This window comes from Impatiens glandulifera, chromosome 3 (assembly GCF_907164915.1).
Source record: "Impatiens glandulifera chromosome 3, dImpGla2.1, whole genome shotgun sequence".
NCBI classification, from domain to species: Eukaryota; Viridiplantae; Streptophyta; class Magnoliopsida; order Ericales; family Balsaminaceae; genus Impatiens; species Impatiens glandulifera.
Genome location: NC_061864.1, coordinates 35,885,829 through 35,957,917, shown reverse-complemented (window position 1 = coordinate 35,957,917; position 72,089 = coordinate 35,885,829). Strand labels below are relative to the sequence as shown.

The window sequence follows — 72,089 nt, the reverse complement described above, 5'->3', positions numbered from 1 at the left end:
GTTTATCTTAAACTCATAGGCCTTTAGATCGGCTATCAAGTCAAAAAGCTCCATCTTGTTGAGATCTTTAGACTCCCTCATTGCCATAGTCTTGATATCTCACTCCCTGGATAGAGCACGCAACCTCTCTATAGTTGTATGTATTACCCAAAATAGAGAGAGTGGTGATAATCTTGTTGAATCTTCCATCAAATTCATACAATGTCTTTCCAGGACGCATCTTAAAATTGTCAAACTATTGTGTGGCAATCATAAGCTTGTTCTCTTTGGTCTACTTGTTGCCTTCACAGAGCTTAGTCAGCCTCTCCCAGATTTCTCTAGAAGTATCGCAGGATATGATGTCGTTTTCCAAGTTGTCGAGGTTGTTCTTCCTCTTATCTTTACTGGTCCACTCAGATCAATCTTTCTCAATCTTAATAAGACTATCAATGATGACTCTCTACATGTCATCATCTGAGGCAGCAAGATGAGCATGAACCCTCTTCTTCCACATCACATAGTTTTCTTTTGAGAACATGGGAACCTTGGTGCTGGAAGTCTTAGACATGATTCAAATTCTTTTGGTGCTTGAGAATAGAAAACAAGGCTCTGATACCACTTGTTGGGATTGATATTACCAATAGAGATTAGGGTCTTACTATTGTTAAAAGCTTACGATAAACTCTTCGATAATATTCTTCTAAGGGATTAATATCTGTATCTATTCTTCACAAATCCTCCAAAATTTTGAAACAGATTAAAGTGCGAATGTATTTGTCGGATTTGAAGCTTTAGAAAACTAAATGCAAATGGCATAAAGTAAAAAACACGAGGAGTTTTTTGGATGTTTAGAGATAAAACTCCTACGTCACCCCTTCTTCCACAACCGGAAGGATATCCACTGAATACTTTGAGACAAATACAGCTCACTAATCTAGCTAACTCTCCGTTGAACAAAACAACCTTTGTTCAACTTACATTACTAAAGTTTCTCACAGAAAAGACAGTATGTAATTATAATGTATTCACAGCTAAACAGTAAGTGATTTTTCGTGTGCGTTAAGTAGAGTGTGTTTCAGACTTGTGTGTAAAACTGGTCATTCAACTGTTGTCCTTTGACTTCCATATATAGTTGAAATACGTCAATGGTCGAATATTCTTTGAGGACACGTGGCATGTGTCTGTTGGAAGGCCGTCTATAGTACGAGAGTACAACAGGCTCTGAATGTTTGGATCGTGGCCGTACTAAACGGGTAGTGCACCGAATATCCTCTGATCTTGTCTTGTACTAGAAATACAGTTGATGAATATTCGCGTACATGGCGTTCATTCATTGATGGAATTAACTGGTTTATCAGACTTCTGAAAGAAGTGGATTAGAAGGAAGCGGAGCAGGCAACTAATTAATCGTGGGTAGACAGATGCTTCCTTTAGACAGCTATTAAAGTAAGGCATTAGACGCTTTTCTTCACACTGCGTCTGAAGGAGTTAGACCTTGTCTAACTATGTATCCCTTCAGACCGTGTCTGAAGGAGTTTGACCTCGTGTAACTATATATCCCTTCAGTCTCCGTCTGAAGGAGTTAGACCTCGTCTAACTACATTTCCCTTCATACTACGTCTGAAGGAGTTAGACATCATCTAACTACGCATAACTTCAGACCACGTCTGAAGGAGTAAGACCTCGTCTAACTTCGTTTCCCTCCAGACTTCGTCTGAAGGAGTTAGACCTTGTTTGAAGGAGTTAGACCTCGTCTGAAGAAGTTAGACCTCGTCTAACTACATTTCCCTTCAGACCGCGTCTGAAGGAGTTAGACCTCGTCTAACTACGTTTCCCTTCAGACTCTTTCTGAAGAAGTTAGACCTCGTCTAACTACGTATACCTTCAGACCGCGTTTGAAGGAGTTAGACATCATCTAACTATCTATCCCTTCAGACTCCGTCTGAAGGAGTTAGGCCTCGTCTAACTACGTATCCCTTCAGACTCCGTCTGAAGGAGCTATGCCTCATCTAACTACGTTTCCCTTCAGACTCCGTCTGAAGGAGTTAGACCTCGTCTAACTATGTTTTCCTTTAGACGTCGTTTGAAGGAATTAGACCTCGTCTAACTACGTTTCCCTTCAGACTCCGTCTGAAGGAGTCAAACCTCATCTAACTATACTTCCCTTCAGGCCTTGTCTAACTACGTTTCCCTTCAGACTCCGTCTGAAGGAGTTAAACCTCGTCTAACTATGTTTCCCTTCAGACTCCATCTGAAGGAAATAGACCTTGTCTAACTACGTTTCCCTTCAGACTTCGTCTGAAGGAGTTAAACTTCGTCTAACTACGCTTCCTTTCAGACTTCGTCTGAAGGAGTTAGACCTCGTCTAACTATGCTTCCCTTCAAACTTTTTCTGAAGGAGTTAGACCTCGTCTAACTACGTTTCCTTCAGTATCCGTCTGAAGGAGTTAGACCTCATCTAAGTATGTTTCCCTTCAGACTCCGTTTGAAGGAGTTAGACCTCGTCTAACTACGTAAGAAGTCTAAGACAGTTTTCTTTAGAACGCGTCTAAGATAGCGATGTCTTATATTTGTTCTTGCACAAATCAAATAGACTAGTCAACTTTATTCACAACTAAGTTTAACATAGATCATTAAAATAAACTTATTCCTTAGTTTATTTTTGTCAAAATACTTTGACCCAACAAAAATCATTTGCCCTAATTGAACATGAGGTAGAATGAATAACGAAAGTGTGATTGAGATATAAATCAATAAAAATATGACATATTGGGTTAGGTCTTGGCGAGAGAGAAAACGATTATCGCTTAAATTCGAACCACCATTTCCTCAAATCCGTGTCCACATGCACATATAATTATTTTGTCTCAAATTTACAACCACATATATGATCACATGTTGTGTTAGTATTCGACACTTACATGCACATATAACTCATTCATCTTTCAAAATCACAACTACATATATCACATATTGAGTTAGGTATGAACAAGAACAAAGATGATTGACACTTTAATTTGAACCATTATTCTCTCAAATTCGTACATGCATATATCATTGTACCTTTTTCTTTAATGATACATTATTAACATTCACTCTCTATTCAATTCACCATTTCTTTGTCCCACAAATTCGCATCCTTTGAGATGCTCAGTCAAAACTCGACTTGGGCTTGATTTTGATAGAATTTAAGTCAATATCGAGTCAACTCATTTAATATTCTAGTTGAGTTCGAGTTTGAGTTTATATAATACTATCTCGATTGCTTGTCGAGCTTTTTCAAGCAGGCAATATATAATATATTATTTTAAATAATTTTAATGTCAATTTTAGAAACCTAAACTTAAAAAAAAGTATGTCGTAGTCATGTAGTCATACCGCCATAGTAATAATGATATCACAAGAAAAAACAATCACATTAAGTCTAGACATAATCACACGCATATGTTGGCTATCGTCAAAGTTAATTTCAAAACCCTAATTCCCTTCGTAGTCATCTTTGTATATAACCATTTTTTAAATCATTCTCCATTGGTCTATCTCTTTCGATCATCACACTTACCCTTCTCTCATCACCAATTTTTTTCTTTTTTATCAACCGAAAAAGAGCTCCACATTCGCTCTTGATTTTTTCTTGAGTTCGAGCTCGAACTTGATCTTTTTAGTAAATTGTGAGTCGAGTTTTAGCTCAAATTAACAAACTCGTTCAATCTGAGTCAATAGGAATTGAATCGAGTCGAGCTTGAGGTTAGACTGGCTTGAGCTCGACTTAGCTCATTTGTAGCCCTATTTATAATACACACTTTTAAATTCAAATTAGTTGGGATTTAAACATTTGTCTCACGTATAAAATATATGAACACTTTAACCGATAGAACATTTGTAATTGTTAATTTTAATATATAATTTTATGTATTTATATATTTCTGTGTGAAAACTTTTGTCAAATGAATTAATTAGTATATTTATCTATATTCTTTTTCACTCTCATTAAGATTTAAAATAAAAATAAATATTTAACCTTTATTAATAAAAACAAAATTAAAAACTTATATATATCATTTTTAATTTTATTTTTAATTTAACCGCATTTGAAGTTAAACATTATTATGTATATGTATATAGAGTAACACGGTAATTAATATATGGACAAACATGTTTCATATTTATTTACCTTCACATGAAAATTCATAATAAATGTGAATTGTAGCATTTATTACTAAAAATACATTAACTAAAGTATAATATTATGAATATAAAATAATGTGTTATTTAATTCATAAAACATTGTTTACATTCACATAAAGATTCAAAATAAAAATGAATATTTAACATTTATTACTAAAAACACATGAACTAAAGTATATATATTATGTATGTAAAATAAAGTATTATCTAATTCATAAAACACAATTTATGTCTATATTTTTTTATAAGAAATTAATAAAAAAAATCTAAAATTATAAAAATAAAATATTATGTTGATTTTAAAATATAAAACCTTATTCACTTCAAAATGTAAAAATAATAATAATAATAATAGTGAGATATATTAAAGTTATATTGTTTTGTTGGACAAATTAATTAAAAATGTTAAAGTTTAAAATATGTAAATAAGTATTTTATCTCGTTTTGAATATGTTCTTCTCTAATATTTTAATTAACAGTTTTCAAGTTATCCTCTATATTTGTAAAAAAAAAAAAATAGTAGTGAAACAAAGAGAAAATGACATATTGAAAGATATAATGTACTGATTAGAAGAATCGGGCTCATGAAAAACTTTATGCCTTCATTTTCTAACTCAAAACAAGGAAAATAAACTCTAAATTTGAGAAGGAATACAATACATGAGTTCTTTAATCTTACATATACGTGCATCTTATTTAAAGATGACATTACTAATACATACTCTCGCAATTCAAACCAAGGTTCCCTCCTACCTCAAATTTGCACCCACATGAACATATAACGATCTCAATAATAAAATTTGGACTCACGTATACCATCATATATCTTATCTTTTAAATATTCATTATTAACATTACTCTTAATTCAAGTCATTATTCCATCAATTTTTCAAATTCGCGAACTCACATATATTATCCTATCTTCTTTTTAAATGATGCATTATTAATATCCCTCACATATATTAATATTATTATTATTTTAATTTTTATAGTACACTCTCTAATTTGCACAAAACTCAAACAATTTCAGAGAAATTTTAATTATTAGATTATTTGGGATTGATAAATTTAATTTATAATAATATTATATATATAGTATGGAAGTTTTGACTAATCATGTACCAACATTTGAATATTTAATCTATATCACTAAAAACAAATTAATTAATGTAGAAGGTTATGAATGTAAAATGATATATTATTATTGTAATCAAACACATAATTTAGATCTTAAAAAAACTACATCCTCTAAAAGTTAAAAAAAAAAAAACTATATTCAAGTTATATTTAACAAATAAATTTTTAACTGAGTTAGTTTGAGCATTATATTAATAATCAATAAATCATTCCGTAGTGATATATTTAGGATTTGTTTAACAACTAAGGATCCACATTGTATGAATAATCTTATACTCATTGATCAAAAATCTTCATAATAACTGATAAGATCGGTTTATCAATAGAGACAGGGTCTGGCTATTAATGAAGGCTTATGAAAAACAGTTTGAAAGAAATCTTGTTAGGGATTTAATTCGTTTTCTATTCTACGCAAACCTTTGTAAACACTTAAAGCAAAATCAAGGCGGAATTGTTAACTTAGGTTTGAAGCTCAAGATGAAGAATGTGAAGATGACAGAAATGAAAAGACACAACAGTTTGTTTATGGATGTTCGGAGCAAACTCTTCTACGTCACCCCTTCTTCCAACCACCAAAAGGATTCACTATAATATGATTCGAATCAAATATATTTTGCACACACTTAGCTCACTATTGAACAGAACACGCTCTGTTCAATTTACAAGATGAAAAATATCACTCAGCTAAAAGTGTTTTTGATTCTAGCTCTCTCTTGATTCACACACAGTACAATCAGGAAAGCAGCTCACAGCTTGAATATTCAAAGAGTAGATTTCTTAGTAATTCCAGTAAACAAGATGATCGAGAGATTTTCCAACCAGCAGTTTGTCCGTTGTCCTTGAGATATGATAAATATTGGGCAGAGACTAACGGTCGAATCTTTAAAATGATACGTGGCACTCTTTCATTGGAAAGCCTCCATAGTACACAACAGGTTCTGAGCACAAGGATCGTGGTCGTACACAAACTGGTAGTGCGCCGAATATTCCATCAGAAAATGTACCTGCAAAACAAGTAATATGAGAGAAATTCTCTTACGTGGCATTCGTTGGTTGTTTGCGTATAGCTATCGTACTGATCTTCACTAGAAAGTGAAGCAGGAGTAGAGTACAGCTATAGCACGTGGGTAGGCGGGTGCTAGCTTCAAGCATACTACTTAAGCATAACATTAGACGTATTTCAGTTAGACGACCTCGTCTAATGAAATCAAGCGTCTCCGTCTAATAACAGAGTCCATTAGACCACCTGGTCTAATGAGATTAGACTTACGTCTAATTACAATCACTTCAAACTAATCTGAAGGAGTTAGACTACACGTCTAACTTTCACCAATTAGACTTCACGTCTAATCTTTCACAAACCATTAGACTGCACGTCTTATTCCGGTTCTACTTCAGACTTGTCTGAAGGAGTTAGACTACACGTCTAACTTTCACAATATATTAGACTACACGTCTAATTACGAGATCCATTAGACTGAATGTCTAACTCCACGAGTTAGACTGCACGTCTAATTACGGTTCTATTAGACCGCACGTCTAACTCCACGAGTTAGACTACACGTCTAATTACAGTTCTACTTCAGACTTGTTTGAAGGAGTTAGACTACACGTCTAACTTTCTCTTTCCATTAGACTGCACGTCTAACTCCGCTTAGTTAGATTGCACGTCTAATTCCAAATAAATTAAACTACACGTCTAACTCCACGAGTTAGACTACACATCTAATTTCGAATTCATTAGATTGCACGTCTAACTCCACGAGTTAGACTGCACGTCTAATTCCGAATTCATTAGACTGCACGTCTAACTCCACGAGTTACACTGCACGTCTAATTCCGAATTTATTAGACTGCACGTCTAACTCCACGAGTTACACTGCACGTCTAATTCTAAATTCATTAGACTGCACGTCTAACTCCACGAGTTAGACTGCACGTCTAATTCCGAATTCATTAGACTGTACGTCTAACTCCACGAGTTAGACTACACGTCTAATTACAGAGTCTATTAGACTGCACGTCTAACTCCGCTGAGTTAGACTGCACGTCTAATTCCTTTAGTTAGACTACACATCTAACTTCGCTAGTTAGATTGTACGTCTAACTCTGTGCATCTAATTCCAAATCGGTCTAATGAGCCTCACTAAAACCAAGTCTAATCAAATTGTTCTTTAATACACATGCATCAAAAACAATTAGACGCATAAATTATTTCATCATCAAAATCCCAATAGTCAAACTATTTCAACACTAAGTCAAAATAATTTGACCCAACAATTTCCCCCTTTTTGATGGTGAAATTGAAAGCTTGCATAGATATAATAAAATACGCATTCATCATTTAAATAAACTTTTGTTCACTTACAGCAAACTTCATAGAATTTCAAAACCAATATTCAGAACATAATCAAAGAAACATAATTTGAAAAACTTAATAGAGTAGGAGAAAAGAAATTATTGTTCTTTCCTTTTTACTCGAGGATCGGTTGGGCTCATGTCTTGACCGCTTAACAGATTTTGAAAAGGAGGAAGAATGCGACCACCACGACCGCTTCCACTTGATCTCCCACCACGATCACCGCCACTGGCACAACCTCTTTGATCAATACCAGATTGCCTATCACGACCACCACCACTGCTTCGGCCTCCACGATCACCACCGCTTCGACCTCCGACTCTTTTAGTTGGCCTTGGATTTTCATCGTTGCTCGGCGTTCGTCTAGATCTAGTGCCGGTTGACACACCGTCACTTCTTCTACTTGACTTACCTTGGGTGATACGAGGTTGATCTTTTTCAGCATCAGCTTTCGCATTCTCTTTCGCTTGAAATTTTCTTGCAATAGAGTCAGCATACTCCAGTCGTTCACCATTTGTTCTTCTTAAGAAACCTTGAATTTCGACCATCTGGTTTTCATCAAGCTGAATTCCTCCATAACTTCTCGATGGCAATCATCATTGATGTGCCTTTTAAGGTCCATCATTTCAGATTGGCGACTGTAGAGCTTCTTTTCAAATTTGGAGAAGTTTGAATTTGAGATGTGAGTCTCATACGTATTCTTCTTTAGAGTATTGTCCAATTCATTAAGAACTTTGACAAAATCAGCAAATTCCTTTCTCTCTTCTTTCTGGGTATTCAAAGCCTTTATCATATTTGATCCTATAAAAACCACGTTCTTCTGAAGAGAAGAGAGCACAGAAGTCATAAACTTTAAAAACTTGATACCGTTAGCAGAGGATTCTTCATTAGATGAATTCTCTTGAGATTCTGTTGCCATACTCTGAATAGATTCAAAATGGGTATGAATCTGCATGGATTGCTCCGGTTGATCATTCTCAGATATATTACCAGATTTATTCCGCTCTTCTTCTACCAATTCCCTTTCAGCTCTCTGAAATCTTTCATACAGATCTCCCTTGTAGTGAAGAGGATTGTTGACATTTTCATGAACACTTCCCGCAATGATCTTAGGGAATGGAAGAGGCCTAACATAACTAGCATTTTGATTTTGTTCCTCCTCAGATGAGGAACTCTCTTCTTCAGCATCTTTGTCTTTGGACGGTTCCCCTCAGATATAATAATTTCTGGTTGAGTTACTTCAGCCTCCTTCTCTTGGGCTTCTTCTGTTCTTACAACAGGGGATATCACAACTTCTTCATCACTAGGAGCTTGAGCAAAATCCACAATAACATCTTCTTCAACAACTTCTTCTTCATGAGTTGGAAGAGCTTGTTCAGGCTCTTAAACAATCAATTCTTCTTCTAAGAAAGGAATATCTTGAATGGGTTGATCCAAAAGACGTCTTTCTTCAGCAGAAAGATTCCCAAATTCAATCAGGAGAGCATCATCTAGCTCATCTGTATCATCATTATCATCATGGATATCCATTGGTTCATCATCAACAAAAAGATTTGCTACAGAGCAGTTAGTGCCATGAACGTATCGGGTAACAACCGAGACGTAATCAGCCATGATGTCGTCTAATCTCTTCAAGACTTTCGCTTCCACTTCAGATCCTTTATCAATGGGATTAAAATTTTCCTTTCTGGCTTCAAGAATGGGGAATAACGCTCTTCCTCTTAAACACGCTTTAACAAGATCCTTTCTCCTCCGAGCTTCAGGAACATCTGAAGTTTTGGCCCACTTGAGAACCTTTTTTTCATTGGCTACACGCTTCTTCCATTCACAAATTATTTCAGAATTTTTAAGACTTCATCATACTTGACAGACAATCTTTCCAGGATTCATAAATTTCCATTTTTTCAGCCGCAATGGCTTTAACTTGATCCAACACGAGGTCAACAATGCATGTTGCCTCCGAAACATCTTCATTAACAGCAGTTTCAATATTCTTACCTTTTCCAGCAACCTCGACAGGTTTTGGAGCAGGTCTAGGTTCACTAAATACAATTCCACACGACAACCTTGTGGAATGCATCAACTCATACGCAGATTGGGGTTTCTTGCACAATTTAGCAGGGAGCTCTACACGAGTGACCTTCCCGGTTACTAAGTAATCTTAGAAATGGGATTTAACGAGGGAGACTCTTTGATAGACACAGGGGACTCCTTTTCAACAGAATTACCAGCAACAAGGGTAAGGACAACACCTTGTTCTGGTTGAGCAATCTTTGTAGCACCTGTGGCTACTTGATCAAGTTGATTAACAGGAGACTCAGTCATGTTAACATTTTTAATATTCAGACCAGCTGACTCAATAGCGGGCCTTTAAGCATATTCCTTTTCAGGAGTAAAAACAGATTCAACTTGTTCCATCACAGGAATATCAAACTTAGGCACATCGGCCAATGGTCTAGAAGAAGTTACCTTCATTGATTTACACGCGCGGGGCGCCTTAGATTTCTTTTCTTTCGAGACATAGGATCTTGAGGGCTTTCTCAGGATGGTCGCCGGAGAAGACAGAGAGGACATGGGAGTAAAAGCAAGTATACCTGGACCTTGCCTGATTCTTGAATCGACTAATTCAGAATCCTTCTTTGTAGAGCTTTTCAGACTGGAGGAACTAACCTCTGATTCATTGATGGTCTTTGATCACTTCGCCCCCATTGACATAATAGAATGATGGGATCAGCTTTATCAATAGAGACGGGGGTCTAGCTATTGATAAAGGCTTATGAAAAACGGTTTGAAAGAAAACCTGTTAGAGATTTAATTCACTTTCTATTCTACGCAAACACTTGTAAACACTTGAAACAGATTCAAGGCGTAATTGTTTACTTGGGTTTGAAGCTCAAGATGAAAGATGAAAAGATGATAGAAATTAAAGAACACCGCAGTTTGTTTATGGATGTTCGGAGAAACTCTCCTACGTCACCCCTTCTTCCAACCACTAGAAGGATTCACTATAATATGATTCGAATCAAATACAGTTTACACACACTTAGCTCACTATTGAACAGAACACACTCTGTTCAATATACAATATGAAAAATATCACTCAGCTAAAGGTGTTTTTGATTCTAACTCTCTCTTGATTCACACACAATACAATCAGAAAGCAGCTTCACAGTAAAAGGCTTGATTTCTCTCTCTGGAATAGCAAGCAGAATTGTAGATTAACTCTTTATAAAATCTGGCAGTTCGTGAGACTCCTTGTCCGTTATCCTTGAGATATGATAAATACTAGGCAAAGACTAACGTTCGAATCTTTTAGAATGATACGTGGAACTCTTCCATTGGAAAGCCTCCATTGTACACAACAGATTCTGAGCACAAGGATCGTGGCCGTACACCACTGGTAGTGCGCCGAATATTCCATCAGAGATGTACCTGCAAAACAAGTAATATGAGGAAAATTCTCTTACGTGGAATTCGTTGGTTGGTTGCATATAGCTGTTGTACTGATCTTCACTAGAAAGTGGAGTAGGAGTAGGGTACAGCTATAGCACGTGGGTAGGCGGGTGCTAGCTTCAAGCATACTGCTTAAGATGAGCATTAGACGTATTTCAGTTAGACGGATTGTAAAAATCAGTCTAATGAAATTAACATCTCCGTCTAATAACAGAGTCCATTAGATCGCCTGGTTTAATAGAATTAGACTTACGTCTAATTACCATCACTTCTGACTAATCTGAAGGAGTTAGACTCACGTCTAACTTTCATCAATTAGACTACATGTCTAATTGTTACAAACCATTAGACTGCACGTCTAACTCCACTAAGTTAGACTGCACGTCTAATTCCGGTTCTACCTCATACTTGTTTGAAGGAGTTAGACTTACGTCTAACTTTCACTTAATTAGACTACACGTCTAATTATCCAATAACCATTAGATTGCACGTCTAACTCCACTGAGTTAGACTGCACGTCTAATTCCGATTCTACCTCAGACTTGTCTGAAGGAGTTAGACTTGCGCCTAACTTTCACTAATTAGACTACACGTCTAAATGTTCAATAACCATTAGACTACACGTCTAACTCCACTGAGTTAGACTGCACGTCTAATTCCGGTTCTATCTTAGACTTGTCTGAAGGAGTTAGACTTGCGTCTAACTTTCACAATCCATTAGACTGCACGTCTAACTCCACTGAGTTAGATTGCACGTCTAATTCGGCATATATTAGATTGCACGTCTAACTTCATTTAGTTAGACTGCATGTCTAATTCCGTATACATTAGACTACACGTCTAATTTTCTCATTCCAATATACTGCACGTCTAGCTTCGTTTAGTTAGATTGCACGTCTAATTCTAAATATATTAGACTGCACGTCTAACTCCGCTGAGTTAGACTGCACGTCTAATTCCGAGATCTATTAGATTGCACGTCTAACTCCGCTGAGTTAGACTACACGTTTAATTCTGTGCATTTATTAGACTGCACGTCTAACTCCGCTGAGTTAGACTGCACGTCTAATTCTTTGCATCTGATGCCAAAATCGGTCTAGTGACCCTCATTAGAGCCAAGTCTTATGAAATATGATTTCGATACACCTGCATAAAAACTCATAAGTCATTTCTTCATCAAAATCTCAATGGTTAAATTATTTCAACACTTAGTCAAAATAATTTTACCCAACAATTTCCCCCTTTTTGATGAAGAAATTGAAAACCTGCATATATATACCAAAATATGCATTCATCATATAAATAAAACAAACCCTTGTTCACTTACATTAAACTTCCAAAAACCAATATTCAGAAAATCATCAAAGAAACATTGTTTGAAGGACTTAAACAGAGTAGAAGAAAAGAAATTATTGTTCTTCCCTTTTAACTCGAGGATCGGTTGGGCTCATGTCTTGGTCGGTTAACATGTTGAGAAAAGGAGGAAAGCTGCGACCACCACGACCACTTCAACTTGATCTACCACCACGATCACCACCACTGGCACGACCTCCTTGATCAACACCAGATTGCCTACTACGGCCACCACCACTAATTCTGCCTCCACAATCACCACCGCTTCGACCTCTACCTCTCTTGGTTGGCCTAGGATTATCATCGTTGTTTGGAGCTCGTTTAGATCTAGTGCCGGTTGACACACCGTCACTTCTTCTACTTGACTCGCCTTGGGTGATTCGAGGTTGATCTCTTTCAACATTAGCTTTTGCGTTCTCCTTTGCTTGAAACTTCATTGCAATGGAGTCAGCAAATTCATGTCGTTCACTATCATTTCTTCTTAAACAACCCTGAATTTCCATCATCTAATTCTTCACCAGACTGAATTCATCCAAAGTCTCCCTATGACGGTCATCATTTATGTGCCTTTCAAGGTCTATCATTTCAGATTGACGGCTGAAGAGGTTCTTCTCAAACTTGGAGAAGTTTAAATTTGAGACATGAGTCTCATATGTGTTCTTCTTCAGGGTGTTATCTAATTCAGTAAGGACTTTGATAACCTCGGCAAAATCTTTTCATTCTTCTTCCTGGGTGTTCAAGGCCTTTATCATGCTCTTTTGAAGAGATGAGAGCACAAACTTTATAGACTTTAACAGCTTGTTACCTTCAGCAGAGGATTCTTCATTTGATGAATTCTCTTGATACTTTGCTGCCATACTCTGAATCGGCTCAAAGTTTGTATGAATCTGCATAGATTGCTCCGGTTGATCCTTCTCATCTACCTTAGCAGCTTCATTCTGCTCCTCTTCTAACAGTTCATCTTCAGCTCCCTGAAATCTCTCAAACAGATTTCTAGAGTAGTGAAGAGGAATGTTGATATTTTCATGAACATTTCCCACAATGGTGTTGGGAAATAAACGGGGCTTTACATAACTTGTGTATTGATCCTGTTCCTCCTCAGATGAGGAACTCTCTTCTTCAACATCTTTTTCTTTGGAGGGTTCCCCCTCAGATCTGATAATCTCTGGCTGAGTTACCTCAACCACTTTCTTTTGGGCTTCCTATATTCTTACAATAAAGGATATCACAACATTTTCTTCAATAGGAGCTTGAGCAGCCTCCTCAACATCTTCTTCATTTGTTTCAAGGGCTGCTTGTTCAGGCTCTTGAACAATTACTTCTTCTTCTTCATGAGGATTCTCTTGAATGGGTTTTGATCTAGAATACGTCTCTCTTCAGCAGAAAGATTCCCGAATTCGATCAAAAGAGCAGCATCTAGCTCATCGGCATCATCATCAGCATCAAGAATATTCATCGGCTCATCATCATCAAAAGGTTTTGCGCTAGAGCAATTAGCACCATGAACGTATCGGGTAGCCACCGAGACGTAGCTATCCATGATGTCAATCAACCTCTTCAACACTTTCACTTCCACCTCAGAGCCTTTCTCAACCGGATTAAAATTAGCCTTTCTGGCCACAAGAATTGGTAAAAGGGCTCTTCCATATAGGCATGCTTCAACGAGATCCTTTCTCTTCAGAGTCTCAGCAACCTTTGAAGTTTTAGCCCACTTGAGAAATATCTTCTCATTGGCTACACGCTTCTTCCACTCTCGGGTTATCGCAGAATTTGATAGGGTTTCATTGTATTTGGAGGACAATCTTTCCAGGGACCATGATTCAAAGATTTCCAACTTTTCAGTCGCAATGGCCTTAACTTGATCCAACACGAGGTCAACAATGCTTGTTTCCTCCGATACTACTTTAGGAACTGGAGTTGCAATATCTTTACCTTTTCCAACAACCTCTATGGGTTTTGGAACATGTCTGGGTTCACTGAAAACGATTCCACCTGTCTGCCTTGCGGAACGCTTCAGTTTGTACGCCGTTTGGGGTTTCTTACACAGCTCGGCAGGGAGCTCTACACGAGTAATCTTTCCGGATACTAAAGAGTCATTTACAATAGATTCACTAGCAACAAGGGTGAGAACAACACCTTGTTCTGGTTGAGCACTTCCTGTAGCACCAACGGCTACTTGATCAGGTTGAATAACAGGAGACACAGTCCTGTTAACATTTTCATCATTTGGACCAGCTGACTCAACAGCGGGCCCTTCAGCAGATTCTCTTAAGGGAGAAAAAATAGATTAATCTTGTTCCACTACAGGAACATCAAACTTAGGCACAGCGGCCAAAGATTTAGAAGAGGTTATCTTCAATGATTTAGACGCGCGGGGCGCCTTCGTCTTCTTTTCCTTTGAGACACCGGATCTCGAAGGCTTTCTTAAAATAGTTGATGTAGTAGATAGAGAGGACATAGGAGTTGCAACAAGTACGCCTGGACATTTCCTTAACCTTGAATCGACTGATTCAGATTCCTTCTTGGTTGAACTTTTCAGACTAGAGGAACTGGCCTCCGATTCATTCACTATTTTCGATTTTTTTGCCCCTATTGACATAACAGAAGTAGAAGGTTGTTTGGATTGGGTAGAGGGCTTACCACATGTTTGATAACTAGATGCACCAGAGGCACATTCTATGTTGTTCTTCATCCTTATCAGGGTACTAGCGACTGTAAGGGCAGAGAATACCCTCGGAGAATTGATCTGCTCTAGTTCACCCATGGGAACTCCCAAATGCTCCATCAATCGACTTAGTTGAGCCGCATACGTTATGCTTTCCTTGTTTGATTGACAAATCGAAAAGCAGAGGTTTTGGAAAAGGGTAGATGCCTAGTTTACCTGGATTCCCTTTGAAATAACGCACATATAGTCAAAATGGTCTTGAATATAGAGATGGAAGGAGCCAGATTTCCCTTGTAGCGCTTTTGCTACCACGTCGTTCAGCAAGATGAAGTGGAGTTTGAGTACCTTCTTATTTCCATTAACATGGATCATCGAACCATCAACAGAAAAGGTCTTCTTCATTTCTTGCATGACTTCTGATGAAAGAATCAAGTCGAAAGTGTATCCCTCCATCGGAAGTTCAAAGAACTCCGCATATACGGTTTCATCGAAAGAAAACTCCACACCGTTGACGGTTGCTACGATTGATTCACCCACCATAGTTGCAGATTTGAAGAACTCGCGAACTTCTTTCTCATAGAATATGAACGGACCACCGAGATACTTCCTCAACCCAGAATACTCTAGGGTTCTGAACATATCCACCACTTCCGGTTGATCGAAAGAGTACACCGATGGAAAATCCACCTGCAAAGTACTAAGAACCGACACAAGATTTCAGAGAGATTTAGAGAGAGAAATGCAAAGAGAACTGGGGTTCTTAAGGATTTCAAGAGATGAAACACTTTCAAACTCATGCACTAATGTCCTTATATAGACAGAGAAGAGATACACAGAATAACTGTCACTTTTCTTAAGGGTATGGCCCATCAATAAATGTTAGACGTCCTTTTTCAAGGAGTCATCATTAAAAATGAGGGTATATCAGTCATTTTTTCTAAACTTGAAAGACACGTGTCTTCATGATGATAAGAGATGATTGTTTAATGTTTTGAGCGGGAAAACGGATATATCCTCACGTGGAACAACTGTCCTTGATCAGTCTAATCGGCACGAAGTTAGACGTTTTTCTTACAGCAAAAATCCATATAACTAAATGTCTATTAGACGGATGGGTCTATTAGACGCATACGTCTAATTCCGTGTTTTATAACAATACTTCTAATGTCTATTAGACGTGTACGTCTAATTCCGCATAAACACCACGTGTTAGACGTGCGTTTGATTAGACGTGAGCATCCTCTTGTTCATGACGTAAAAACGTCTAACATCTATTAGACGTGTCCGTCTAATCGCGTAGGTTTAACACCTCAACATATAGACTTAGATGTATAGATTTTGAGCAAAATACGTCTAAGTACAAACCGTTTCTTTTAGACACTCTTGTCTAATAGACCGATTAAGAATATTCGTCTAGAGAGTATCTTTACTTCCAAAGTAATTTTCCCTCTCTCTTTGTATATGAACAGAAAAGCATAAGAGACAGTTTTTGTGGTCCAAAGACCAAAAACAATTTTAACAAATAAAAACATTTATCTACTAGAATGGCAAAGGCCATTGTTGATCTTCCAGGTTGTGTACTCAAAAGAGTATTCTTCTTGTTTCCTTCCTACAATCCTCCTGCATCACTTTGGATTGGTCATCTGCCATCAGACATGTGACAGCTTCATTCTCTTTTTCAGCAGGAGACTCCTTTGAATCACTGTTGTCCCATCTGGATTTGTTTTCACTGCACATGAACTCTTTCTGGTTCTTCTTTGCTTGAGTGCTTCTACCGTAGATCTGATTAAGCTTATCCCATATCTCTTTAGCAGAGGAACAGGACTTGATTTCATAGAACACGTTCATGTTGATCGACTAGTACAGAATATTCATAGTAACTTTATCTAGGTTGTTGGTCATCTTATCTTTAGTAGTCCACTCACTTCTTGGCATCTAAATCTTTATGGAGACATCAGTAATGACGCTCCACATATCACAATCAAGAGCAGCCAGGTGAGCTTGCATTCTCATCATCCAATATTCGCAGTTGTCCATTGACAGAATATGAATTTCATTGATGATAGACATGCTTCAGGTTCTTGATGCTTGAGAATAGAAACAAGGCTCTGATACCAATTGATAGGATCGACTTTATCGATAAAGACGGAGGTCTGGCTATTGATGAAGGCTTATGAAAAACAGTTTGAAAGAAATCTGGTTAGGGATTTAATTCGCTTTCTATTCTACGCAAACCCTTGTAAACACTTGAAACAGAATCAAGGCGGAATTGTTTACATAGGTTTGAAGCTCAAGATGAAGAATGTGAAGATGACAGAAACGAAAAGACACAGTAGTTTGTTTATGGATGTTCGGAGCAAACTCTCCTACGTCACTCTTTCTTCCAACCACCAGAAGGATTCACTATAATATGATTCGAATCAAATGCAGTTTGTACACACTTATCTCACTATTGAAAAGAACACACTCTGTTCAATTAGAGAGATTTAGAGAGATTTAGAGAGAAATTCAAAGAGAACTGGGGTTCTTAAGGATTTCAAGAGATGAAACACTTTCAAACTCATGCACTAATGTCCTTATATAGACAGAGAAGAGATACACAAAATAACTGTCACTTTTCTTAAGGGTATGGCCCATCAATAAATGTTAGACGTCCTTTTTCAAGGAGTCATCATTAAAAATGAGGGTATATCAGTCATTTTCTCTAAACTTGAAAGACACGTGTCTTCATGATGATAAGAGATGACTGTTTAATGTTTTGAGCGGGAAAAACGGATATATCCTCACGTGGAACAGCTGTCCTTGATCAGTCTAATCGGCACGAAGTTAGACGTTTTTTTTATAGCAAAAATCCATATAACTAAACGTCTATTAGACGGATGGGTCTATTAGACGCATACGTCTAATTCCGTGTTGTATAACAATACGTCTAATGTCTATTAGACGTGTACGTCTAATTCCGCATAAACACCACGTGTTAGACGTGCGTTTGATTAGACGTGAGCATCCTCTTGTTCATGACGTAAAAACGTCTAACATCTATTAGACGTGTCCGTCTAATCGCGTAGGTTTAACACCTCAACATATAGACTTAGATGTATAGATTTTGAGCAAAATACGTCTAAGTACAAACCGTTTCTTTTAGACACTCTTGTCTAATAGACCGATTAAGAATATTCGTCTAGAGAGTATCTTTACTTCCAAAGTAATTTTCCCTCTCTCTTTGTATATGAACAGAAAAGTATAAGAGACAGTTTTTGTGGTCCAAAGACCAAAAACAATTTTAACAAACAAAAACATTTATCTACTAGAATGGCAAAGGCCATTGTTGATCTTCCAGGTTGTGTACTCAAAAGAGTATTCTTCTTGTTTCCTTCCTGCAATCCTCCTGCATCACTTTGGATTGGTCATCTACCATCAGACATGTGACAGCTTCATTCTCTTTTTCAGCAGGAGACTCCTTTGAATCACTGTTGTCCCATTTGGATTTGTTTTCACTGCACATGAACTCTTTCTGGTTCTTCTTTGCTTGAGTGCTTCTACCGTAGATCTGATTAAGCTTATCCCATATCTCTTTAGCAGAGGAACAGGACTTGATTTCATAGAACACGTTCATGTTGATCGACTGGTACAGAATATTCATAGTAACATTATCTAGGTTGTTGGTCATCTTATCTTCAGTAGTCCACTCACTTCTTGGCTTCTAAATCTTTATGGAGACATCAGTAATGACGCTCCACATATCACAATCAAGAGCAGCCAGGTGAGCTTGCATTCTCATCATCCAATATTCGCAGTTGTCCATTGACAGAATATGAATTTCATTTATGATAGACATGCTTCAGGTTCTTGATTCTTGAGAATAGAAACAAGGCTCTGATACCAATTGATAGGATCGACTTTATCGATAAAGACGGAGGTCTGAATATTGATGAAGGCTTATGAAAAACGGTTTGAAAGAAATCTGGTTAGGGATTTAATTCGCTTTCTATTCTACGCAAACCCTTGTACACACTTGAAATAGAATCAAGGCGGAATTGTTTACATAGGTTTGAAGCTCAAGATGAAGAATGTGAAGATGACAGAAACGAAAAGACACAACAGTTTGTTTATGGATGTTCGGAACAAACTCTCCTACGTCACCCTTTCTTCCAACCACCAGAAGGATTCACTATAATATGATTCGAATCAAATACAGTTTGTACACACTTATCTCACTATTGAAAAGAACACACTCTGTTCAATTACAAGATGAAGAATATCACTCAGCTAAAGGTGTTTTTAATTCTAGCTCTCTCTTGATTCACACACAGTACAATCAAGAAAGCAGCTCACAGCTTGAATATTCAAAGAGTAGATTTCTCAGTAATTCCAGTAAGCAAGATGATCGAGAGATTTTCCAACCAGTAGCTTGTCCGTTGTCCTTGAGATATGATAAATATTAGGCAGAAACTAACGGTCGAATCTTCAGAATGATACGTGGCACTCTTCCATTGGAAAGCCTCCATAGTACACAACAGGTTCTATACACAAGGATTGTGGCCGTACACCAACTAGTAGTGCGCCAAATATTCCATCAGAGATGTACCTGCAAAACAAGTAATATGAGGGAAATTGTCTTACGTGGCATTCGTTGGTTGGTTGCGTATAGATATCGTACTAATCTTCACCAAAAAGTGGAGCATAAGTAGAGTACAGTTATAGCACGTGGGTAGGCGGGTAATAGCTTCAAGCATACTACTTAAGCATAGCATTAGACGTATTTCAGTTAGACGACTTCGTCTAATGAAATCAAGCGTCTCTGTTTAATAACAGAGTCCATTAGACCACCTAGTCTAATGGGATTAGACTTACGTTTAATTACAATCACTTCAGACTAATCTGAAAGAGTTAGACTACACGTCTAACTTTCACCAATTAGACTTCAAGTCTAATCTTTCACAAACCATTAGACTGCACGTCTAACTCCATGAGTTAGACTGCACGTCTAATTCCGGTTCTACTTCAGACTTGTCTGAAGGAGTTAGACTACACGTCTAACTTTCACAATATATTAGACTACACATCTAATTACGAGATCCATTAAACTACACGTCTAACTCCACGAGTTAGACTACACGTCTAATTACGGTTCTATTAGATTGCACGTCTAACTCCACGAGTTAGACTACACGTCTAATTACGGTTCTACTTCAGACTTGTCTGAAGGCGTTAGACTACACATCGAACCTTCTCTTTCCATTAGACTGCACGTCTAACTCCGCTGAGTTAGACTGCACGTCTAATTCCAAATATATTAGACTGCACGTCTAACTCCACGAGTTAGACTACACGTCTAATTCCAAATTCATTAGACTGCACGTGTAACTCTACGAGTTAGACTATACGTCTAATTCCAAATTCATTAGACTGCACGTCTAACTCCACGAGTTACACTGCACGTCTAATTCCGAATTTATTAGACTGCATGTCTAACTCCACGAGTTACACTGCACGTCTAATTCTGAATTCATTAGACTGCACGTCTAATTCTGAATTCATTAGACTGCACGTCTAACTCCACGAGTTAAACTGCACGTCTAATTACAGAGTCTATTAGACTGCGCGTCTAACTCCGCTGAGTTAGACTGCACGTCTAATTCCTTTAGTTAGACTACACGTCTAACTTCGCTAGTTAGACTGCATGTCTAACTCTGTGCATCTAATGCCAAATCGGTCTAATGAGCCTCATTAGAACCTAGTCTAATCAAATTGTTCTTTAATATACCTGCATAAAAAATAATTAGACGTATAAATTATTTCATCATCAAAATCTCAATAGTCAAACTATTTCAACACTAAGTCAAAATAATTTGACCCAACAATGACATATTTATATTTTGTTTAACAAATAAATCTTAAAATCTTAGTAGTTAGTAGTTAGTACTTAGAGCATTGTATTAATCATATATTTAAAAGAAATTGGTTCAAGAATTTTATAATCATTTTTTATATTTTATTTTTAATTTAAGTGAACTACGAATTAACGAATTGCTTACCTTCACACAACAAGTTTTGTGAAGTTAGAATTCAGTGATATATAGTTGAACGTTATATATATATATATATATATATATATATATATATATATTAATTTAAATTATAATCTTTTTAAAAATAATATTTTTTCTAATGAATACTTTTGATATACATAATATTTTTATTTCTATTAAATATTTTATAGTATATTAAATATATATGTAACAACTTATTTAAAATTATAATTTAATTTTACTCTAACTTATAAATTTAAGTAATTTATTAAAAAAACATTTTTTTATAACTTAGGTCTTCATATTTATTATTCATATATTAATTAATGTTTTATATTAATTATTCAATCTATTATCTCCTATTTATTAATAATTATTAAATATTTAATACGTATATATATTATATTTTCTCTATATTTTTTAATTTTATAGTTAATATGTTAATATTTTTTTATTAATTATTTTATATATAATATATGAGAAATATATAAATGTTTGAATAATATTTGAATAACCATTTTTAATATAAAAAAAAATTTGTGAAAAAAGGCCCAAAAGTGGGAGGGGTCAATAATCAAAACTAGACAAACCCTAGTTTTGATTGTAAGATGACAAACAAAAGACCCAAAAGTTTCTGAATGGTGGCAGTCAAACCACATTATAAAACACAGATTATAATGAACAAAGACTACAATCTAGATATCTCAACATATGTTGTCTCCATATCCACCTTTTGACCATATTGTCTTCTTCCACGTCCCAATCTTCTTGCGTTCTTCATGAAGGGGGATTGAATTGAAGCTGGTGATAATGTTTGTCTACTCTTATTATTTAATCTTCCTCTATATGAACTCGTACTAACATAATAAAATGTATTCTTCTTTAGGATTTCAGGGCTTTTGTCACTACTTTTCTCAATTTCAGTTTTACGTGTTTGAGGATCAACAACCTTAGTTTCCTCTGTGTTTTTCTTCTCTGTTGTATCTTTGATTTCATCTTCTGCCTCTTCATCTTCATTGTCTTTAGGTTTATCTTCTTCAGTATCCCCTATTTCATCAGTTTCATTGATTTCTTCATTATTTGATTCTACCTTGTTTTCTTCCTCCACATCATTACTTTCTTCCTTCTCTGATTCTTCCTTGATTTCTTCCTCTATATTTTTTCCTTGCTGATTTTCTTTAACTTCCCAATATATTCTTTGATTCTTGATTCTTCCGTTTCATTTTTCTGTTTTTCTTCTTTTTGGGCTTTTAGGATTTTATGCTCTTCCTCAACTGTTATTTTCACATTTAATGCTAGCATGCTGAAAAGTATCACAGAAAACACACATGTTTAGCCTCCATTCATATGAGATTTCCATAATTGTAGACTTTCCTTTCCTGTCAACTATTGTCATGTTCTTTGGCAGTGTACTTCGAGGATGCACTTTAATTCTTATTCTAGCAATGGTAAGTTGTTCTCCTCCTTCTGTAATTGGGTCCATGTATAATGGTTTTTCCAATAAACTTGCAAAGTGACTTAAAGCTTCTGCATTGTACATGTGTGTTGGGATGTTCCAAAGCTTAAACCATATCTGGGCTGTTTCTTTTGGTTTGCTTAGCAGATTTAATTTTCCAGACCATCTCTCCAGCTTCATACAATTTGATCCAATATAAGTATGTCCATATTTCATAATATCATCCAAGTTTGATTCCTTCTTGAACTGTAGAAAATAGAGATCATGTATATTTGCAGAAATCTTAACTAGTCCCTTCTGCTCCCATTGTTTCATTAAGGCTTCCTTGGTGACTGAGAATGATACTCTATTCTTTCCTATTTAGTTTCCAACCACTACATTTTTCCATTCTTTAACACATTTTTATTCTAATTCAGTTGGCAGTTTAAATTCAAAAGGAGAATTGAGTACTCCAATTTTGTTTTAACATTGTCCAACTAGATTTTTCCTTTAAAAGCATGATCCTCTGTTTTCTTTTTGTGTTATTTTTCCAGACCTCGTTTACTCTTCAGTTGGAATTGTCCTGATAGTATAGGTTTTAGATTTAGGGGACTTCATCAGCTCCCTCATTATTTCAACTAACCAGTTTACTATCTTTTCATACTCTTCCTTCTGTAATAAATTTCAGTTCTTAAGATAATGTACACTCAATTGGACGGTTATTTGCTACATTTTTTCTTTGTTGAGCACAATCTCTCCTTTCTTTGCGTGCATCTGGAGGTTTGTGATTTGATTTTTCAGTCCAAAGAGATTTGCTCTTTCATTGTAACCAACCTTCCAAATTACTTCTTTCTTCCCCTAATTTCTTGCTACATTTTTTTCAGAATTTTTATCAGTAATTGGTTCCCGATCTTTGTTGCATTCCTATTTTTCCTGGATAATTTCTTCAAGAATCCTATCAATTTCAATTTCAGTCGCCTCCATTAAACCTTCCATAAAAAAATATTTAACTTCCTTATCATTATTGTTTTTCTTTATTCCCATTTTAATGAAGAATAATAAACAACAACGAAACAGAGCAATTATAGAACATGTTACACCAGAAACCCTAGCAATTGAATAATAGGGTAAAACAGAAACCCTAACTTTTCAATCAAGTTCTTCAACTGAATGAACGACCAAGTTATTAGAGTTACCGTGTCGTTTGTGTCATTCGTGCCGATTGTGCTGTTCGTAACGATCATGCCGAAAGCGACCCAAAGCGACTAGCAACCGCAAACACCACAAGTGAACTGCGACCTTTATATCTTGCCGATCGTGCCGATCATTCCGTTTGTGCCAATTGTGTCGTTCGTGTCGATCATGTTGATTGTGTCATTCGTGCCGATCGTGCCGTTCGTGATGAGAGAATTGGCTGAAATCTCCAGAGCATTTCTGTTTTGTAAGAGTTTGGTCGATTTTTTTTTAATAAATATTATGTATATATACATGATACTATTTTTTTTATTTAAATTAATATATGAAGAGTAACCGGAAGAGAAATTAAGGGAGGGATGAGAAAAAAAATGAGAGAAATGAATAGATGAGAGAAATATATGGCGGAGAGAAGAGAGAATTTTATTTATTTATTTTCTAAAACTTCCTTTCCCTATCATTTTCCGCCTAGATATGTTTGCAAATGAGAATGAAAGTATTATATGAACTTATGAAATCTTGTTTATGTTGTGTATACTTAGTTAAATTATTCAATCTTTACATTTTATATATAATTAAATACAAAGGTACATTTTATAATAATTTTCAAAAAAAAAAATTTAGTCTAACACTTAACTACAAATCATCAGATTTTCGCATCATAACGCGTTATGTGAGTGTAATCATATTGTGTTATTGGTTTGTGAGTTGACCTGTCTTCGAAACTTGGAGAGGGTTAATTAAAATTAATATATATAAGTCTTAAATTTACCCATAATATATATTAGGTGTGTAACATTTTAACCAGATACGATACTTAAATTTTTAAATTTAAATAATTTGTCCACATATTTTAAATTTTTACTAATTTTATAAGTTTTTTTTTTTATAAGGTTAGACAAATTAAGTTTTTTTTGTAAGTTGATTTATTTTAAAATATTAGTCATATAAGTTATATATTCATACATAAAATTATAAATATAAATAAACAATCTTAACTGATTTAGTGATTAAAGTGTATAAAATATAAAATAAAGATAACATAAATTTAACTCTATTTGGAAATCCAGCTCAAGAGTTATAGTTGAAGTTGGATTTGAATAAATTGTATTGTTTAATTTACAATATTTTATTGAGTATTAATTTAAATGAAATAATGTTTTAGAATTTTTTTGTTAGGTATATATTAACAAATTTAATAATATTTATTCGTTCAACACCAGATTCATTCCAGCTTCAGGTGTTTCAAATATGGTCAATTATAAAAATTATATTAAATATAATTGTGACCTAAGTGAGAGGGAGAGGGAGAGTGAGAGTGAGAGTGAGAGTGAGAGTGAGAGTGAGAGTGAGAGTGAGAGTGAGAGTGAGAGTGAGAGTGAGAGTGAGAGTGAGAGTGAGAGTGAGAGTGAGAGTGAGAGTGAGAGTGAGAGTGAGAGTGAGAGTGAGAGTGAGAGTGAGAGTGAGAGTGAGAGTGAGAGTGAGAGTGAGAGTGAGAGTGAGAGTGAGAGTGAGAGTGAGAGTGAGAGTGAGAGTGAGAGTGAGAGTGAGAGTGAGAGTGAGAGTGAGAGTGAGAGTGAGAGTGAGAGTGAGAGTGAGAGTGAGAGTGAGAGTGAGAGTGAGAGTGAGAGTGAGAGTGAGAGTGAGAGTGAGAGTGAGAGTGAGAGTGAGAGTAAGAGTAAGAGTAAGAGTAAGAGTAAGAGTAAGAGTAAGAGTAAGAGTAAGAGTAAGAGTAAGAGTAAGAGTAAGAGTAAGAGTAAGAGTAAGAGACGGTAGCAGATTCCTCAACAAGAATAAAAACAAACTTGTCTTGTTCCAACACAAGAACATTAAATTTAGGCACTTTGGCCTGAGATTAGGGAGGGGTTACCTTCGATGATGCTTTCACAGATTTAGAGGCCCTGTGCGCCTTTGATTTATCTCCTCTTGAGACAGAGGACCTGGAGGGCTTTCATAATTGACTCACAACTGGAGACAGGGGAGACATGGGAATAGAAGCAAGTTCGACTGGACCTTGCCTAACTCTAGAATCAACTATTCCAGAGTCCTTCTTCGAAGAACTCTTAAGACTAGTAGAACTAGCTTCTGATTCGTTGATGGTTTTTGATCTTTTGGCTCATTTGGACAAGATAGAAGCCGCTGGATATTTGGAATGAGTAACAAACCTTCCTCCGGTCTGTTGGCTTGATGCTCCCGAGAGCGATTCTTTGTTATTCTTCATTCGGACGAGGGTGTTGGATATGGTAAAGACAGTGAACACCCGGGTCGAGTTGATCGGCTCTGAATCCCCCATGGGAACCCCTAAATGTTCCAACAAACGACTCAGTTGAACAGCAAAGTTCACACTTTCCTTGTTCTCCTGATTGATCGTAGAGCATAGATTCTAGTACAAGGTTGAGGCCCAGTTGACCTGAATCCCTTTGGAAATAGCCAACATATAGTCAAAACGATCTTGACTATATAGATGAAAAGAATCTTCCTTCCCTTGAGGCGCTTTAGCCACCACATCATTTAGCAAATAAACTGGGGTTTGAGAGCCTTCTTACTCCCGTTAAGTCGAATCTCCGAGCCATTGGCGGAGAAAAGCGTCTTCATCTCTATCGTGACTTCCGATGGAAGATGCAAGTTGAATGTGTGCCCTTCTGATGGAAGATCGAAGATCTCTGCATAGAATGCTTCATTGAAGGAGACTTCAGTATCATTCACTGTTGCAACAATGGAGTCGCCGACCATCGTCGCCGATTTGAAGAACTCCCTGACTTCTTTTTCGTGGAATATGAATGGCCCACCAAGGTACTTCCCGAGACCGGAATATTCAAGGGTTCTGAACATCTCGACGACATCTTGCTGATCGAATGTGTAGACGGAGGGAAAATCGACCTGCAGAGTACAATGACCAAGAGTGATTCTCTTTTTCCCATCTTTGAAAGAATACGAACAGACACAAGATAAAAAAGGTTTCTTAGAGAGAAAATCGAAGAAATCTAGGGTTTTTGAGAGATTTGAGAGAGAAAAAGCTTTTTCAATCTCATGTAGAGTGTCCTTATATAGACTCCCAAGAGTCGCATAGTATAAACGTCATATTTCCTAGGGGTATGACCCATCAATTAATATTAGACATCCTTTCCAAGCAGTCATCGTTATTTTGAGGGTATATTAGTCTTTTTCTCTTAACTTGAAAGACACGTGTCTTCGGGTTATTCGGAGATGACTATGTTTTTTGTTTGAGCGGGAAAATTAGATATCACATCAAGTGGGACAGCTATCCTTGATCATTCTAATATACACATAGTTAGACGTTTTTCTTACTTACACCAACCTATGAAATCTAAACGTCTATTAGATGCATGAGTCTATTAGACGCAAGCGGCTAATCACGTGTCTTATAAATGTCTAACGTTTATTACACGTCGACGACTAATTACGCATGAACAACACGATTAGACGTGTGTTTGGTTAGACGTGAGCATTTACTTTCTCTTGTCGCAAAAACGTCTAACGTCTATTACACGTATACGTCTAACCGCGTAGGTTATTAACCAAGACACATAGACTTGGATGTATATAGTGTGAGCAAAAATACGTCTAAGTATATGCTTTTTCTCTTAGACAACCTCGTTTAATAGACCGATTAAGGCCTTTTGTTTGAGTGTATCTTTATTTCAAAATAGATTTTCTCTCTCATTTTGTGCATGTACAAAATGAATAAACAAATGTTTTGAGGTCCTTAGGACCAAAAATATTTTTAAGACATAAAAACACTTAGTCCTCTGGAATGGCAAAGGTCATTGATGATCTCCTCAAATGTATACTCAGAAGAGTATGCTCCATACTTCCTTCCTGCAGCTCTCCTGCATCACCTACACAAGAAACTATTTATAAACTTTGGTACCCACATTCAATTGGGTCCTCGATCAATTAGTCCCTTAGGAATCCATATTTGAGATATTCTGATGGATATCCCATTTTGTGTTGTGATTAATGCGTATGATTTTAACTTAGCAGACGCCTTCCTGCTAGCCACTGATCCCTTAGTCTTTTAAGATGATTTTTTTTTATAAATTCTTGACTTCTTGCCAAGTTTTAGATTGCCAAACTTGCTAGCTGCTTCTAACTTATTTTTCAGCAAGCTAACAGTCGGCGGAACATAAGTTATTTCATTCTTCAAAGCTAATTAATCATGAACTGGATCAGATTCACTGTTAGTTAAACTTACTTTGACAAAGTTTATAGACTTAAACTTGTCAGTTACTGAGTTTGACTTTTTACAGGACTAGTTTGGGTCATTGTCATCAAATCCTAAACCGGATCTAGATTCTGCAGGTTTCAATAGACTAATTTGATATTTGACAGTTTCTCCAGACCTTGTCCAAGCACTAACAACATAGTTTAATCTTTTGTTTTCAGAAGCGAGTGTTTGTATCTGTTCCTTGAGCATCTCATTCTCGGATGAGATCTCTACTACTTTCTTTTCAAAAACATTTGATTTTTGAGTTTGAGATAAAACCGGTTGAGACTGTTTGGGTAAAGATTTTGTTTCATTTAGGAATTCTGCTAGCTTTCTATACTCTATGACCATGTCATCTAGTGCAACTACCAATTGTTCCCTTGAAAACTTTTTAGAAGAGAAATCAAATACCTCAGTTTCTTGAGTTTCTTCTTCTTCTCTTACCATGAAGCAAGCCGCCTCGTCTTCATTACTGTCGCTGGATGAGAATTAAGAATCACAATGGTTTCGTCTGTTCTTCCCATCCCCTGCCATAAGAGCCTTCAACTCCTTTTCATTGTCATTTTTCTTCTCTTCTCTTCACGCTTCGTCTTCCGACATTCCGATTGGTAATGACCTAAAATTCCACAGTTATAACACTTAACATTAGCTTTGGATTTCTTATTATCATTAGAATTTGAAGAGCTTGAGTTAGAGTTGCTCTTCTTTATGAAGTCGCCAAACTTCTTCACGGAGAGAGACATAACATCGCTGCTAAGCTGCTGAGCTACTATCTGCACGTCAGGAGCGGCAAGAGGCTCTTCAGAAGTCATCAAAGCTTTGGCAATGATAATGGATGTGGATTGATCTTCTTCAATCTTAGAGTTCAACTCGAACTCGTAGGCCTTGAGATCAGTGAACAAATCGAAGAGCGAGATCTTGTTGAGGACTTTGGATTCCCTCATAGCCATCGTCTTTATATCCCATTCCTTTGGAAGAGCACGCATGACCTTGATAGCAAGCTCTCTATTGCTATAGGTCTTGCCAAGAATAGATAGAGTGGAGACGATTTGGCTGAACCTTGTGTCGAACTCGTTCATCGTTTCTCCGGGACACATTTTGAAACTGTCAAACTGTTGAGTGGAAACCATAATCTTATTCTCATTGGTTTGCTCATTACCCTCACACAGTTGAGTGAGTCTGTCCCAGATCTCCTTAGCAGTATCACGCTCGATGATGTAGTTGAACATGTTGTCATAAAGAGATTTGTACAAAACGTCTAATTCCATATTATTGAGATTGTTCATCTTCTTGTCTTCACTGGTCCATTCAGATTTATCCTTATTGATCTTGATAGGAGAATCTGTGATAACACTCCTCATGTCGTCATGAAGAGATGAGAGATGAGCACGAATTCTCTTCTTCCACACGATATAATTTTCTCTAGAGAATGTGGGGATTGCGGTAGCACTAGCATCTTTGGTTATGGTCGACATTCTTAGTTAAAGCTTGAGAATAAAAATAGAGCTCTGATACCAATTGATAGGATCAGTGTAATCGATAGAGACGGGGGTTTAGGTTGATAGAAATTCTGTTAAGAATTTTAATCACTTTCTATTCTTCACAGACCCTTGCAAACTCTTGAACGATTTAAGTGCGGAAACGTTTACTCAGGTTTGAAGCTAAGAACCAAAGAATGAATGAAAATGACACAACAATTTGTTTATGGATGTTCAGAGCAAAACTCTCCTACGTCACCCCTTCTTCCAACCACCGGAAGGATTCACTATATGTTTCTTAGAATCAAATACAGTTGCACGACTAACTCACTGTTGAACAAAACAGACTCAGTTCAACTTACAATATATTAAAAAATATCACTCATCTAGACAATACTTTGATTCTAATCTCTCTCTTTATGTACACACAGTAAAGAAAGAAAGCAATTCGTGTTTTGTAATTGTTAGATCAATATCTCTCTATAATTCCAGCCATTCTTCCGTTGTCCTTGAGGATTTTTAAATAGAGAGCAGGTACCAACAGTCGAATCTTCTATAATGATACGTGGTTAACTTTCATTGGAACGCCTCCATAGTACACACCAGACTCTAAGCACCAGGATCGTGGCCGTACCAATCTGGTAGTGCGCCAAATATTCTTCTAGGATATTCCTACAAGAAACAGGTAGTGGGAAGAATATTTACTTACGTGGCATTATTTAATTGGTTGCAACTGGCTATCGTACTAATCTTCATTGGAAAGTGGAGTAGGAGTAGCATACAGCTAGTTGATCGTGGGTAGACGGGTGCTAGCTTCAAGCAACTACTTTAGCATGACATTAGACGTTTTTCACTTAGATTGACATGTCTAATGAAATTAGACGCCTACATCTAATAGAAGGATCCATTAGACCACCTGGTAGAATGGGATTAGACGACACGTCTAATTACGGTTCCCTTCAGACTAATCTGAAGGAGTTAGACTGCACGTCTAACTCGCATCTGTTAGACTGCACATCTAATTACGTCTGTTAGACTGCACGTCTAACTACGTCTGTTAGACTACACGTCTAACTACGTTTGTTAGACTGCACGTCTAACTACGTCTGTTAGACAACGCGTCTAACTACGTATCCGTTAAACTGCACGTCTAACTACGTATCTATTAGACTGCACGTATAACTACATCTGTTAGACTGCATGTCTAATTATGTATCCGTTAAACTGTACGTCTAACTACGTCTATTGCATGCCTAACTACGTATCCTTTAGATTGCATGTCTAACTACGTATCTATTAGACTGCACGTCTAACTACGTATCCGTTAGACTGCATGTCTAACTACGTATTTGTTAGACTGCACATCTAACTACGTATCTGTTAGACTTCACTTCTAACTACGTCTTTTAGACTGCACGTCTAACTATGTATCCATTAGATTGCACGTCTAACTACGATCTGTTAGACTACACGTCTAACTACGTCTCTGTTAGACTGCACGTCTAACTACGTATCCGTTAGACTGCACGTCTAACTACGTATCCGTTAGACTGCATGTCTAACTACGTCTGTTAAACTGCACGTCTAACTCAATGCATCTAATGGCCAATCAGTCTAATGATCCTCATTCAGACTTAGTCTAATATAACATGTTTTCGATACACCTGCACCAAAAACGATTAGACGGCATAAATTTAGTTTTATACACACTCATCATCAAAATTCCAATAGTCAGAATACTTTGACCCTTAGTCAAAATAATTTGACCCAACAAGCTAGGTCGGTCATTCATCTACAAAGCTTGGTTGAAAGGTTAAGGTTTCTAGTTTACCATGTTCTATAATAGTTAGGTTTCTAGTGTACCATATCTGTAATTGTTTTTCTTTGTTGTTTTGTTGTTGTGTTCTGTTTTTTTATTAAAATTGGAAGAACATAAAGTAATAAGTATAAGGAAGTCAAATAATTTGTGATGAAAGGTGTAAGGGGACATCTGAAAAGGAAATTGATAGCATTGCGAAATTCAGGAAAAACATTCTGAAGAAAATGCAATAGGAAAACAGGGGAAGAAAAAAGGAATTTGGAAGGTTGGTTATAACGAATGAGCCAACATGTTTGGTCATAAAAACTAGATTACCAAACTCTTGATGTATGTTAAGAAGGCATAAATCACAATTAGTAAAGAGAAAGCTCAGTAAATAACAATCCAATTCAATATTTAATATCTCTAGGACTAGAATTTACTAAAAAAAATATTATACGAGGAAATAGTTAAATGGTCATTTAATGCAATGAAAAATCTAATGAAGGCTCTTAAATCCAAAATCTACACTATCAAGAGTAATTTAACATGGAAAGTCAACGAGGTATGGAAAAATGAAAAACACAAAAGAAATCTGAAGACCATGCTTACAAAAGAAAAGTCTACTTGGTGAATAACCAAACAAGGGTAGAGGTACTCAACTCTTCTTTTGAATTCAAACTGACTTTTAAAGTAGAGGAGAAATATATTGAAGACTAAGAGTTTGTGCTGATTGAAAACTTCATTAAGAAAAATATAGTATCATTCCCAACTACCAAATATGCTCTAATTAAAAAGTGGGGAGAAAAGAGATTTGAAAAAGTTTCTGCAAACATATATATCTCTACTTTTTACAGTTCAAAAAATACTCAAATCCGAAAAAAATCCTAAAGAAAGGGCATATTTACATAGAATCAAATTGCATGAAGATGGAAAAGTGGTCAGAAGAGATTAATCTAAAGAGCAGACCAAAGGAAACGACCCAGATTTAGTTCAAGCTCTAGAACATTTCATCCCACATGTACAATGTTGAAGCAATTAGTCATTTTGTAGGTATAATTGGGAAACTATTATATATGGACCCAATAACTGAAGGAGAAGAGCACTTGTACTTTGCTAGAATTAGAATTGAAGTGCATCTTAGGAGTGTTCTTCCAATAAAAATGACAGTTGTTGATAGGAAAGAAAATCACAATGTCATGGAGATCTCTTATGAATAGAAACCAGAGAGGTGTATTTTTTGTAAAATTTTCATGCACAATAAATGTGATAATGCTAAAGAAGAAGAGTAGAAAAACCAGAAAAGCTAGGAAGTAGAAAAGAAAAAGAAGGAAACAGAGGAGGTTAAACTCAAATGTCAAACAGTTGTAGAAGAAAGTAAGAATGATTTTGGGAAAAAAGAAAACAGTGAATGAAAGAAAGTAAAAAGGAATCAATGTGAAGAAGAAAAGAAATTTTCTATAGTGCAAAGGCTCAGAATGAAAATAAAATATGAACCTCAAGTTGTTGTTGGGGAAACTCAAAAGGAAGATACCCATAATTTTAAAGTTGAAACAGAGAATTCTAAAGACGATAAAAATATTCCAAAAACAATATGGAGTCTAAAGCTGAAGCCGAAGATAAGGAGAATAAAAACACAAAAATTCAAATTGAAGATAATAAAGGTAAAATCCTAAAATTCTCAAAAACAATTATTTCTATCAAATTAGAATGAGCTCGTTCAAATAGAGAATTTAAAATGAGAAACAATAATATTTATCGTCCTCTTCAATACAATCTCCTTTCATCGTTAGATGAAGGGGGAGATGAAGAGGGAGAGGAATGAGAAGAAGACCTCTTAATGAAAACAAATGAATGCCAACATGCTAGGCTAGGATGATTTAAATATAGTATTTTCTATTAGTAATCTCTATTTTTTAGGATGTATGAATGCTACTAATAAGTTTTTTTAGGGTTTTTTTATTGTAATCCTTAATCATAGCTATGATTTGTCTAGCTTAGATTTCTGACACTTCCACTTTTGGTGTTGTAATGAAATGGTTCTAACTGTTTTCCCAAAAATACAAAATTATGAGTTCTTTAGTCTAAATCAATATGAGAATGCGCTGGTATTGGATTTCAAGGGCTAGAAATGCCTAAAAGTAAGCAAATTGGACTGATTTTCTCTATAGTTCTAATGAGATATTTCAGATATTTTAGAAGGTAAGGTTTCCATTTCGATTGCTTATCGGTATTTTCCACGGAGATAATTCCCGCGTCATGAAGGGTGATTCAATTGTTATGGTTAATTTGGATATATATGTGAATTCGAATTGAGAGATTGATGATTTGAATGCGTTAATAATGAAAATCCTTATAAGATAATACATGCAAGGTAAAATTTTCTTAAATTTTAAGCACATTTTATAATATTTTTGTAACGTTTTGCCTTTAGTATAGGATTAATAATTTCAGTTACATCACATTTACTCTACAATTATGCTTATTAAGTTAGGTATTTTATGTTTTTTTTCTGAATTTAGATAACTGTAATCCTTATTCATTATAGTAATCTTTTTATCTTCATCTTTCACAATAAGAAATCTCTCTTCATCTATTTTTTCACACTTCATTGTTCATCACTTTCTTGTATTCCGCACAACAATTGGTATTAGAGCGGGTTAGATCCGATCAGATTATCACTATTTTTTTCTGGCAAGAAGATGTCTTCAATGAATTTGAAAATCGAAAAATTCACAGAGCGAAACAGTTTTGGTCTATGGCAGATCAAAATGCGAGCCTTGCTTAAAAAACAAAGAGTCTAGGCACCATTGTCGAAGGAAAAGACAAAGATAGTTGTAGGTCCTGCAAAGGAGTATACCTTTGGTAAAATCACTACCGAGCTTGAGGTCTTGGAAGAGAAGGCACACTCAATGATTTTACTCTGTCTAGCTCATGAAGTGATTACTGAGGTATCAGATGAAGATACCACAATCGGTATGTGGTCGAAGTTAGAGGCTTTGTACATGACAAAGTCACTAACTAACAAGTTGTTTTTGAAGCAACGTCTGTTCAGTCTTCGTATGTTTGAAGGCAGGTCTCTTCGTGAACATCTTGATAAGTTAAACACTATATTACTTGAATTGAGAAATATAGATGTTAAGATCGAAGATGAAGATGCTGCATTAATTATGTTGGTATCTTTACTCAACTCGTTTGAATTTTTTTTTCAATCGTTCGTTGTGGGTAAAGACTCTATAACTCTAGAGGAAGTTCGGTCAGCACTTCATACTAGAGAACTACGCCATAAGGCGGGCGGTGAAATTGTAGACAGTCAAGCATCTGGGTTGATTGCCAACACAGTCAACTACAAAGGGTCTGGAAAGAAGAAGGATCAAAAATACAAAGCTAAGGGCCCTAGTATTAAAGACATCTGCAATTACTGTAAAGAACCTAATCATTGGAAGAATAATTGTCCTAAGAAAAGGGGCAAATATTCTACGACTGTTATAACACATAAAGACAGAGACACCGACTCAGAGGAGGACATTGCCTTTGTAGCTAACGCTTCTCTACACCCTATTGATACGTGGGTGTTGGATTTAGGGTGTTCATATCATATGAGTCCGAACAAAGAATGGTTCGATACCTATGAAGATTATGATGGTGGAAACGTTGTCATGGGAAATGATGCCATATGTAGAACGGTGGGTATTGGGACTATAAGATTCTGAATGATGATGGTAAGATACGGACCCTAACTGACGTTCGGCATGTTCCTCAACTAAAGAAGAACTTAATATCTTTAGGCATTTTAGATGCTAAAGGTTTCAAGTTTAGCGGTGAAGAAGGAATATTGTGCATCAGTAATGATTCAAAAATAATACTAAAAGGTATCAAATAGAATACCTTGTATATACTACAAGGTAAGACGCTGACAGGTTCCGCTACGGTCGTATCCAAATCTGTGAATCAGCACCCTAATGTAACCAAGTTGTGGCATATGCGACTTGAACATATGAGGAGAGAGGGATGCAAATCCTTTCCAAACGGAATCTTCTATCTGGCCACAAGGTTACCAACCTTGATTTGTGTGAACACTGCATTTTCAGAAAAAAAGCATCGCAGTAAGTTTAGTAATGGAGTTCACAAAACTAAGGGCACACTAGATTATATCCACTCTAATTGTTGGGGTCCTTCTCAAGTTGAAGGTATAAGAGGTTATAACTATTTTTTAAAATTCATAAATGATTACTCAAGGATGACCTGGTTGTATCTTCTGAGACATGAGAGCGAGGTATTTAAGACCTTCAAACATTGGAAGGCACTGGTGGAGAATCAAACTAGAAAGAAGGTTAAGAGGCTGCGAACAGATAATGGACTTGAATTCTGTTTATTTGAGTTTAATGAGTTCTGCAGGGATATGGGGATTACAAGACATCACACTGTCCGAGGTACACCACAACAGAATGGTGTAGCAAAAGGGTGAATCAAACACTGTTAGAGAGAGTTAGAAGCATGCTCTCTAATGCTGGATTAACTAGAAAGTACTAGAGCGAGGCTGTCTTAACGGATTGCTATCTAATAAATCGTGCACCACACATTGGGATTGATTACAGAATCCCTTACGAGGTATGGTCTGGTAACGTCGTTCATTATTCTTATTTGAAAGTCTTTGGGTGCACATCTTACTATCATGTTAATGAAGGGAAGTTGGAACCAATGGCAAAACAGGGTATTTTCATAGGTTATGGAGATGGAGTTAAGGGATATAAAATCTGGTCATCTTTTGAAGGTAGAGTAATCCTCAGCAGGGATGTCACCTTTAATGAGAAGTTTATACTTAACTCCTCTATCAAGCCATCACTTTTTGGAGAAAATAATAATACCGAGAAACATGTAGAGCTTGAGGTGGCTCCAATTAAAGGGACAACTAACATGACACACGATACTAATAAGCCATCTGAGAAAGTTTATCAATTTGGAGCACCTGAAAGTCAATCTAACATTGCAACACGACCTAGAAGGCAAATTAAAGCTCCTGACAGGTTAATTCATTCAATCGAGGGAAGAAAGATCTCAACTAGTCCTGGAAGTAGGACAATCAGTCCCTCTATGAATGATATTGAAGAAATAGTAAGTTATGCACTTCAGGTAGCTAAAGATGTCATACATAATGAGCCATCTTCTTACAATGAAGCTGTTAATGGTGGTGATTTTGCGCAATAGATTGCTGTCATGTGTGAGGAAATGGAATCACTTCACAAGAATAATACATGGGAGTTAGTTACTTTACCTAAGGGAAGAAGAGTCATTGGGTGAAAATGGATTTTCAAAAGGAAAGATGGAACCTCTAGTGCTGAAGGGAGCAGATATATAGCACGATTAGTTGCAAAGGGATTTAGTCAAAAGGAAGGCGTAGACTATAATGAGATATTCTCACATGTAGTCCGACACACTTCTATCAGGGTACTACTAGCTATAGTAGCACATCAGGATCTAGAACTCGAGCAATTAGACGTAAAGACGACTTTCTTACATGGTGAGATTGAGGAGGATATACTAGTGAGTCAGCCTGAAGGATTTCTTGTTCCTGGTAAGGAAACACATGTTTGTAGTCTGAAGAAGCCTTTGTATGGACTTAAACAGTCTCCTCGATAGTGGTATAAGCGGTTCGACAATTTCATGATTGAACATGGTTACAATAGGAGTGCATATGATTGTTGTCTATTACAACAAAATCGATGATGGTTCTTTGATTTATTTACTCATGTATGTAGACGACATGTTGATCGCAGCCAAGAAGATGTCGGAGATTCAAAAGTTGAAAGACCTTCTCAGTTTTGAGTTTGATATGAAAGATCTAGGTGGAGCACGAAAAATTCTAGGCATGGAAATAGTAAGAGATCGAGTTCAAAAGAAGCTATTTCTTTCACAGAATAATTATATTTTGAAAATGTTGTCTCGTTTTGGGATGAGTACAACAAAGGCTCTCAATACTTCTGCAATTGTTACTGATCATTTGTCTGCATTCGCACCACAGTCTGAAGCTGAGAAGTTATATATGTCTCATGTACCGTATGCTAGTGCGATGGGTAGTTTAATGTATGTCATGGTATGCACTAGACCTGATATTTCGTATTCAGTTAGTGTTGTTAGCAATTTTATGTCTCGACCTAGTAAGGAACACTGGAAAGCGGTAAAGCGAATATTTCGCTATCTGAGAGGCACATCCGATGTTGGTCTCATTTATGGGAGTAATAATCAGTGTCTCGTAATTGGTTATTCAGACTTAGATTATGCTGCAGATATCAATGGTAGAAGATCAATGACTGGTTATGTTTATACCCTTGGTGACTTTGTGGTTAGTTGGAAGGCAACATTACAGTCGACTGTGACATTGTCCACTACCGATGCAGAGTATATGGCGCTAACTGAAGAAACCAAGGAGGGTATATGGTTGAAAAGATTAATCAGTGACCATGGCATCCATCATGATCAGACAATTGTTTTTTGTGATAGCTTAAGTGCTATTTGTTTGGCGAAAGATCAAGTGCATCATGATAGAACCAAACATATTGATGTTCGCTACCATTTTCTTCGTACTGAGAGGAGAATCAAGTTGAAGAAGATCAGCACACATCATAATCCTGCTGACATGTTCATGAAACCGGTCCCACTTAGCAAATTCACTAATTGTTTGAATTTGCTGAATGTTGAAAGTTGGAAATAGCTTGATAAGGCTTTTCTTGTTGGGTGATACTAAGGCAAGGTGAAGATTTGTAACGTTTTGCCTTTAGTGTAGGATTAATAATTTCAGTTACATCACATTTACTCTACAGTTATGCTTATTAAGTTAGGTGTTTTACATTTTTTTTTTAATTTAGATAACTGTAATCCTTATTCATTGTAGTAATCTTTTTATCTTCATCTTTCACAATAAAAAATCTCTTTTCATCTATTTTTTCACACTTCATTGTTCATCACTTTCTTGCATTCCGCACAAAAAATTTAATATGTCATTTTAGGTATATTTTACTTATTAGACAAATGTATATAATAATTCGAAAGATCAATTAAAAAAATACCGTTAATAATAAAAATCTTTAAAGGATAAGATATGTAATATAATTTTTTCTTAAATTTGAAGTAAATCTTATGTCATTTTATCCATATTTTAGTTTGAAAAATATATATAATAATTTGAAAATATGAATTAAAAAATTTGACGTGAAAATGATAAACACATCTAAAATGAGGTAAAATAAATGTTTATCAATTTTAAATTTTGACATTTTAAACTTGTCTAGCATACCAATATAAGTTTAATGAGACTAATAATTAATGTCAATTTAACTATCATTTTTTTTTGTTTGTTTTTGGTACTAGTTTTGTAGGTTAATTTTAGATGATTAATTAGAATATTAAAAAATTAATATTATAAATTCATTCAAAAGAATAAAATATTTATTAATATATTATAATTATTCAATTCTATTTTATTTATTTGTTATTATTTTTTATCATATAATATTTATTAATTTAATTGATTAGTTATTAAATTTCTAATATGGTGATCTTGATTATTAGTTTTAAATAAAAAAAATATTTTTTTTAAATTATAACATAACATCTCAATATTTCGTACGCAAATGTTATGCTGGTAAAATTTGAATTTTTTTTTCTTCTTTTAATAATTATTTATTTATCATTTTCTTGAAAAAAAAAAAGAAATGAAAAAAAAAACTGAGGGCTGAATTCGGCTCAGTCAAGTAAAGGGAATTGAAATTACTCTCAAAGACTATTCTTACATTAACAACACATATGTACTGTGTCACGTATTTTTCAATCTGGTTTGAAGAAAAAGAGAAGACCCTGTAACTTTTTCATTGGGAAGAAAGAAACCCTGTTCAAGTTTTCCGGCATATACACACAAGACGGTTCTACACCCACACCATCAATTTCTAGTTTTGATCTCTCGACGACCTAACAGAAGAGGAACCGCACTTCAAGTTCCACTAATAGTCTCCATTCTCATTATAGTCTCTAGCCATGTATCGACATATCGTCTTTCGCAGGTAATTCATGCTCACACTTGGATATACTAGGCTAATGTACTATTACTCAATTCATCTTCACTCCATTTGACTGGATATGCTTTTTCAGATTTTCATTTCATGCATCTTTATGTTTGTCTTCTGCTAATCTTTGTCCGAATTGGGGATAGATTTGCTGAGGGAGCTCCGAAGTTAATTTTCATAAGAAATAAACTGCCTGTTGAAGAATAGTGATTAATAAGTTAGGTGACGATTTCTCTATTTTGCAGGAGAATGTTAGAGCTATCATCACGGAGGTCAGTTAGAAGGATCCCTAATGGGATTATAAATCAGGCATGCTGATATTCACTTCGATAATGAAATTATTCCTTTAGCTTGTTCAACCGTTCTCTTTTGATTATTAAACGTCCAAAATCTATTTAACATATGACATTAATAGTTAAAATCATTCATCATGGTAGAATGTGATTGGTAACTTGGTCTTTTGGAACTCTCTTGATGACACTGGAATTATCTAGGTTTTCCCATAGCCTTGTTTCTATAGTACTTCCAACTTGTATAGTGCACCTTGCATTAATGAGTTCCAATATCATGTCCAGATCTCAACTGAATCATTTTGAGAATATCAAGTAGTCTTTGGATTCTATTGTGTTATTACATTCTTATGATGCATAGTTCATCCCATAGATACCCCATAGGCGCTTGGGAGTAAATATCTTAAAGGAATCAACAACATATGCATATACTAGTGGGTTGTGCCAATTTTCAGCCTGGTTGTCTATCTTAGGATCATCTGGCCTCTTATTTGTTAAGGGTTTTATGCCCATGGCTATTAAAATTCCAAACTAACTTATAAATAAGTGCACAAGTTTAAGCATTTAACTCAGTAAAACGTGATGGTTAGCTTTATAATTGTAATTTTTAAATCCCACTGAATGTGATGGAATAAAACTTGTGCTTTTAATTGTACCTTGTGGTGCTTTGTACATGAATTCTATTATTAGTTCTCATAACTTATGCTTACAGTAGTGACTAGGTCCGAACCTCTAGTCACAATTAAAACAAAGCCATTTTGACACTTCTCTTCAAGTGTACTTTGGTCTACCTGTTTCGTGGCTTGGGTTTAGGTATAGTGGCTAGCGGTGGCCCCGTCAATTGCTGCAGTGTAGTGAGCTTATTTTTCAAGGTGATCTTTGTAGTAATGGCAACGATTAGGCCCATTACTGACTAGGTAGCCACGAGTAAACAAAGAACTAGACATACCCTCTTTTAGCTTGATAAACCGATTGCTCATTTAGCATTGTTCAGTGTAGGATGCAAACATAATTGACGATCTCATCCTTTAGTCCATTAAGATGTCTCTTCACTGTATTCTTAGTTGGGAGACGAGGTAACTTGTTCAAAATTTCTTTGAATCGATCAATGTAATATTTGATTCAGGCTGTTTCAGCTTGAAGAGTTTGTCAACTGTCACCTTGTTGCAAAAGGGGTCTCCAGCCAACTCAAAGATTTGTTTAACTGTCAAGATCCAACTGTCCACATCTTTTTTGTTGAATTTGGGCTAATCAATCTTTATGAATTGAGCATGGACCTTTGTCAAAAAAAATATTTATGAATTGAGTGGGGGTGTGATAGGAGTTGTGATTGCTATGACAATTGGATGATTCACTCCGTTACTGGGTGTCTTTATAACCTTCCTCTAGACAAACAATTCATCCAATCATTTTCATCATGTGGTCATGCAAATAGCATTAATTCGGGTTGTTTAGCAGTCTTGGAAATGTTGGGTGCAAGATGTAGGGTGTGATATCAATGGTAACATCAAAAGAGAATAGGGCTGAGAAGAGAGGAGAGGTGAGAACCAGATGAATAGAAGCTCAAATGTTGATCATTATGGTTTTCAGATGAGTGGGCTACCAATTATATACATCATATGATGATAATCATCTCCTAATTATGATCCATCTTTGCTTATCAATTATCTTTCTGTTTACAATGATTACCTCTATTACAATCTTGTATGCCAAATGACATGTTGTCATTGCCTGATCTCATAACCTTTGGATTGTTATCATGTATTTATATCCTGAGGGCCTTATGATCAGAGCTAGGCCGTCCCTTGGGGCATAAAATCCCTTAGAGAGTCCCTCATATCAACCACTAGGGTAGCTCAAGTGGAAAGAGTCGTGCCTAAGAGACCAACGGTCACAGGTTCGATTCCCACTTGTAACGCCTTAAGTTGAAGTAGAGGTCATTGATGTGGGGTAATGCTAACTTCCTACATTAAAAACAAGTCCCTCATATCAGCATCATGCAAAATACTAAAGGTATCTAGAACTAGCGAAAATAGAAAATGATATAGAAGTTAAGGGAATTTATGAACATGATATAGAAATGAATTGTAGTGATGTTGTCAATTGACAAGAATTACATTAGCATCGGGGCGAACAACTTCAACTTTGCTTGTAATGGATGACAAATTGGGAGGCTGGGATGTTGGTTAACATATTAAAGAGCTCCTGGTGGTAAAAGCCATTTTCAACTTGAACTGATCATCTTCTCACTCTAAAGGTCTGGCTAACACAATTAAACTAGATAGGACGTGGAAGAATTGGAGTTATAAACACATTGTAAGTATGCTGTGAATAAGATAAGATGACATTTTCTATAAGGGAAGGTGAGCAATCTGATATAGCTTAAAGTAGATTTAAACTGATAACCTAGCTATAAATGAGAGATACCTTGATTTTAAGTGTAGAATAGAATATAATGGAGGGTGAGAATGAGATTCACAATTGCAATCTGCAATTGTGAATATTAGGTGAGTGAGTAAGAAATTAACAATTAAGGAAGAAGAGATAGGAGATAGGAGATAGATAGAGAAATTGACCTTAGAAGGTTTCTGTAAAATTGTCTGGTACCCTTGCAGATTATGATCACTTCTTTATATACCCATCATCTTCCATAATTAACTTTCCGCCAATTCCATATATTTGGCTAATACCTTATTAATAATTATTTATTTCCATATAAATAATTATTTATTAAGTATTCCATATTCTGGCTAACTGCCTTATTTATAATTATTTATTGTGCATAATTAAAAATAGAACTGCTGACATGGGTTATGTCTACCGTCAGCTTATTTTAGGCTTAGGAAACCTAACCCTAACAATCCCTTGTAACACAATCATATTGTGCCATCAACTAGAGAATAATTACTGTGTGGAACCTAAAAGATTGAGAGATACAAAAGAAACTTATTCAATAAATAATCTTGGATCAACTTCTTAGATTCACCTGACATTGTCTTCTGCTGCAGTGGTCCAGTTAATATATTTATTTCTGCTTTCTTTCATAGATATTATTTTGTCAATCTCTTTTTGTTGAAATGTGTTTCTTGGATGTGAATTGCATAATGAAGCTAAACTTAATTAGGCACACAAAAGACTAATTGGTGGACTAATTAAGGAAGAAATATTAAGTAACCTCTAAATATTCTAATTGATATTTCCCCCAATTTTGTATAATGGTATACTAGGTTTTCAAAGCTGCTTGACCCGTGTCTATTTTGTATTTGTAATAAATAAGACAAGCTGGTGGAATTGTTGCAATTTTTGTGGTTCTACGTTCTATTATCAAACACATTTCTATGTTTTTTTTATTTACGTGCTCTTTTCTATATTTATCAGGAACCCATGCTTCTTTTCTTTCAAAAGCAATATTCAGTTGGACCTGAGAGAAATTCACCTCAAGGTTCTACTTCAGCTGGTAATCCACCAAATTCAGGAAGTTATTTTCCAAAGCTAGTTGTCGCTGGTGCTGCACTAAGTGCTGTTGTCTTTGGTGTTTATCAACTAAACCAAAAACCTATTGAAGATGGTAACAATTTCCCAGAGTCTGCTAAAATACGTGAAGCGAAAAGCATTAAACACCAGAGCACTACTCCCAGTATTCACGAATCAACTTTATCCAGTCTTAAGGTTGATGGTCTGGAGAAGAACATAGAACCTCATTCACTACTTGTTGAGCTAGATAACATCAATGAAAATGGAGGAGAATCTCAGGAATCGACTATATCCAGTATACAAGATTCAACTATATCCAGTCTTAAGGTTGATGGTCCAGAGAACTTAGAACCTCATTCACTACTTGTTGAGCTAGATAACATCAATGAAAATGGAGGAGAATCTCAGGAATCGACTATATCCAATCTTAAGGTTGATGGTGCAGAGAAGAACTTAGAACCCCATTCACTAGTTGCTGACCAAGATAACATCAATGAAACTGGAGGAGAATCTCAGGAATCGACTATATCCAGTATTCAAGATTCAACTACATCCAGTCTTAAGGTTGATGGTGCAGAGAAGAACTTAGAACCTTATTCACTACTTGATGAGCCAGATAATATAAATGAAAATGGAGGAAAATCTACATTTCAGGTAAATGTTAAGGATCAAATGGAACCTGAAGAAAGCTCAGAAAGAGCAAAAGATGGGGAGTTGCCAAGTAATTCTCAAGACAATTTAATATCTCAAAATGCAGTTAGTCTTTCAGACACAGCATCTGATGAAAGCCTTAACATGAAAGGTCAAGAGGGTAAAAATATATTGGAGAAGAATGAGACATCTGATACAACACTGATTCTATCACATGATAGTGCAATTCAGGAAGAAAAAGTGGTGAAGTCAATCCCAACTGAAGAACAGGCTGCTAAAGACTCGCCAATGGTATACTTTGTTTTATTTGTTGCCTAAAGTTCCATAGGTACATCTACTCATAGCGACAACTGACTGCCTTTTGCAGGATGTTGGTTCTCTCGGTGAGGACAAACCAAGTGTTCTTCTCGATGCATATCACCTGCGAGATGGGGATGAAGTACCTATCTCAACGCAATTAAACACATATAAGGTTGGATGTGCCTACATATTCCTTGATTTAAATCTTCTGCCATTTCTGCAGTATGATTTGCAGATGCTACATACTAATGTATTATTTTCCCTCATTTTGTATACAATGAGATTTTGTATGACATTAACCCCTGATTCTTTCTTAAATAAGGATTTGCTTGGTGGAAATGAAGATTCTGGTGATATCTATGTGTCGAAGGATGGAAAACTTGTTCTTGACTTCCTAGAAGCCATTCATGCAGCTGAGAAAAGACAAGAAGAGTTGGATACTCATATTTTTGCCGAGCAAAAGAGAAAAATGAAGGTCTTTGTTCCTTATTTACCTCTCTGATTGGAAGTATTTGAATATGATTCAACTACAATTTCATGACATCTTTCTCTGATATGAATAATATGGAAATCCCATTGCATATTTCTAATGCATAAAAGGATTATCCATCAAATAATTATATCTTGACATTCTGCTCAATATTTATTTTGGTAAGGTAGTAAGATATATTATTGTAAATAACTGGCCTTGATGTCTTCACAAGCATGAAACATAGTGTGGAGATAGTCTAACTAGTAGTTGATGTGTTAGTGGGATCCTATATGTAATAGTGGCAATTACTAGTAGTAACTACCTACTAATTTAGTTTATAAATGTACTATTTTCATATTTTATACAACACAAAATCAGATGTTTTTAGTATATGTAGTGGGATCCTATATGTATTTTATACAAAACAAAATAGTGGAATCTTATATGTATTTGTTTGAGTTTCTTTTTCCATATAACTTAAAGATTGCTTTCTGTTTACATTTGTTTCATGAAATTCCTCATTCAAATACACATTCTATGCAGTTTTTAGTGTATCGTCTTTGCTATCTAACCTTGTTTATACACCTAATTACTTAGCTGACTTATGTCATTAGACATACAATTATCTAATTTTTTAGACTAGCCATCGTATCGGTTTTGATGTCATTGTTATTGGTGCTTTACACACAAAAATTGGTCTATTGTGTAATGTGATGTTGTGGGAGGATTATTCTATTTGGTGCTTGTTTAGTGGCCTTTGTATTGTCTGTTATCCTATCATGCAATAATGCAAGCTTCTTGTTGGGTGGGGAAATAGTATATCAAGGGAGGCCTTTATGCCTTTGATATGGTGAAGGCCCCACAACTGGAGAGGAAGATAAAGTGGTTAGGTGAAACATGGATAATGTTTATGCACGGAAAATAGCAATCCAATTGAGCATTTTTTTTTTTATCTTGTATGTTAATTATGCAAAGGAATCACAACTTCTTCTGAGGTTTGCTCATTTTATTGTTCAAGCTTAATGTGTATTATATGCCAATCATTATTTCTTTCAGCTTCACATTGAAATTAATCTACGTGTTATCAATTTTATGTGTGTTTGAATGATTTCTCTCACATAAATCTTTTAATGTTTAAGTTCAATTTCTAAAGTTCAAATTAAAGCTTTCACATATATCAACATAATGGTACTGTTTCCAACACTTGTTAGTTCACATATTTTACTAGATTCTTGAGTTAATAACAGGAAGCACACTTGGTGAGAGATTACATATTCAATAAGTTCTGGAGTTCGTAACGTGTAAATATCATTACAACTTTCATGTTAGTAGATTTGTCCATAGTAATTTGTGAAAACGTCCACTGGATCACTTAGATTCAGATGTTACTTGATTTTAAATACAGGATAAGTATGAGAAGGAGCTTAAGGATACAAGGGCCAGGGAACTTATGTACGCTGAAGAGGCAGCCATACTAGATAAGGTAAGAATTTCATTAAGTTTTGCTTCCATTGTTGTTTTCTTGAATAATCAAGTTTCCTTGCCAGATTACTTCTTAACTTTATTAATTTCTCTTTTTCTGTTATGTTCGTTGCAAATTGCTTCTGTTTGTTACTCCGTGTAGGTTGACTTTATTTTGGGCAGTATTTTAGTTTATTGTTATTGTAGAAATTTGAGAGAGGGAAATTATTTAGATAGTGAATTATTGTTTACATGAGAAATCCATAAAGGTGAAGACTGACAACACTCGTAAACAAAGCAACATGTTGAGTGCAAGCAAAATTGCACTAATCCAGGGAAGATGAAGATATAATTCAACACTCTCCCTCAAGTTGGGTAATAGATTTTAAGAGTGTCCAATTTGCCACATACTTCCTCAAATCACTTAGGAAGAGTTTTGATGGGAATGTTAGTCACCTAAGAGGAAGAGCCTTGGGCAGCTATGAGAGCGGAGAGGATGTTGTCGAGGGGATGAGATGTTGATGATAGCGAGTGACGGTTTGAATCGCCGGGGTGTCACTGGATGTTGATGACAGCGAGTGGCTTTTGAATTGCCGGAGTGTCGCTGGATGTTGATGACAGCGAGTGAAGTTTGAATCGCCTGAGTGTCGCTGGATGTTGATGACAGCGAGTGACGTTTGAATTGCCGGAGTGTCGCTGGATGCGGAGCAATTGGCCACACTATAGAAAATGTTCAGCAACATGGAAATTGGTTCAAATCAATCATAGGTAGGGTAGCTAAGCAAGGTAATGCTTTATCGGCCCTATACTCTAGCAAAGACCATAATATTAATTGGGTGGTTGACTCATGAGCCTTTGATCATATGTCGAGTAATTCTAAATTCTTAAATAACTTCTATACTAGGAAGACTAAGACGTTTGTTAGAATAGCTGATGGAGCGTTGTCCTTGGTACTTAGAGAAGAGTCGTCTAGACTAACAAAAGATCTTACTCATCATGAGGTTTTACTAGTCCATAAATTGGCATGCAAGCTATTATGTATAATAAAATTGTGTTTTGCCTTCAGATTTTCTACTAAATACACTCATTCTAGGTGTGAATTAGGAGATCGGATCGAAGAAGATTATTGGAATTTCTAAGCTTATTTTTGTCCTCTACTTGCTCACAACCAAGACCTGTTCTTTGAAGCAACATTCTTAATGTCTTTGAACTAATATTCTTAGTTTCTTAATTCTAGTAAGTGAAGTAATGACTTAGCATCACCATCCAAAATTCATGTACATAGAAAACTTTTTCCATAATTGTTTCTTTATAAGGACTCATCTTGTGTGATTTGATGTGTCAATTTGCTAAACATGCTAGATCTGCATATCCAAAGTTACATATCAACCAACACACCCTTTTTTTACTCCATAATGATGTGTGAGTGGTGTTCAAAGTGAAGATACTATCACGAGCTAAATGGTTTGTCTTGTTTATAAACGACCATACTTGTATGTCTTTGGTATTCCATTTGAAAGAAGTGTGAAGTGTTGTTAATTTTCATAAACGTTTACCAAGTGATTAGGAACCAATTCTAAACATTTATTCAAGTGCATAAAGCAGACGTTATACAAGGATATATCAGTGCTCACTTTAAGTCATACCTAGCCCTACATGGAATTCTGGAATAATTCACACTAGCTCATGTTTGAATACTCCCCATAATAATGAGGGTTGCTAGGAGGAAAACAAAATTAACACCTTGAAATGGCTAGATCCCTTGTGTTCACTACCATATGCCTCAAACTTTATGGCTGATGCAGTCTTAACGATTACTTACCTAATAAATAGATTGCCATAAAGAACCCTAACTTTATCACATGTTTTTGTACACTCCTTCATTCCAATCCTCACACAAAATATCTTTCATCATATATTCCCTCAAAAGATATTTGGTTGCTATACTTTTGTCCATACTAGATCAAAATCAATAAACCCTGTCTTAATTGGTTACTCATCTACTCAAAAGGGCTATATGTGTGACTCTCCGGACTAAAAAAGAACTTCCATTGCATCAACTGAATTAAGAGTTTTGTTTTTGAGAAAAACTCATATAAAAACTTGGCACAAACCTCGAGAGCCTACTGATTGACAAAGGGGGGTTTGGAATAACATTTCTATCAATTGGACATAAAGCTATAAATTTATTTTGCAGTAAGTTTTGTAAGTCAATTTTTGCATAGTCCAACTGAAGAACAGATCGAAGCAGTCTACAAAATTCTCAGGTTTCTCACATTCACATATGAAAAAGGACAGTTGTCAAAAGAAATAGTGGGAAAAGTACGGCAATCAATATCAATGATGACCATGCTAGCAACTCTATCTATAGAAAATCCATCTTTGCCTACTGCTACTATGTATGGGAACTAAGTTACATAGAGGAGAAAAATACAAGCTCTGATCCTCGAAGCAGAGCTAAATCTTCTGAACTAGGAATCATATATTTTGTAACAATCAATCAACTATTAGTATGGTCTAAGATTCCAGTGCATCAAGACTTAACAAAACAGTTGAATATTGATAGGCATTTTATTTTGGAGAATATTGAGAGCAAATCAGTCGTATATATCTCAACAACTCAACTGAGATAAAGGGATTTCCAAGGCCAAGATTTTAAGAACTCAATTGCAAATCGGATTTGTAATACCTATACGATCCAACTTGAGGGGGATTGTAGAATATTCGGTTATACTCTCTCTTTCTGTCCTAAATGTTCTCCATATTTGCTACATGTTGCACAAAAACTTCAAATAAAAGAAGACCCATTATTAACGTTACTTTAGTTTTTATAAGTATTTAATTTCTTAGAATTTGACCTTAACTTTTTTGTGTTTAATTTAAAAATAAAAGATCTGATAAAATTTATTTTTATATTTAATTTGTTTGGTATCCGTTTCTGCGCTAAAACATAGCATGATATCTCGGTTCCTCGTTTCTCAAGAAGGTAAATGCCTTAACTCTTTCTGCAAGCACAACTGTAATTGTCACTAAGTACCTTTAAGCAATCAAAGACAAAAAATAATACAGTCAGATGCAAAATTACGATGATTCCGCATATCTTTGGGACTGCTTCTATTTTCAAGGTATGTTTTTCTTGTCAGGAAATAGACTCTTGAGACAACAACTATCATCATTGAACTCAAAAGATATTGGTTGCGTTCTAGCAAATATATACTTGAAGCACTTAAGGGAAGTATATCAATGATACTTGAGACTAAGTGATATCGTTAAGTGCTTGCTGGTCACTTAAGTTTTAAACCTTCATCGTTAATTGTTTTTTGTCATACATGATATTATGAGATGATTCAGGATTTCTGTTAACATTGTTTGGATTCACTGCTTCCCGATATGGTTATTTACTGATAACTACCCCTATAGGGCCCTGTTTATTTTCCAACATTCAATGCCATCTATGTCTTCATCTAAATCATCATTTCATCCCTATTTCAGGAGTTGCGGAAAGAAAGATTGAAAACTGCTTCTGCTCTCAAGTCACTTGAAGAAGAATTAAACGATAAACTTAAGATGAAGCTTGAGCAGAAGGTGCATAATTGAGTTCATAGACTAGGAAAGCTAAGCTATTTCTATAACCTTTTATAAGAATTGATATTCAAATTAATATCTTGAACCACAGGAAGCTGAAGCTGAATCCAATCTGAAGAGAGTCCAGGAGCTAGCAAAGGCAGAATTGGCAGCTGCACTTGCTAGCGAGAAATCATCCCAGCTAGAAAAAATGGAAGAAGCAAATCTCAATGTATGGGTTCTTTTGCTGCTCCTGATGACACACCTGAAATTGTTCATTTTTCTCAACTTTATAAGTGAATAGAACCTCAACTTTCTCGTAGTTGAATAATGTGAATCATTTTTAATATATTATTTTTCAAGGTTTATATACCTTGAAGCAGTCTAGGACTCCAAAGCATATATTAGGCCCTCTTATTTTCTATAATACTAAAGGATAACAATTAATCAGCTTTAATCCAAAGATATTTCTATCCTCTCCAAGTTTATACAATCTGCAAAACCAAGAACAAAAGCCTTGAAGATGTATCAAATGCAAACATGTGGAAAAATAGGTCCTCGATTGACATAGTTTAAGGTTCGGGATTGCTATATTTATGGTTTTGTAGGGTAAAAATATGCATGATATCTTAGTTATTCGTAGTAGGAAAGGATGAAGTGTTCATTGAAGTATGAGGGGTTGTTACTTGCATAAATTACTGCATTTCCATCCCTTTTCCCTATGTTTCCAGGTTAATTTCCCCATACAAATATACATGTTTTTTATGACAATATTTTTCGAGTTGCATTGAATCTGGAAAAACTAGAAATCAAGATGCACTGTTGATATTCATCCTATCTTTTTCAAATGTTATATATATATATATACCATACCAAAGAATTTATATTATTAAGACATCCAGAAGTTTTCTGATGTCTGAGTACTATCTGTACTCCTAGTCCTAATAGCATGGAACTGTCTGAGTCCCTAAAGTTTTGTTGGATGTCAAACTGTGTTTCGGCAATATACATTTTGTGTTTCTCACAGAGTTTAGTTTTTTATTACATTTGCCATTCAAGTCAATACAATTAACTCTTTCACATCTTTTTATCATTTTCTTTCTCTGTGCTTTAGATAAATGCTTTATGCATGGCATTCTATGCACGATCTGAAGAGGCACGCCAAAGTCATTCCCTTCACAAGCTTGCATTGGTATGTTCTTCCCTCCAGTCTTCATAGAGTTTATTTCTGAATAATCCATGAGAAAGTTGACTACAAATAAAATTTCTTGGATCAAGCAGTCCCTGTTAATATATCAGTGTATGGATATTAATCCCTTTGGTGTTATTTATTATAGCAAAGGGATTAATCTTGTGGCATGAATTCGTATCCCAAATGGGATATTCGATACTTGTAGGATAAAAATTGTATAATTGTGGAGGTAGTATGGGAAACTACCCACGGCCTATTTTTTTATATTCTTTTATGCATATACTGTTGTAATGCTATCGTTTGTAATTAATTCTCTGCAGGGAGCACTTGCTTTGGAAGATGCGTTGTCTAAAGGCTTACCTATTCTGAACGAAATAGAAGCACTGCACACATATCTTAAGGATATGAATAAAGAACCACTTTTAGATTTGGTTCTCTCATCGTTGCCTTCAGAAACTCAGAATTGTGGAACAGACACGCTTTTGCAACTAAGACATAAGGTCAGTACTGAGAATATCTTGTGCTTGATAATGTAACCTAACTGACTGACTGAAATGCAAATAGCCTCCGATTGTTCGTTTACCGGGTTCACTTTTTATTGATCTTCTAATGACAGTCTAGTTTGATTGATATTTTCTCAGTTTGAGACCTTAAAAGGAACACTGCGGCACTACAGCCTCATCCCACCTGCTGGCGGTGGCATAATCACACATTCATTGGCACATATTGCATCCTCCTTAAAGGTGGTAAAATAAAATTAACCCCATTCCTTTTTATCACATTTAAATATTAGCCTCACATTGGATATAATACAGGTTAAGGAAGTTGGCGATGGGATTGAATCAGTTATAAATAAAGTGGAGAGATTCCTAGAAGAGGGAAAACTACCCGAAGCAGCTGATGCTCTTGAAAACGGCGTTGAAGGTATACAAGTCGAAGATATCAAGGATTGGGTTAAACGTGCTAGAAACAGGGCTATTACAGAACAAGCTTTGACTCTGCTTCAAGCATATGCTGCTTCCATTAGCCTTACATAAAACCATTATAAAAAGGTTTTATACAACATATCATTTTTTCCAAGCTGGTCTTGCTAGAATGCTAGATTATAACTACCTGATTTCAAGGGTATGTACAATAAAAATGTCATTTGTTTGACCTTTTGTTCTGCTTATAAAATTGAATGTTTCCTATGAAACAATAATGAACGTTGTGGTTTGACAATTTTGATGTTGAATCAAACTGTTTGGTATGGGTTCTCTAGGGAAAGGGATGCTATTTATGAAATTAATAATATTATTTATACTTTATCTTATTAGTTTGTTTGTTAGTTTATATATATTCACTTTCATTCTCTTTTTATGAGGTTTTATTATGAGAAAAACTTTTTATTTTATAAAAATCAAGGAAAAAACTGGATGAAGATAATTTAGATATTAGTGTTGATAAGTTTGAAAAATAAACTGAGTTTTCAAGTAATAGCATGAAATTAAGGTACACTCTTGACTCTCCGCTCAAAGAATAATTGCACGAAATTAAGTTAGTTTATACCTTCTATCAAAGAATTAGACATTCCATTCTAAACTAGATGGAACTCATGCGTTGTTGGCATGATTGTAAAAAAAATGTATAAATAATTATTCAAATTCATATACATTATAATGGTTAAATATTAAACCTCAAATATAGCATATTTTAAGTTATAACATATTTTAATTAGATACAATCTTTCAAATTTGTTGAAAAACTTGACATAACAAATGATAAAACTCTAGAGAAAATTTCTTAGATGTTTTGGATCAAGAATAATTTCACCCCTCAAAAAGAGAGAAAATTTTCTGAGACATGTATGATAGGTCTTTTTTTTTTTTTTTACTTACTCTCTAGTATTACCTAGTTATCAATAAAATTGACATTTTATTATCGAACAAAATAAAGTATATTTATTTGATTTATGTTGCAATCACTTTAATTTTATTATATACCTGTTATGAATTGGTTAACAAAAAAATATTATATCTTACTTAATGTTAGTAATAAAAAAAATTAAAATTAGAAATTTTCTTACTCCATGATATCTATAATCTTCTTAGTGAATCAATTAACATGAATTTGAATGTCAAATATGAGTACTTTAAATAAATCATTGTCGGATTGAAACTTGAGTTTTTGTATGAAATGAAACTGAAATGGAAAATATGTTGGGTCAAATTATATTGACTAAATGTCAAAGTAGTTTGACCATTGGAATTTTGATGATGAATGTATATAAAACTCAATCTATGCGTCTAATTGTTTTTGGTGCAGGTGTATCAAAAACATGTTATATTAGACTTGGTCTTAATGAGGTTCATTAGACCGATTTGGCATTAGATGCACGGAGTTAGACGTGCAGTCTAACTCCTTCAGATTAGTCGAAGGAATGTATAGTTAGACGTGCAGTCTAACTTATGGAAGTTAGACGTGTATTCTAACTTTTTTAGATTAGTCTAAAATGAATTGTACTTAGACGTGAGGTCTAATCCCATTAGACCAGGTGGTCTAATAGATGATGCTATTAGACGGGGACGTCTAATTTCATTAGACGAGGTTGTCTGAGTGAAATACGTCTAATTCTAGGCTTAAGTAGTTGTTTAAATCTAGCACCCGTCTACCCACAATCAACTAGTTGTATCTTACTCCTGCTCCACTTTCCTGTGAAGATCAGTACGACAGTCAGTTGCAACCAATTGATTAATGTCACATAAGCAAATATTCTTCCCACTACTTGTTTTTGCAAGAATATCCTTGAAGAATATTTGACGCACTACCAGATTGGTACGACCACATTCCTAGTGCTCAGAGTCTGTTGTGTACTATGGAGGCGTTCCAATGGAAGTTCTCCACGTGTCATTATGAAGATTCGACCGTTGGTACCTGCTCCTATTTAATGATCCCCAAGGACAACGGAAGAATCATTGATCTATCGATACTCAGATTATTCTATCTTAAGCATATAAATTGAGTGAGTTGCTTTCTTGTTTTACAGAGTGTTTAATCAAGAAAGAGTTAGAATCAAAGCATTGTATTAGCTGAGTGATATTCTTCATATTATAAGTTGAACAGAGCCTGTTTTGTTCAACAGAGAGCTAGTCGTGCGATTGTATTTGATTCGTTGAAAGTTTAGTAAATCCTTCCGGTGGTTGGAAGAATGGGTGACGTAGGAGAGTTAACTCTGAACATCCATAAACAAACTGTTGTGTTGTTTCTTTCTGTCATCTTTTCATTCTTGGTTCTCAGCTTTAAACTCAAGCAAACATTTCCGCACTTGAATCGTTCAAGAGTTTGCAAGAGTTTGTGCAGAATAGAAAATGACCTAAATCCTTAACAGGATCAAATCGTTTGTCCTAAGTCGTTATTAATCGCCAGACCCCCGTCTCTATTGATTACGCCGATCCTATCAATTGGTATCAGAGCTCTGTTTCTGTTCTCAAGTTTTTCCAAGAATGTCGACCATAACCAAAGATGTCAGTGCTACCGCTATTCCCACTTTCTCTAGAGAAAACTATATTGTATGGAAGAAGAGAGTCTGTGCTCATCTCTCTTCTCTCCATGACGACATGTGGAGTGTCATCACAGATGGTCCTATCAAGTTCGATAAGGAGAAATCTGAATTGACCAGTGAAGAAAAGAGGAAGAACAACCTCAACAACATGACTCTTGATATTCCATACCGATCTCTTGATGACAACATGTTCAACTATATTATCGAGTGTGATACTGCTAAAGAGGTCTGGGACAGACTCACCCAACTGTGTGAGGGCAACGAGCAAACCAAGGAAAACAAGATAATGGTTGCCACTCAACAGTTTGACAATTTCAAAATGCGTCCTGGTGAAACAATGAACGAGTTCGACACCAGATTCAACCATATTGTCTCTTCCTTATCTATCCTTGGCAAGACTTATAGCAACAGGGAGCTTGCTATTAAGGTCATGCGTTCTCTTCCGAGGGAATGAGACATAAAGACGATGGCAATGAGAGAATCCAAAGATCTCAACAAGATCTCTCTCTTCGACCTGTTTGCTGATCTCAAGGCCTACGAGTTCGAGCTGAACTGTAGTATTGAAGAAGATCAATCCACATCCATTATCATTGCCAAAGCTTTGGTGACTGCTGAAGAGCCACCAGTAGCTTCTGATATGAAGATGGCGGCGTAGAAACTGAGCAACGATGCCATGTCTCTCTTCGTGAAGAAGTTTGGCGACTTCATGAAGTAGAGCTACTCTAACTCAAGCTCTTCAAATTCCAATGATAATAAGAAATCTAAGGCTAATGTTAAATGTTATAACTGTGGCATTGCAGGTCATTACCAATCGGAATGCCGGAAGCCTAAGCGTGAAGATAAGAAGGATGATGAAAAGGAGCTGAAGGCTCTTATGGCAGGAGATGGAAAGAACAAGCGAAATCTCCGTGACTCTTACTTCTCATCCAGTGATAGTGACGACGAAGAAGTGGCTTGCTTCATGGCAAGAGAAGATGAAGAAGAGACTCAGGAAACTGAGGTATTTGACTTCTCTTCTGAAAAGTTTTTAAGGGAACAACTGGTAGCTGCACTAGATGACATGGTCATAGAGTACAGAAAGCTAGCAGAATCCCTAAATAAAACAAAATTGTTACCTGAAGTGTCTCAACCAGTTTTACCTCAAACCTTTGAATAAAATGTTTTTGAAAAGAAGTTTGACGAGATCTCATCTGAGAATGAGATGCTCAAAGAACATATTCAAACTATTTATGATGAAAAAAGAGGTTAAACTATGTTGTCAGTGCATGGACAAGGTCTGGAGAAGCTGTCAAATATCAGATCACTGGATCTAGATCCGATTTAGGATTTGATGGCGATGACCCAAACCTGTCGTGCAAAAAGTCAAACTCATCGAATAACAAGCTTAAGCCAATAAGCTTTATTAAAGAAAGTCTGACTGATATTGTATCTGATCCCATTCATGAATAAGTAGCTTTCAAGAATGAAATAATTTATGTTCCGCCGACCGTTAGTTGGCTAAAAAATAAGTTAGACGCACCTAACAGGTTTGGCAACCTAAAACCTGACTCAAAGTCAAGAAGTTTTAAAATAAAGTCTTCTTCAAAAGCTAAGGGATCAGTGGCTAGCAGGAAGTCGTCTGCCAAGTCAAAATCATACGCATTAATCACAACACAAAATGAGAAATCTATTAGAATATCTCATATATGGATTCCTAAGGGACTAATTGATCGAGGACCCAATTGAATATGGGTACCAAAGTTTGTAAACAGTTTTTTATGTAGGTGATGTAGGAGGGCTGCAGGAAGGAAGCAAGGAGAATACTCTTTTGAGTATACATCTCAGAAGATCAACAATGGCACCTGCCATTTTAGACGACTAATTGTTTTTGTTTGTTTTGTATTAAAAATACTTTTGGTCCTAAGGACCTCAACACATTTGTTTATTCATTTTGTACATGCACAAAATGAGAGAGAAAATTTATTTTGAAAATAAAGATATTCTCAGACGAAAGGCCTTAATCGGTCTATTAGACGAGGTCGTCTAAAGGAAGAGGCATGTACTTAGACGTATTTTTGCTCACAATTTATGCATCTAAGTCTATATGTTTTGGTTTAAAACCTGCGCGGTTAGACGTACACGTATAATAAACGTTAGACGTTTTTACGTTAAGAGCAAGTGGATGCTCACGTCTAACCAAACACACGTCTAATACGTGGTGTTCATGCGTAATTAGACGTACACGTCTAATAAACATTAGATTCATATATATGACACGTAATTAGACGCTTGCGTCTAATAGACGTTTAGTTGTCATAAATGGGTGAAGTAAGAAAAATGTCTAACTACGTGTGTATTAGACCGATCAAGGACAGATGTCCCACGTGAGGAGATATCTAAATTTCCCGCTCAAACATAAAAACAGTCATCTCCTAATAACATGAAGACACGTGTCTTTCAATGTTAAGAGAGATTGACTAATATACCCTCATTATAATGATGACTTTTTGGAAAGGACGTCTAAAATTAATTGATGGGCCATACCCCTAGGAAAAACGACGGTTATCCTATATGACTCTTGGTAGTCTATATAAGGACAATTTTGCATGAGATTGAAAATTTTTCTCACTCAAGATTTCTAAGAACCCTAGATTTCTATGATTTTCTCTCTCGAAAACCCTCGTTCTTTGTGTATCTGTTCATATTCTTCTAAAAAATGGGAAACAAGAGAATCACGCTTGTCCATTGTACTTTGCGGGTGGATTTTCCTTCCGTTTACACGATCGATCAGCATGACGTGGTCGAAATGTTCAGATCCCTTGAGTATTCAGGTTTGGGAAAGTATTTGGGAGGGCTGTTCATCTTCCACGAGAAAGAAGTAAGGAGTTCTTCAAGTCTGCAACAATGGTGGGAGATTCCATTGTAGCAACAATAAATGGAACTGAAATCTCTTTCAACAAAGTGGTCTATGTGGATTTCTTTGAACTTCCATCAGAAGGGCATACGTTCAACCGACATCTGTCATCGACGGTGACGGATGAAATGAAGACGGTCTTTTATACTGATGGCTCGACGATTCGACTTAATGGGAGTAAGAAGGCTCTCAAACCATAGTTCATTTTGTAGAATGATGTGGTGGCGAAAGCGCTTTAGGGGAAGGCGATGTCGTTCAATCTCTACAGTCAAGATCGGTTTGACTATATGTCTTCCATCTCAAAGGGGATTCAGGTCAACTAGTCCACAACGTTGTTCCAGTACCTTTGCTTCTCAACCAACTAGGAGAACAAGGAGAGCATAAACTTTGCTGCTCAAATAAGTCGTTTATTGGAGCATTTGGAGGTCCCGATGGAGGATTCTGAACCGATCAACCCGACCAGGGTGTACACTGTCTTCACAGTCGCTAATACCCTAGTCAGAATGAAGAACATCAAAGAGTCTCTTTCGGGAGCCTCAATTCAACAGACAGCAGGAAGGTCTGTTACCCGATCCAAACATTCAGCGGCTTCTATCCTGTCTACAAGAGCCAAACGAACCAAGACGGTGAACGAGTCTGAGGCTAGCTCTACCAGCCTTAAGAGCTCATCGAAGAAGGATTCTAGAACTGTTGATTCCAGAGTCAGGCAAGGTCTAGTTGAACTTGCCACCATTCCCATGTCTCCCCTGTCTCCGGCTGCCAGTCAGTTGCGGAGATCATCAAGGTCATCTGTTTCTAAAGGTGAAAAGTCAAAGGCGCCGTGCGTCCAAATCGATGAAAGCGTCATCGAAGGTAACCTCTTCCCAATCCCTGGCCGATGTGCCCAAATTTAATGTTCTTGAGATGGAACAAGAAAAGTCCGATTTTATTCATGTTACGCCAACTGTTGAGCCAGTTGGTCCAACTACTAAAATTCATGACAGGATTGAGTCTCCTGTACAACAACCTGATCTCATAGAAGGGGGTGCTTCAATCTCTGCTGAACCAGAGCAGGGTGCTGCTCTCTCTTCAGTTGTTGATGGTGAACCTGAGAAGACAATGTCTATGTTATAAGAATTTCCTCACGTTCCAAACCTTGTTCCAACGGAGTCATTGGTGGGTGGAAAGATAGTTTCAGCCGAACCTTCACCAGGACTTTTCATCAAACCCTTGACTGCTCATGAAATCATGCGTTTTACAAGACAATCCGCTAGAATTGTCTTTGGAGAACCTCGGCCCTTTCCAATGCCCACCGAAGTGATCGTAAAAGGAAAGGATGTTGTAATAAATGTTGACGATGAAGTTTCTGAGGCAACCTGTATTGTTGACCTCGTGATGGATCAGGCCAAGGCGGCTACTGCTGAGAAGATAGAGATCTTCGATACTTGGGTACTGAACATAATGTCTATCAAGTACACCAGAGTCATCAAAGGTAAAGGTATAACCAGTCAATGGTTGCAGCTAGTCAAAAATGAGAAAAGGGTCTTGAAGTGGGCTAAGACTTCAGAAGTGTATGAAGCCTTAAGAGAAAAGATCTGGTGGAAGAAAACTTGAGAGGAAGATCTCTCTTTCCTATTCTACAGGCCAGAAGAGCCAACTTCAATCCCATTGAGAGAGGTGCTGAAGTAGAGGAAAAAGCTTTGAAGAGATTGGACGAGATCATGGAAGATTATATCTCGATGGTTACACGGTACTTTGATGGAGCAAGTTGCTCAGGAGCTAGCCCATTCGGTAGTTCCTCAGATGAAGATGAACGAATGGACCTATCTGATAATGCTACTGCAGATAAAGATGAGCAAGTTGCTGCTCATATCATTGAACTTAGATGTTTTTCTGCAGAAGAAAATCGTCTAATGGCTCAACCCTCTGTTGAGCAAGCCGAAGAACCTATTCAGTCGAACCCATCTTATATCTAAAGAAAGAGAAGTTGTTTAAGAGCCTGTTCAAGCTCTTATTACTCATGAAGAAGAGGTGGTGAAATCCCCTGTTGTCAGAATAGAGGCATCTCAAGAAAAGGAGGTTGAAGTCAGTCAGCCTGAGGCTGTCAGATTAGAGGGGGGACCCTCAAAAGACAAAGAAGCTGAGAAGAGTTCCTCATCTGAGGGGGAACAAGATTAAAATGCTCAAACTTTCAAGCCTCTACCATTTCCCAATATCAATGATGTCAATGTTTATGAGAACATTCTTAATCCTTATCACAGTTCAGGGAACTTGCTCGAAAGGATTAACAGGGAAGAGAAGGAGTTGGAAGAAGAAGAACAAGATAAATCTGACAGTGAATCAGAGAAGGATGAACCTGAGCAGTCCATGCAAGTTCATACCAACTTCAGCCCAATTCAGATCGTTGCAGAAGATTCGCAAGAGAATTCATCGAATGAAGGATCTTCGGTTGATGGTACAAAGTTCATTAAGTCGATGTCAACATTGTTATCAACGCTCCAGAAGAATGTGGCAGTTATGCAATCTAACATGACGAAAATTATGAAGGCCCATAAGGAAGACAAGAAGAACTTTGCCGATCTTGTTAAAACTCATAATGAGTTGGAGTAAACATTGAAGAAAAACACGTACGAGGTTTAAGTCTCCAATAAGAATTTTGCAAGATTTGAAAAGAAACTCTTCAATCGACAATCCAAAATGATGAGCCTTGAAAGACAGATCAATCTTGATAATCAAAGAGAGGTTATGGAAGGGATGGGCTTGATCCAAAATCAGATGGTTGAAATTCAAGGCAACATGAGAAGAACAGATGCTGAAAGACTAGAGTATGCTGACTCCATTGCAAGGAAATTTCAAGCTGAAGAAAATGCTAAAGTTGATGCTGAGAAAGAGCAGAATACCATCACTCAGGGCGGGCTGTTAGAGACAAAATAGGTGACTGTTGGGAAAATCTATGACAGAAACACAAAAGAAGAAAAAAAACGAAAGAACACTAACAAAATTTGATAACGGAGTTTGGCCAAAATATTGCATACGTCTCTGAGCACTAATGCTATCAATTAATAAGGATAAGGAAGAAGAGATACACATATTGGGTACAATAAACCAGAGAGGGGAGAATTTCTTTTATACACTAAGAAACTTCCAATGTGGGATTTATTTTAATTGTGAATATAGTTTCTTTTATATACTAAGAAACTACTTTCACTTCCATCATCTTTCGATGTGGGATTCTAATTGTGCCAAAAACAATAAATCTCCACCTTGGCACAATATCCAAATACTAATCTTCAATATTAAAAAAAATAGTTCTTCAGTGCTTCTAATAGGCGCTCTTCAGCGCCGACTCAAACGCGGAAGGTGTTTACCAAATCTAAACAATTAGATTTGGGTTTTCCCATGTCTTTCATCTCGAACTCTTTACCTAATTGAGCCTTCAATTTTTCAATTTCATATTGACTCTTTGATGCTATCAACATATCATCAACGTACAAGAGTAGATAGATATAAGACGCATCTTTCAATTTGCGCAAATACACACATGAACTGAATCTGCTTCTTGTGTACTTGTGCTCCATCATAAATTTGTTCAACTTGCAAACCCAATTTTCTTTATCAGCAACTTTGAATCCATCTGGTTGATAAATGTAGATTTTCTCGTTCAAATGACCGTGTATGTCTGCGGTCTTCACATCTGGTTGAGCTAGCTCCAAATTCATCTGAGTTACCAAGGACAACAAAATTCTAATGGAAGAGTGTTTAACAACATGAGAAAGTACCTCATTATAATCAACTCCTTCCTTCCGAGTGTAGTCTTTAGCTACCAATTTTTCCTTCTAGCGAACATCCAACTTTTCAGGAAATCCTTCTTTCTTAGCAAAGATCCATTTACAACCAATAGCCTTCTTCCCTTTTCGTAAATGCGTCAACTTGCATGTCTCATTCATCTGAAGAGATTGCATCTCATCTTCCATAACACCTCTCCTTTTTCCATTTTCAGTACTTCGACTGACATCTGAAAAAGTGGATGGAACATCATCTACGACTAGAAGTGCATAGGTCTCCATGTCAACAAACCGACCTGGTTTTTGAGTAACTCGTATTTGCCTGTTTACAGTAATTGATTCACGTTGTTCTAAAGGTTCTTGGGTCGGAACCTCTTCTCCATTTAACTCTTCGTCTGTCGTCGGAGAGTCACTTATAGTTGGGATTATCTTTATCTGCTCAAACACCACCTGTTGCGGAGTACAATCAATCTTATCTGGTGTTACCTTATTCAAAATTGAATAATCATCAAAAGTAACATCTCGACTGATAATAGTTTTCTTTGCATCCAAACACCAGAGGCGATATTCTTTAACTCCAGTAGAACTTACAGCATCAAAAGAAACATTTCACTTCCCATGAAATAACGTTGTTTCTAAGTGTTCAAATTCATCAGGAAGGGACGATAGCAACATCAAAGCAAGATCTTCATCCTCAAACTTAACATCAAGGTTTAACAGATCTGCTACTAATTCATTAAATTTAGTAATATGTTCATTCATAGTAGTACCTGATTGGTAATCAAACCAGAACAACTGCTTCTTCATAAGGAGATTATTGTGACCACTCTTCTTCAGAAATTTATCCTCCAATGTTTGCCACGGTTTCTGTGCAGAAGTTTCATTCTTCACAGCATACTTATGCTCTATGGACAGGCACGATCGAATTGTTCCGCACGCCAACCGATTAATGATACTCCACTCTTTTTCTTCTATACCATATGACTTTCAACCTCAATAGAAACATCTAGAACCTCACCTTACCACATGCCGAAATGCCCAATTCCATCAAAGATCTCCACCACAAAGTTCAAATTCAACATCGGTGTCCTCGTCTAGGATGACAAAGGAGTTGAAGCCCATTTTGAAGACTCCACCATACCAAGGACGAACCTTCAGCTTTGATACCACTTGTTGGGAAAAACTCTGACAGAAACACAAAAGAAGAAAAAAAATGAAAGAACACTAACAGAATTTGATAACGAAGTTTGGCCAAAATGTTGCCTACGTCTCTGAGCACTAAGGCTATCAATTAATAAGGATAAGGAAAAAAAGATACAAATATTAGGTGCAATAAACCAAAGAGGGGAGAGTTTCTTTTATACACTAAGAAACTTTCCCAACTCCTATCATCTTCCAATGTGGGATTTATTCTAATTGTAAATATAATTTCTTTTATATACTAAGAAACTTCTTTCACTCCCATCATCTTCCGATGTGCGATTCTAATTGTGCCAAAACAATAGTGACAGTGTAGAAACTGACACTAGATCTAAGTGAATGCCAACCAATGATGAAAACCCAAGTCCAACTAAAAGAGGCGGAGGTCGCAGTGGTGGTGATCGCGGAGGCCAAAGTTCGTGCAGCGATCGTGGTGGGCGAACTAGTGGAAGTGGTTGTGGTGGACGCGGTCTTCCTCCGTTCTAAAACATGCTAACTGGTGAGGGGATGAGCGGTGAAGGATTCACCTATCCAATTGATCCTCGAGTGAAAAGGGATGGTCAATAATCTCTCCTCCTTAAACTATTCTTATGTTAGTTTATGATTTTGGCTTCCTAAACATGGTTTCTGAATATTGGTGGTTTTGACAAGTTTTTATGTAAGATGGATGAACAAATTGATAGGATCGGCTTTATCGTTAAAGACGGGAGTCTGGCTAAGGATGAAAGCTTATGAAAAACGGTTTGAAAGAAATCCTGTTAGGGATTTAATTCACTTTCTATTCTACGCAAACTTGTGTAAACACTTGAAACGGATTCAAGGCGGAATTGTTTACTTGGGTTTGAAGCACAAGAAGAAATATGAAAAGATGACAGAAAATGAAGAACACAACAGTTTGTTTATGGATGTTCGAAGAAACTCTCCTATGTCACCCCTTCTTCCAACCACCGGAAGGTTTCACTATATGATGAGAATCAAATACAGTTTACACACACACTTAGCTCACTATTGAACTTTCTGTTCAATTACAAGAAGATGAAGAATATCACTCATCTAATGGTGTTTTTGATTCTAGCTCTCTCTCTCGATTCACACACAGTACAATCAGAAAGAAGCTTCAAGGATGAGTTCAGTAAGCAAGATGATTGAGTAGACTTTCTCTCTGCAAAATCAGAATGCTTGGTTGCTCGTGTAGTTCGGTAAGAATTGGTACTTCGTCCGTTGCTCTAAGGATTGGTTAAATACTGATCAGAAGCTAATGGTCGAATCTTCAAGAATGAGATGTGGCGCTCTTCTATTGGAAAGTCTCCATTGTACACAGAAGGTTCTGAGCTTAAGGATCGTGGCCGTACTGAACTGGTAGTGCGCCGAATATTCCATCAAGGATGTACCTGCAAAACGGGTAATGTGAGGAAAATTCTCTTACGTGTCATTCCTTGATTGGATGCATATAGTTGTTGTACTAATCTTCACAGGGAAGTGGAGCAGGAGTAGGGTACAGATATAGCACGTGGGTAGGAGAAATGCTAGATTCAAGCGTACTACTTGAATTAGAGCATTACACGTATTTCAATTAGACGGATCAGTCTAATGAAATAAGTCAACTCCTTTTGATGAAAAGCGTCTATTAGACCGCCTGGTCTATTGTACTTAGACTTGCGTATAATATGAATAACCATTAGACGGGTACGTCTAACTCCACTGAGTTAGACTACCACGTCTAATTCCGGTTCTACTTCAGACTTATCTGAAGGAGTTAGACCCACGTCTAACTTTCACTAATTAGACAATCCGTCTAATTATAATAACCATTAGACGGGTACGTCTAACTCCACTGAGTTAGACTACCACGTCTAATTCCGGTTCTACTTCAGACTTATCTGAAGGAGTTAGACCCACGTCTAACTTTCACTAATTAGACAATCCGTCTAATTATAATAACCATTAGACGGGTACGTCTAACTCTACTGAGTTAGACTACCATGTCTAATTCCGCGTATTCATTAGACCATCTGTCTAATTCTTTACGTCTATTAGACTTACACGTCTAACTCCGATGAGTTAGACTGTACGTCTAATTCTATTAGACTTACCTCTAATTCCGTGTATTCATTAGACTACCCGTCTAATTCTTTACACATCTATTAGACTTACACGTCTAACTCCGATGAGTTAGACTGTACGTCTAATTCTATTAGACTTACGTCTAATTCCGTGTATTCATTAGACTACCCGTCTAATTCTTTACACATCTATTAGACTTACATGTCTAACTCCGATGAGTTACACTGTACGTCTAATTTTATTAGACTTACGCCTAATTCATGCGTCTATTAGACTGCCCCGTCTAACTCCGTTGAGTTAGACTGAGCGTCTAATTTCATTAGACTTGCGTCTAACTTAATGCGAATGGAGATCAAAATCGGTTTAATGACCCTCATTAGATCCAAGTCTAAAGACATGTTTGTCTTAATACACCTGTATCAAAACTTATAAATTATTTCAACACTTAGTCAAAATAATTTGACCCAACAATTTCTCCCTTTTTGATGAAGAAATTGCAAACCTGCATACATACAGCACAACATGCATTCATCCAATAAATAAACAAACAACTTGTTCACTTACATAAACCATTCAAAAGAGCAAGTATTCGAAAGATGTATCAAAAACCATGTTCAGTAAAGTTAAACAGAGTAAAAGAAGAGAGATCATTGTTCTTCCCTTTTTACTCGAGGATCGGTTGGACTCATTTCTTGTACAGGAAGCATCTTCATGAAGTGAGGATAGCCGCGACCGCCACGACCTCTTGCATTCGATCTTCCTCCACGCTCAGCAACAAAGACACGTCCATCTTGATCAAAATCAGACAGCCTACCTCGGCCGCCACCATATCTTCCACCTCGTTCAGAGCTACTTCGGCCACCGCCTCTCTTGATTGGCCTAGGGTTGTCATCAGAATATATGGCCCGCCTGGATCTTGTCCTGGTTGCTACGCCATCGTTTCTCCTGCTAGACTCCGCTTGAACTGGTTGCGGTTGAGCACTTTCATCATTACGTAAGGCATCTTCCTTGGCTTGAAATTTCCTGGCAAGGTTCTCGGCAAAGGCTTGTCGTTCATTGTCGTTTCGGTTCATGCAGCCCTGCATTTCCACCAGCTGATTTTTCACCAATGCGAATTCATCTATGGTTTCCTTGTGGCGTTCGTCATTGATGTGCCTCTCAATGTCGAATAGTTCAGATTGATGGCTGAAGCATTCTTGCTCAAACTTTCCAAACTTCACATTAGAGACATGGGTCTCATAGGTGTTCAATTTCAGGGTCTTATCCAACTCAGATAGGATATTAAACATTTTATCAAAATTCTCTCTTTCCTCTTCCCTGTAAATCATTGATTGACACATTGTTTTCTGCATTGTCGAAAGCATAGACCTCATAGATCTTAGCATTTTATTTCCTCTAGAGGATGCACCTTCATGGGACGACACTTCTTCAGATTCTACAGCCATACTTTGTATAGACTCAAAATTTGTATGAACCTGCAAGGATTGCTCTGGCTGATGAACTTTAGCATCCTTAGCAGCTTTCTCTTGTGCCTCTTCATCGTCAACTTCTTTCTGTGCCCTTTTGAATCTTTCGAGCAAACTTCCAGCATAGTGACGATGATTGGTTATATTTTCGTGAACACTTCCCACAGCACCTTTGGGAAATAAGTCGATCTTAACAAACTTGGGTTGTTCATCCTGTTCCTCCTCAGACGAGGAACCTTCTTCTTCATCACCTTTTTCCTTAGAGGGTTCCCCCTTAGTTCTTGCAGTTTCAGGCTGAGTTGCCTCGGCCAGTTCTTCTTGAACACCCTCTGTTCTCGCAACAGGGGTTATAATCACGTCTTCTTCAGAAGGAGCTTTCGAAGCCTCCTCAACTACATCTTCCAAGATTGCTTCTTCAATATTTGTTACAGGATCTTGTTCAGGCTCTTGAACATTCACCGTTGCTTCATCTTCATTGGGAATCTCTTGAACCGGTTGATCTTTAATGCGTCTCTCTTCGGCAGACAGGGTCCCGAATTCAATCAGGAGAGCAGCATCAGATTCATTGGCATTAGGAATATCCATGTCTTCTTCTACGTTGAGCGGTTCTGCGCCAGAGCAATCGGCGCCATGAATATATCTGGAAGCAGCAGAAACATACCCTTCCAAGATATCATTCAACTTCTTTAGAACTTTGGTTTCAACAGGAGCTCCTTTTGCGCCAGGGTCGAAGTTTGCTTTTCTGGCTTCATAGATTGGGAATAAAACTTTCCAAAGAATGCAAGCTTCCACCAACTCTTTCTTGTTCAAAGCTTCAGCCACATCTGAAGTTTTTGCCCACTTCAGGACCTTCTTCTCGTTTGCCACTCGTCTCTTGCATTCTTTCGTTATGGAAGCATTGGACAGAGAGCCATTATAGCTAGAGGACAACCTCTCAGAACGCTAGGAATCATAGATCTCTAATTTTTCAACCGAAAGGACCTTCACTTGATCCAAGATCAGATCGACGATTCCTCTTGCTTCAGACACCTTTTCAGGAGCTTGAAGAGAAATAGACTTTCCTTTTCCAACAACCTCTACAGGTTTTGGAACAGGTCTTGGTTCACCAATTACGATACCTTTTTCTCTTTTCCTGGCCTACAACAGTTCGAAGGCCGATTGAGGTTTCATACAGAGCTCAGCAGGAAGCTCTCTGCACACGATTTTTCCAACCACCAAGGAATCCTTGGGAGCAGGAATAATGGGTTCACCAGCAGCAAGGGTAGGAGTAGCACCTTGTTCTGGTATGGGTGACTCTGTAGCACCGGCGGCTACCTGATCAGACTTAGTAACAGGGGATTCTACCCTGTCAAAAGATTCAACAATTGGACCGGCTGACTCAACAGCAGGCCCTTCAGCAGATTTTCTCAAGGGAGAGAAGACAGATTCGGCTTGTTCCACTTCGGGAACAACAAATTTTTGCACAGCAGCCACAGACTTAAAAGACGTTACCTTTGCAGATTTAGACACGCGGGGCGCCTTTGTCTTATTCTCCTTTGAGGCACAGGACCTCGAAGGTTTTCTCAGGAAAGTTGAGGGAGTAGATACAGATGTCATCGGGGTTGCAGCAAGTACACCTGGACCTTGCTTCACCCTTGAATCGACAGAATCCATGTCCTTCTGACTTGGACTCTTCATGCTGGAGGAACTGACCTCCGATTCGTTCACGGTTCTAGTTCGCTTTGCCCCTGTTGACACAACAGAAGCAGATGGCTTTAATCGGGTGGAAGGCCTTCCACCAGTCTGGAAACTAGAGGCTCCAGAAGCGGACTCTAGATTGTTCTTCACTCTGATCAGAGTGCTGACAACCGTTGACGCTGTGAAAACTCTTACAGAGTTGATCTGCGCTGGTTCACCGACAGGAACCCCCAAGAACTTCAACAGATGGCTCAGTTGAGCCGCATAAGTGATGCTTTCCTTGTTACTCTGGCAGACGGAGTAACACAGATTCTTGAACAGGTATGACCCCAGTTCACTTGGATTCCTTTGGAGATGGCGCACATATAGTCAAAACGGTCTTGACTATAGAGGTTGAACGAGCCGGACTTCCCTTGCAGCGCCTTCGCCACAACATCGTTTAAAAGAATAAAATGGGGCTTGAATACCTTCTTATATCCATTAACATGGATTTTGGAACCATCAGCGGAGAAGGAGGTCTTCATTTCCTCCATGACCTCAAAAGAGAGCACCAGATCGAACAGATGACCCTCCGTTGGGAGTTCAAAGAACTCCGCATATACTTCTTCGTCAAATGAGATCTCCTTTCTTTTGACGGATGCTACGATGGAATCATCCACCATAACCGCCGTTTTGAAAAACTCGCGAACTTAATCTTCATAGAAGTTGAACGGTCCGCCCAAATACTTCCTCAACCCAGAATATTCTAGGGTTTGGAACATCTTCACCACCTCCGGCTAATCGAAGGTATACACCGATGGAAAGTCCACCTGCAAAGTACAGTGACCGAGCGTGATTTTCTTCACCATTTTTAGAGAATATGAATCGATATGATATTTCAGAGAGTTTTAGTGAGAGAAATGCAAGAAAACTAGGGTTCTTAGAGATTTCGAGAGATTGAAAGTTTTCAAAATCATGCAGAAATATCCTTATATAGATGAATCATGGAAATATTGAATAACCGTCTATTCTAGGGGTATGGCCCATTAATAAATGTTAGACGTCCTTTTTCAAGAAGTAATCATTAAAAATGAGGGTATATTAGTCATTTTCTTTAAACTTGATAGACACGTGTCTTCATGTTATTAATAGATGATTGTTCGATATTTTGAGCGGGAAAAGTAAATAACTCTCAGCGTGTGACAGCTGTCCCTAATCAGTCTAATCGGCACGTAGTTAGACGTTTTTCTTACTTCACAAATAACACAGCATCTATTAGACGGATGAGTGTATTAGACGCATACGTCTAATTCCGTGTTTATAACAAATCCGTCTAATGTTTATTAGACGTGTACGTCTAATTCCGCATGAACACCACGTGTTAGACGTGTGTTTATTAGACGTGAGCAACCTTTTGCTCAAGACGTAAAAACGTCTAACGTCTATTAGACGTGTCCATCTAATTGCGTGGATATAAAATCCCAACATATAGACATAGATATATAGACTGTGAATAAAAATACGTCTAAGTACATGCTTTTTCTCTTAGACACCCTTGTCTATTTAGACCGATTAAGGATATTCGTCTAGAGAATATCTTTAATTCCAAAGAAAATTTTCTTCTAAAAAATGAATATGGACAAAAGAGTTTTATAAACAATTTTTGTGGTCCAAAGACCAAAAAGAATTTTAACAAATAAAAAAAATATTCTTCCAGAATGGCAAATGCCATTGTTGATCTTCCAAGCTGTGTACTCAGATGAGTACTCTTCTAGCTTCCTTCATGCTATCCTCCTACATCACCTACAAAATAAACTATTTACAAATCTTGGTACCCATACTCAATTGGGTCCTCGATCAATTAGTCTCTTAGGAATCCATATTTGAGTTATTTTGATGGATTTCCCATTTTGTGTTGTGATTAATGCATATGATTTTGACTTAGCAGATGGCTTCCTGCTAGCCACTGATCCATTGACTTTTGAAGAAGGTTTTCTTTTAAAACTCCCTGACTTAGAGTCAGGTTTTAATTTACCATACTTATTAGCCTTTTCAAGCTTATTCTTAAGCCAGCTAACAGTTGGTGAAACATAAACTATTTCATTTTTAAAAGCAACTTCTTCATGAATAGGATCAGATTCAATGTCAGTCATATTTCCTTTGACAAAACTTATTGGCTTAAGTCTGTCATTTGGCTTTGAGTTTTTGCAGGACATGTTAGGATCATTGCTATCAAATCCCAATCCGGATCTAGATCCAGCAGGTTTCAACATGCTGATCTGATATTTGACAGCATCACCAGACCTTGTCCATGCACAGACAACATAGTTAAGCCTTTTGTTTTCAGATGAAAGAGTTTGAATCTGTTCCTTGAGCATCTCGTTTTCAGATGAGATCTCTTCAATTTTCTTTTCAAAAACATGTGATTCTTCCTCTTTGAACCGATTTGGTTCATTTAACTCTGATGAAGATTTAGTTTCATTTAGAGATTCTACTAGCTTTCTGTACACGATGACCATTTCATCTAGTGCAGCCACCAGTTGTTCCCTTGAAAATTTTTCGGAGGAGAAATCAAATACCTTAGTTTCCTGAGTTTCTTCCTCATCTTCTTTGGCCATGAAGCAGGCCACGTCTTCTTTATCACTTTCACTGGATGAGAAGTACGAGCCACGGCTGCTTCCTCTGCTCTTTCCGTCACTGGCCATAAGAGCCTTCAACTCTTTTCCATCTCCCTTAGCATCTTCACGCTTTGGCTTCCGGCATTCCGATGCATAATGAACTTTAATACCACAGTTAAAACAAGTAACATTAGCTTTAGATTTTCTATTATCGTTAGAATTTGAAGAGTTTGAGTTAGAGTTGCTCTTCTTCATGAAGTCGCCAAACTTCTTCACAAAGAGAGACATGGCATCGCTGCTCAGCTGTTGAGCTGCCATCTTCACGTCCGGAGCAGTTGGTGGCTCTTCAGCAGTCACCAACGCCTTGGCAATGATAACGGACGAGGGCTGATCTTCTTCCATCCTACAGTTCAGCTCGAACTCGTAGGCCTTGAGGTCAGCGAAGAGATCAAAGAGAGAGATCTTGTTTCAGATCCTTAGATTCTCTCATCGCCATAGTCTTTATGTCCCATTCCCTAGGAAGAGCACACATGACCTTGATAGCAAGCTCCCGGTTGCTATAGGTCTTGCCTAGGATGGACAGAGAGGAGACGATCTTGATGAATCTGGTGTCGAAATCGTTCATTGTTTCACCAGGATACATTTTGAAGGTGTCGAACTGTTGAGTGGCAACCATGATCTTGTTTTCCTTGGTTTGCTCGTTGCCCTCACACAGTTGAGTGAGTCTGTCCCAGACCTCTTTGGCAGTGTCACATTCGATGATGTAGTTGAACATACTGTCATCGAGAGATCTGTACAGAACATCAAGAGCCATGTTGTTGAGGTTGTTCTGCCTCTTTTCTTCAGCAGTCCAGTCGGCCTTCTCCTTATCAATCTTGATAGGACCTTCTGTGACAACACTCCACATGTCATCATGAAGAGAAAAGAGATGGGTACGGACTCTTTTCTTCCAAACAATGTAGTTTTCGCAAGAGAAAGTTGGAATGGCTGTAACACTGACATCTCTGGGTATGTTCGACATTTTCAGGAAAGGCTTGAGAATAGAAACAGGGCTCAGATACCAATTGATAGGATCAGCTTTATCGTTAGAGACGGGGGTCTGGCTAAGGATGAAGGCTTATGAAAAACGGTTTGAAAGAAATCCTGTTAGGGATTTAATTCACTTTCTATTCTACGCAAACTTGTGTAAACACTTGAAACGGATTCAAGGCAGAATTGTTTACTTGGGTTTGAAGCACAAGAAGAAAATATGAAAAGATGACAGAAAATGAAGAACACAACAGTTTGTTTATGGATGTTCGGAGAAACTCTCCTACGTCACCCCTTCTTCCAACCACCGGAAGGTTTCACTATATGATGGATTTCAAATACAGTTTACACACACACTTAGCTCACTATTGAACAGAACACTTTCTGTTCAATTATAAGAAGATGAAGAATATCACTCAGCTAATGGTGTTTTTGATTCTAGCTCTCTCTCTCGATTCACACACAGTACAATCAGAAAGAAGCTTCAAGGATGAGTTCAGTAAGCAAGATGATTGAGTAGACTCTCTCTCTGCAAAATCAGAATGCTTGGTTGCTCGTGTAGTTCGGTAAGAATTGGTACTTCGTCCGTTGCTCTAAGGATTGGTTAAATACTGATCAGAAGATAACGGTCGAATCTTCAAGAATGATACGTGGCGCTCTTCTATTGGAAAGCCTCCATTGTACACAGCACGTTCTGAGCACAAGGATCGTGGCCATACCGAACTGGTAGTGCGCCGAATATTCCATCAAGGATGTACCTGCAAAACGCGTAATGTGAGGAAAATTCTCTTACGTGTCATTCCTTGATTGGATGCATATAGCTGTTGTACTAATCTTCACAGGAAAGTGGAGCAGGAGTAGGGTACAGCTATAACACGTGGGTAGGAGAAATGCTATATTCAAGCGTACTGCTTGAATCAGAGCATTAGACGTATTTCAGTTAGACGGATCAGTCTAATGAAATAAGTCAACTCCTTCTGATGAAAAGCGTCTATTAGACCGCCTGGTCTAATGTACTTAGACTTGCGTCTAATATCAATAACCATTAGACGGGTACGTCTAACTCCACTGAGTTAGACTACCACGTCTAATTCC

At 36.8% G+C, this 72,089-nt stretch overlaps 2 protein-coding genes across 4 annotated transcripts; both read left to right on the top strand.

Annotated features, from left to right (window-relative positions):
- The first annotated feature begins 37,234 nt into the window (after nt 1–37,234).
- Nucleotides 37,235–38,054, top strand: LOC124930187 (secreted RxLR effector protein 161-like). Its single transcript, XM_047470544.1, has 2 exons — nt 37,235–37,730; nt 38,002–38,054. Exons 1-2 carry the CDS (start codon nt 37,235–37,237, stop codon nt 38,052–38,054), a joined length of 549 nt encoding a protein of 182 aa, XP_047326500.1.
- Nucleotides 38,055–39,125: 1,071 nt separating this feature from the next.
- Nucleotides 39,126–52,075, top strand: LOC124930644 (MICOS complex subunit mic60-like). 3 transcript variants are annotated; one of them, XM_047470975.1, is made up of 13 exons: nt 39,127–39,356; nt 39,605–39,668; nt 43,028–43,520; nt 43,629–44,065; nt 44,142–44,246; nt 44,397–44,549; nt 45,952–46,029; nt 49,500–49,592; nt 49,684–49,803; nt 50,686–50,763; nt 51,084–51,263; nt 51,405–51,506; nt 51,579–52,075. In XM_047470975.1, the coding sequence occupies exons 1-13, from the start codon at nt 39,331–39,333 to the stop codon at nt 51,798–51,800; spliced, it is 2,151 nt and encodes a 716-aa protein (XP_047326931.1). In that variant the 5' UTR covers nt 39,127–39,330; the 3' UTR covers nt 51,801–52,075. The 3 variants fall into 3 exon arrangements, with proteins under 3 accessions (XP_047326930.1, XP_047326929.1, XP_047326931.1); XM_047470974.1 differs by having other exon boundaries at nt 39,126–39,356; nt 43,028–44,044; XM_047470973.1 differs by having other exon boundaries at nt 39,126–39,356; nt 43,028–44,065.
- The last annotated feature ends 20,014 nt before the right edge of the window (nt 52,076–72,089 follow it).

Excerpts from the sequence above, each read along its gene's own strand:
- LOC124930644 (XM_047470973.1), top strand. The coding sequence starts at position 39,331 with ATGTATCGACATATCGTCTTTCGCAG. Across the intron at positions 39,669-43,027 it reads CTAATGGGATTATAAATCAG|GAACCCATGCTTCTTTTCTT; the intron begins GCATGCTGATAT and ends TATATTTATCAG. Across the intron at positions 44,247-44,396 it reads CGCAATTAAACACATATAAG|GATTTGCTTGGTGGAAATGA; the intron begins GTTGGATGTGCC and ends TTCTTAAATAAG.
- LOC124930187 (XM_047470544.1), top strand. The coding sequence starts at position 37,235 with ATGTTGTCTCGTTTTGGGATGAGTACAACAAAGGCTCTCAATACTTCT. Across the intron at positions 37,731-38,001 it reads AACTGAAGAAACCAAGGAGG|TTGGAAATAGCTTGATAAGG; the intron begins GTATATGGTTGA and ends GAATGTTGAAAG.